Raw genomic sequence first — 72,089 nt, 5'->3', positions numbered from 1 at the left:
GCTTCTCCAGGCCAATGGGGGCTGCAGAAAGCAGCGCAGGCTGAGGGGTGCACTGGCCGCCGCTTCCCACAGGCCCCATTGGCCTGGAACAGCGAACTGCGGCCAGTGGGAGCTGCGGTTGGCTGAACCTGTGGACACAGCAGGTAAAAAAAATGGCCCAACCCACCAGCAGATTTCCCTGATGGGCCGCATGTCAAAGGTTGCCGATTCCTGTCTTATTAGGTCCAGTATTACCCCATATCTCAGGAAAAGCTTGTTATCTCACATAGTGCAAATTTTCCTTGAAAGCCCAAAACACAGTTTATTTAACCTATTTAACATGTTGCACACATTATATAAAAGTCCCAAACCATAGTCCAACAACACACCTCATACCCCACTTCCAGCACCTTCTGTCACACCTGGGGTTTCCTTCAGTCCCTGCCTGTTCTTTTACTAAAACAGCCACCCAGGCCATTTTAGCTGGAGTTCTTCCCAGGCCTCTTCCTGGCTCAGAAAAGTGATCAGATTGGTCCCTCTGCTGATCTCTTATCCCTCAGCTATTTTCAGTCTCAGCCCCAGAACTTTAGGTCAGAAAATCCGCAGGCTAGCCCCTCCCCTGATTTCTCAGAATCCCTACAGGAGCCTTACCACTCTCTGCAGATATCCCTGGGGCCCTCTGTCTCGGGACCGCTGCAACTTCCCAGGCTTCTGTCCTGCTCAGCTTTCCTACTCAAGCTCCTGTCCCGAGGGACTACTGCTGGATTCTGTCGCTTCCTACAGCTGCTCTCTACCCAGGCATCTCCCTTATCAGAGGTCTGATTGAGTCACATGACCCAATTTCCCCACTAGGGGAAGCAAGTTAAAGCTTGTCACAAGTGGACTAGAGACCATCTCCCCTTGAGGGGCCAGCCATCCTTGTGACAATGGAAGACTTGCTTCTACCTCATTCTTGCTTTCATTTCATTGATGGTGTCCTGTTGATCCTCTATGTAACTCATATATCTTGTTTCTTCTGACTCTTCTATACCAGGCTATCTAAGGCTCTTCCTAAGGCCTCCTGATCTGGCCTTAGCCCTGTCTGTCCAGCTGTCCCGGCTTTCTGTTGCTACTCTGCAGCTGTCTGCAGTTTCATCTCCACTGCTATCCTGCATCTGTAACCACCTCATATGACTTGTGTCCCACTGCAGCTCAGTGTTTTGTGTATTTGATGCTTCAACCCAGACCAGTGTGATAAACCTGCTAATCAGGGGCCTACCATACTTATCAACCTTCCCCCCTCCCCCAAACATCCCTTTTCCCAGGCCAGGTAGGAGGAGAGAAAGATCCTATCCCAAGGAGGGATCATCTGGGGAAGCAGCATCATCATGGAAGCCAGGAGCAGCAGGGAAACCAGATGAAGAGAGAAACCCTCAAGAACTATGAACAGAGCAGATGTCATAGATCCTAGTGTCCTCTGCTGGCAACCCACTAGGACTGCTGTGAGGGGGATCCAAGCTTCTATGTCCCTAGATCCCCAAGTGTTTTAAAGTCCTTGGTGACTGAATGGACTCCAGTCACTGCCCCAATCCTGATGTCCATCATCTGGCACAATCTGAGAATTGGAACCTCCTGTCCTGTCCAGCTGCCTACACCTCTGGACACACCCTTTCAGACTCATTTGTTCTTAAACACACCCTTTTCCCAGAACTCCACTCAAAAGGTATGAAGTCTCTGGTTTACCAGTTTAACTCTATCAGGGACAGGGAGCAGTTGTGAAGCAGTTCACACACACACACTACTCTAAAGCAGTCCTTCCAGGCAAGGACCAGTCTTTTGTCTAAAGTGACTAGATTTCCAACAATTGGGTACTTAAGGTCAACTATTCTCTATTTTCAGCCCTTTATCTCTACATGTTGGGACTTCAGCAGAAGGGTAACGGACAATAGAAAAAGCAAAAAGCTGTACAGTCCTAATGGAATTTGCAGCCTGACACAGATACATAGAATTTACAGGTCATAAACTATACAGACCTATTTCCAAATCATCACAGCAGGCTGCAGCAGAAGCCAGGGAGCTGTGTATGGAACAGGCTTTGGCTGTCAGATACTGCAGCTGGGTCCATGTCTGTGTGAGATTTATGGGGAAGCAGGACATGGAGCTAGTGGAAAAGGGGCTTAATCCTAATCTTGAAAACCTGCAAGATTCTATTCGCTTTGAATAAAGCCGGGACTGGAGAGGGCACCCCAGGTATCAGGCATGGAAAGCCTTAAACTTGACTGGACTGTCCCCAGAAGCACAAATAAAAGCTGTTATAGTTCTACTTTGAGTTGTAACTGTTTAAGACACTGTACCTAGGGTACCTGCAACCCTTCCCTTTCATGCCAGCCCTAGTAAAATACCTTCTCACTTTAGTCATGTGTCTGACAGCTGATTGGGGCAAACCAGGGCTAATACCTGAAGGGCCTAGCAGCTGAAGTGCCTTCAACACTTGTCTCCAAATTATGGTTCACCTGGCATGCTATTGGTACTTTAGAGGTTTTGTGTACCTCAGCATTTAGCAGCTAAAATAATTATACCCACTCACCTGTTCATACTGACTTCAGGTCCTTGGCTGATTTGTTGTGGTGAACTGCATACTTAGCATGGCGTTATAACTGTTTCTGGGTCCTAACGCTCATTCCATCATTGGGCTTCAGTAGACGATCCCTCATGGTTGACTCTGTATAGAGACTCAACTCTTATTTCCATGCTTACGGCCCTCCATACTGCCTCTTTGTTCTGGGTTTTGGATGCTGTTTTGTTTTCCTGTTAATTACACTCTTCCTTTCTGTGAGTTTTACTAGACTGACCACTGCCATGGTGATGTTTCATAAATTGCATGCTGAGTAATCATGGAAAAATGCAGATTTTTATATTTTGTAATCAGAGACTGTGTGAGGGGTTTACCACAGTAAACTAGGATTCCAGGTAATAACACGGGAGGATTCTATGTTTCTAACTATAAAGTGGCTATTTAGTAAGACGACTATTTATAGAGATGCTGCAACTGCAGCTAGCCTTCAAGCCATGTCCAAACAGACTGACTTCCTAGTGCCTTCAATTAACTTTTCTCTCTTGCAACCTGTGTTCCTCCCCCTCCACGTTCTATGCAGGTTGCTAGACCACCTATATCCTCAACGTGGATGTACAGACCTTGTTCCAGAACTCAGAGTCTTCATGACAAATCCCCACATTTTGGAAACAATTTAATTTAGAATAAAATATTTTATTGTATTCACTCAGGTTTTTAATACTATTTTGTGTGTCTCCAGTAGAGAAGAAAACATATTTGCAATCAGAAGCATGGGTTTTTGAAAGGCTCCTTTTGTTTTCAGTTGTCACTTCATTGCAGACCTGAATAATGAAGAGAGGGAGAGAAGCCCTTTCAATCAAGAAGGAGCTCCACAAACAAAGGTAGAAGGCATCAAAGAACACATTAGGAACCACAGTGGGTGTAAAGTAAGAAAAAAACAGAGATGAACAAAAGTATTATCATAAAAACACTGAAAAGATCAGAAAGATGTGCAAGGACTGAGAAAAGATAAGAAATTCAAAAGATCAAGGAGTACAAAAAAGAGAATCAATAAACAAAATCATTAAAAATTCACAAAAAGGTGTACTACAACTTAACATCAATTGTCAGGAAACTCACAACACTTCTGTGCAGAGATTATAAGGGACTGTCAGCGAGATAGGTTATATTTTCAGGCATGTTTAAGAGACAAAGTGCATGAATAAACATAGTCATTATTGTGATCATGAAGAAAAACATTAATATAAAAATAAAGATGATGTAGACACCATTACAGGTATTATCTCAGTATGTGTCCAACACACAACTCAACACAATAGTTATGTGAAACACTTGTGGATTGTAGTTCTTTAAATAAAGACACGGTACATTACTGTGGTTACATACAAGATATTTTGAAGATTTTTTCTGAGTTTTGATTTAAAATATTTATGAACATAAGCAACGGTCTTATTGTGCTTCATGTTGTTGATATTTATGAACATAAGCAATGGTCTTATATTGCTTCATGTTGTTGCTCATCACAGAATTATTGAACCTGAAGACTTTGAAATAACTTGTAAATCGCCATCATTAGTTATTTTTTCCATTCCAGGAGTGCCAAGAGACCTCACTCACAATTAGGGCTCAATTGTGCCAATCAACGATTTGTACAGGAAAATTATAGGAAAATGGAATTTTCTTGTGGAAAATTTCAATGAAAATGGAGGAACAGAGACGAAAATGTATGTGACATTTGTTTTCTTTGGAAAACTGATTTTTCGGTGAAAAAATGAAAAATTTGAACTGAAAACCAAAACATTTATATTAAGAAAGGCTGTTGTGATGCCTTATGGGACATGTAGTTGTGTGGACTCATGTCGCCTTTTGACTGTAAGTTTTAAATGCCCTGGCAGATTACATCTTCCATTATGATACTTTTTTAGCTTCCCTTCCATCCCCACTCCTTTTCCTGTAATGTCAAGTACAGTACAGAGGGGCTAGTCTAGAGATCTGGGTCCTGAGACCCAACTAAAGATAAAAATCTAGATCCACAAATGAACTTAGGTACCTAAATCCAACATTTAGGTACCACGTAGATCCTCAAAAGCCCTGTTCAGCTGCTGTCTAAGCCTGTAGGTGCCTACAATTCCACAGGTAAACTTCCCAAGGTACCCAAATTTCTGCCTAAATCTGACACTATTGAGCTGCTTGGAATATTTCCCTTCCTATCTCATCTGATCCAGAAGGCATTCTGGTGTTGGTAGTATTTTTGGTGCCAGAATGCAAATGAGTATGACTTGACAGCTAGGCTACTAGGCTACTGTGGGTGGACTGAGAAACCTCACTGGAGGGAGGTGAGTATTATATCGCTGAGGTGCCTCCCTGTGGCCTGGACTTAGATATATAACTCCCTCCCTGACATTTCCTACTGGAGAGCATAGGCAGTCATCTTACTAGCTTCTATGAATCCCATTCTTAAGGTATGTCTATACAGAATTTTGTAACGAGTCTCTCAGCCTGGGTTGACTAACTTGGGTTAGTGGTGTTTGCATTCATACTCTAAAAAATAGCTGTATAGCGAGCGCTTTGAAGTTGTGGCTCAGGCTGGAGCCTGTGCTATAAAGCCTGGGGCAGGCTTTAGAGTTCAAGCCCAAACCCCATCTTCAAAGTGCTGTCTATACAACTATTTTTAAAGCATTAGAATAAGCCCTGTTAGGCCATCTCTCTCAACCCAGGCTGGGAGGCTTGCACCAAAACGCTTTGCAGACATACCTTTAACCACCTCACTCTCCCAATGCATTTGTGTACGAAGCCCAGGTACCTAACTCAAGGCTGTGAATTCCATTAGGTGGCAAGGTGCCTAAAAGTTAGATTAGCTCAGCATTGCAACACCTAAGTCCCCTTGTGAATCTACTTCATAGGCCTCAGTCTTTACCCGAAAATATGCTATCCCTTAGCAGTTGCAATTATAGCCAATAGAAGCACATGTAGATTTATGCACATTTTAAGCTCTACTGTTTTTTTTTGGTTTGAGAAGGGCAGCAGAAATGGAGAGTGTTTCTACTATTCATGGGGCAAAATGTTAATTTTAAAACATGTTTTTACTTTCATTATATGAGATTATGCTGCATCAAACCATGAGGCAAGGTGGGATACTACATAACGTAATGCAAGACATTTTCACAAAATTTGCCAGATTTCTGCTGCAGATTTCATGCATTTTTATAGCTATTTCTATATAGTTAGGCCCTGCAAATGAGAAAGTAGAACTATTTGCTGACTCAATTCTAATCAAGTATATTAGCCGACATCTTATCACCACAAAGCCTTATCCAAAGTAATAATTTACTTTGCTGAATGTTCAAATAAAATTTTGACTCAATCTACAGAAGCACTGCTTTATTCTATAGAAAGAGGAAAATACAGAACATGCTGACACTTTAAGAAAATGAAATCCTTTAACCCTTTTATCCCTGAACTCTTTGTCAACTTTAGCCTACTTTGAATATAGCAGCACTTAGAGATTAATTATATAGAATCACATTTCCCCCTTCGAAAGGGAGTGAGAAATTCAAGTTTTAACTCTGTGAGCTTCCTGTGATCCCCAGTCATTTGGCTAGGGCTTGTTCCCCTGAAGAAGAAATTCAGAGATCTCAGAAAATCCCGCTGAGACAAGTGATTTCCAGATAGAGGCTCTTTGTCTCCTCAATGCTTCCCAGCCCCACTGGCCCTTGGGTAGTATGGCTTCTGCAGGAGTCATCCCATCAAAGAAGTCCATGGACAAAGGCTGCCCCCGGAACCATATTCATAGGTGGAGAAGTGATACTATTTACTGATGACTTAGTCAGCAATAAGTGAAGGTGGGTTCTGCCTTTATTTTATTTTATTTTTTCTGAGGGAGGAAGAAATCTAGAAGAGTTTCTCTGACAATCCTACTCTACCTGCCTCCACCATTCCTTTTGCTGAACATTTGACCTCACTCCAACTTTCTTCTTTTTAAGTTGTCCTGTGTAATCAGTGAATCCAGTCTGGTAGTGGCCCCTCTTGACACTCTGTACCTCAAAGTAGCACCCTGGAATCCCCATAGTCACCACTATAATATAATTATGATGTTTTGTACAAAGTATGCCTTGTGAAATATCATTTTAAAAGTCTTAATCTGATGACCATTAATATTCTTTTGGTTTATACATACTATCATTGTATGTGAAGTTATGAAATATTTCTATATATGTTACTGAAATATGTTGTGAGGTTGGGAACCAGCCTTTCAGTTACAACAAAGGAGTTCCCATCACTGGCCAGACTGGTGTTAATGGATCATCAACACCCAATCCACTATCCCAGAGACCTCTCGGAGAAAGCATGTACAATATGAGGGCAGACTAAGCCACGTCACAGCAAGGATCTTTCTACCAGCTTGAAGAAAGTATAAAAGAGGGAACGTGGCATCGTCACTTGGTCTCTTTCTCTCCCTCTACTCCATCTCAACACCTGGAATTACGTCTGGAAGACAAAGGCTTTGAATTGGGGAAGACTGGTCCCAGGCCGGAAAGTGGTCCAGTCTGTATACTGAGGAACTGTAAGCTGCTTGTACCATCTGTTAGGGTGAAACACTGCTTGATCCAAATCTTGCTTAGTCTGTTTAAGTTAGAATTTGGACTGCAAAATTATTTTATTTCTTAGGTAATCAGTTTTGATTTCTGTGCCTGCTACTTACAATCACTTAACATCTATCATTCTGTAGTTAATAAACCTGTTTTACATTTTACCCAAAACAGTGTGGTTTTGGTTGAAGTGCTAAAGGAATCTCAGCTGAGGTTCCAAAGGCTGGTGCATGTCCACTTTCCTGTGAAGAAGTGGTGAACTTATTGATGAGTTTGCACTGTCCAAGGGAACCTTGAGCAGTGCAAGACAGTATATTTCTGGGATGCAAGGCTGAAGAGCTGAGGGGGCATGGGGGTAGAGAGTGGAATTGATTGGAGCCTCTCTATTGATGGTTCATGAGTTGCTGGGAGATCATTCTTGTAACTAAGTTGGGTGTGTCCCTGCCTGTGGATAGCTGTATAAGTGCAGTGCCTGTCAGAGATGTGTAGCTTGACATTAGTATCACAGTATGAGAGGCAGCCCAGGTTTTTGGGTTTGGAGGGCTTAGCAGTCCCACAGTCCAAGTTGCACCCCAAGGACCCTGTTACACTCTCCCCTTCTCAGATGGCAGGATAACATTATTTCTGTGTGAGGACCATTTTCTGGGACTTTCCCCCCACTGATGGTCAAATAGACCTGACCCTATGGAAACACTTTCATGGTGGAACTTTCCCCTGGGCACATCCCAAGCTTGCATCCAAGAATGCAGGTTCCCCTATGTGCACTGAGTCTGTCTAGATTTTATGTGGTCACCAGAGTATCTCAGCACCTCATTTACATTAATTAATTTCTGCTTTCAGACAGAGAACTAAGATACAGATTCATTGACTTCATCAGGACTTGAGCATGTAATTATGCTTGTGAATGCTTATGAATTGGGGGATAAGTAGAGCTGGGCAGAAAAATCCCACCAAAATAAGTTTTTCAAGTTGTCAAGAGCATTTTGCAGAGATAGTTCAATTTCAATTAATTTCTGACAAAACCCAGGCAGGCAGGTTTCTGTTGGGCTCCTGCCTGGCTTCCCACCAGGGCTCCTGCCCTGCTCCTTGGTAGCCTTCTAGGAAGACTGCTCCAGAGCCATGGAGCAAATTCATGGAGAATTTCTAAATTTTTGGTTTTCATTCCAAATTGAGAGGGAAAAAAAAGATTACAAACTATCCAAATCCTCTGCAAAAGGGAATTATTTTTTTCTACACCAAAGTGACTCACCCCAGGTCACTACATCTGTGGAGATCTAGGAATTGAATTCAGCTTTAATTAAGTGATAACGCAGCACCGCAACTACAAGACCAGGCATACAAACCCTACCATGCGTTGTTTTATGTTCTAAGGTCATAGATACTGTCACTTACAATTAAACTCTCATATATTCCTCTCCTTAATTTCTGTGTGCTGGTTCTATTATAATAGCTGCCACACTCCAAAACAGAGAAATCTGCACTTTGGTGGCGGAGCCCCATCATAGAAACTTTAGCTCAATATACTTTGCAATTTGATTGTTGCTTAATGCAATAATCATTGTCCTCTTAGTGTTGCCTTGTGCTCCCCTGTCTACTTATTATATCCACATATTGTGTCTCAACATACATGGAAATTGTAATATCTTTGGACTGGGAGACCAAGTGCAATGAGACCCTAAGACCTGATATGGGCCTCTCAGCACTATCACTATACAAATAATTTAGATTGAAATACAACTTCCATTGTAAATTTCATTTTTAGTTGTTCCTAAATTTTAAAATAAATTCCTTTTGGTCAAACTTTTATTTTTGGTCTATTCCACACATTTATTTTTTGAAAGTTTCAGTAAAATGCATTCAGCCATCTTTGAGTTTTGCATATGAGTTTCCATCATATTCTGATCTCAAATTTTGCACATGCATAACTCAAACACAACTGAACAAATTTTGTTCAAACTTGGCTTATTTTGTAGATCTCACATAGAGCTATGAGTAAGCTGGGTTAAAAAATGGCTCAGTTTAAGGGAAAAAAAGTTTGTATAGGATATGGAAAAAAGGATTTACTAAGGGGTTTCCTTTGACATTATAAAGGTGAGAATGTTGAAGCATGATTCCTTTTTTATGATTGGTCTGTTTTGGATTATAGTATTTTTTAACATCACATTTCACCTTTTTCCCAGGACTTTAGTATATGGTGTACCTATTGAGGGTACAGGGATGGGCAGGATTAGGCCTGCCCAAAACTAAAGGCTCCCTCCAAGTGAGCGGGAGGATCCACTATGCCAATTTGGCAAATGATTATAGGGGACACCATATTTGATCATTTCTGTTTTCTATGCAACATACTATGTGTCTAGCAAAAACATGGTTAAAAATATCTTCTTTGTTTTTCTTGTAGACACTTATGCATATATAACTACTGATTTGTTCCACAAGGTAAATTAGGAAAAATAGGGAAAAAAATGCTTTGCCTTTAAAAATATTAGTGTTGTGTGCTAGAAAATTATTGATTTAAAAATGTTGGTACAAATACAACATCATAAAAACTGAGAAAGGTTATTAAGTTATATTGTATGTATTTATACCATCAGATTTCCTAGTGCTCTTTTATTATTTTGTGCATTATACTGAGATAATTTATGTGTCACAACCCAGTTATTTATGTAAAGAATGTTGCATCTAAGTAGAAGGAGTTTTGTCTAGTGTTCCGAACCTGATTCTCATTTGCAATTATTTACACCCACTTAACATCCCCTTACAATAAAATGGTGTAAAGGAACTTTTGTGTTCCAGTCAGGTTCTGTGTTTCATTCCTGACTTTGCCACTATCTCCTTATGTGAGCTTATGCAAGTCTCTCAACCTAACTATACCTCTTCCCAATTTGTAAAATGAGAGTAATAATTGTTAAGTAACTTTGGAAAGTACAGCAAGATCTTTGAACTAAAATACCTAGTCTTCTTCAAGTGCTGGTCCCTGTGTGCATTCCACTGCAGGTGTGCATGTGATTCATACATGTGATACCAAAAGATTTTTGCTAATCCACTCCTGCACTCTTCCTTCCCTCCTTCTCAGAACCTAGGGTGTGAGAGGCAGTGTGGACTGACCACCTCTCCAGTTCCTTTTTTCAGCTACATGGTCTGTGACAGAATCTTTTCAGAGTCCATGGAACTGAAACTTCAACTTCTAATCTCTAAATATTTTTACAATATTTACAGATTAGAAGTTGAAATATAGTATAGAGACTAGTTTAGTTAGTTTAATTTAGTCTAGTTTAGTTAGCTACATTTCACAAGCCTCTTCCAGGTCCCCTACCAGATTTCAGGCTTCAAAAACTGTATCTCCTCCCTAGGTCCTTCCTGGTCAGCAACAACCAACAACCAGAAGGTACCTATACTTCCTCAGAGAAGCACATAACTTCATCAAGTGCAGGATCTGTCTCCCCTTTCCCAGCTGAACCTAGCAAGCACCAGATTGTAGACATAAGGAACATCTGAAGTAGCGTGCAATGCGGCATCAATGGTCCATACAGATCCCCCCTCCCCCTCCCCATACACTGCACAGTAGTATTGAGAAGTGTGCTCCCTTGCAACATAACTCCTGATATGGGGTGAGAAAGGCTATAGCCAAGGACTCCTTGTCATGGATGCACAGGATCGGTGCTATGGTCCCAGCTTTGGAACAGTCTCTAGAAGGGACCCCTCTAGTGTACCAGACCCCTTAGGTGTCTCACTCTTCCTCAAGGGTAAGCCCCACTTCTTCATGGCCTTCTTAGACTGTTCCTTTGGGTCTTCAGCATTGCTGCTTCATACTGTCATCTACTTTCAGCGAGGCCATCTGAGGCAAACTCCTGAGACTTGTACATTCACCAGGGAACAACATACCTCCACAAGCATTTGCATAGACACTTACACAGCATTGCTGAAACTGAAGAGTTTATTAATCAAGTGTAACACAGCATAGAAAGTCCTTACGTCAGCATGGAGAAATGAAGGTTAAAGCATAGTCCATTCTGGTTAGCTCACAGCCCACCCATGCTGTAGTGAACCCCATTGTTCAAGCTCCATCTCTCTCTGTCCATCTGACCTCCTTAGTCAAAGTCCCAGATGCTCCTTCATGGTTCCCTCAGCCCACACTTAACCCTTACCTCACATAGAATCATAGAAGATTAGGGTTGGAAGAGACCTCAGGAGGTCATCTATTCCAACCCCCTGCTCAAAGCAGGACCAACCCCATATAAATCATGCCACCCAGGGCTTTGTCAAGCCAAACTTTAAAAACCTCTAAGGATGGAGATTCCACCATCTTCCTTAGGTAACCCATTCCAGTGCTTCACCACCCTCCTGTGAAATTAGTTTTTTCCTAATATCCAACCTAGACTTCCCACACTGCAACTTGAGACCATTGCTCCTTGTTCTATCATCTGCCACCACTGACAACAGCGTAACTCCATCCTCCTTGGAACCCCCCTTCAGGTAGTTGAAGGCTGCTATCAAATCCCCCCTCACTCTTCTCTTCTGCAGACTAAATAAGCCCAGTGCCCTCAGCCTCTCCTCATAAGTCATGTGCCCCAGCCCCCTAATCACTTTCGTAGCCCTCTGCTGGACTCTCTCCAATTTGTCCATATCCTTTCCATATCCCTAACAAAACTGGATGCAATACCAGTGCCAAATAGAGGGGAATAATCACTTCCCTCGATCTGCTGGCAATGCTCCTACTAATGCAGCCCAATATGCCGCTAGCCTTCTTGGCAACAAGGGCACACTGTTGAATCATATCCAGCTTCTCGGCCACTGTAACCCCCAGGTCCTTTTCTGCAGAACTGCCGCTTAGCCAGTTGGTCCCCCCCCGTAGCTGTGCATGTGATTCTTCTGTCCTAAGTGCAGGACTCTGCACTTGTCCTTGTTGAAACTCATCAGATTTCTTTTAGCTCAATCCTCCAATTTCTCTAGGTCACTCTGGACTCTATCCCTACCCTACAGTGTATCTACCTCTCCCCCTAGCTTCGTGTCAATCTGCAAACTTGCTGAGGGTGCAAACCATCCCATTATCCAGATCATTAATGAAGATGTTGAACAAAACATCCCTCAGTCCTTTGTTCTCCAGCTGGGAAATACAACTGCACTTGCTGTAGAGAGTTGAGGCAATCTATGGAGATTGTTTGCTAGGTATACCTCTGCCCCGATATAACGCGAATTTGGATATAAGGCGGTAAAACAGCACTCCGGGGGGCGGGGCTGAGTGCTCCAGCAGATCAAAGCAAGTTCAATATAACATGATTTTACCTATAACGCGGTAAGATTTTTTGGCTCCTGATGACAGTGTTATATCGAGGTAGAGGTGTAATTGGCAGGCAATTGGATTTATCATTGTCTTTTCAGATGCTACATTCATATGGGACCCAAGTCCTACATAGCTAATTCACACCTGTGTCTTAGCCTTCACCAATAGCAAATAGTCACTTTGCACCCACTAGGTAACAATGCAACATATAGGGGAAAATGAGGCACACATAGGCTTCATAAAAATATTACAAAAAAAATCCCACTTCATCATACTACTCTTCTCAGTCTCACTACTGGGATAGGAAGTTTTCTCAGAAGACTAGAGAAAAATCCTTCTCCAAATTCACCTCTAAGAGAAAGAATTCTTCCCTGACACCTTCCGAGTCAGCTGACTGTTCATGCTTGGGAGGCTCAAGAGTCCATAAGGGTCACAATACCGATCCACAGGCTCTGAAGAGCAAAGGTGCCTTGACACTAGCTCTGTTGACAGGACCTGGATTGTTGGTATTAAACAAGAAGAGATACAAGCCACAGCTGGAAAAACTATCAGTACCAGCCAAAGACAAGCACTGAGAACCACATGAACCATAAATATTATTGTACACACATAACTAGGCATCAACTTCCAAAGGCCTTTCTGCATCAGCTATAAAGATGCACAGGGAAAAGGGTCTTCACTCCCTAATGACTGAGGATAACTGCACTGCACTCCAGTGGATATCATCCTTCTGGATCCTATTAGACTGAATCCTTAAAAGAGAGATCCTGACCCCTTCAGTCTATGAAAGCTATGAGAGAAGAAGTCAATCCCTATTCCTTCTTATAGTCTGGGGACTTCAGCATCTATAATACTGATGGCACCATCATTAGGACTAGAGCCTACTTTTTCCTCTTCAGTGAATCTGACATGGCACAAGGACTAATATCACCTCCACTGAGAGATGTGAGCCTAAACAGAGGATCAAGAATTTCTTGGGTGCTTCCAAGACTCCATAACATAGTGGGGAAAATCTCATCAGGAGGTGCCAAAAACCCTTGCTATAAAGCCCTTTGCAACAGCATACCTTGGCCTAGAGCAAATGTGGTCCCTAGATCCCACTTCCAGCCCCACTTGCTCTGGTGTGGGGCTGAGAGCAGATACAGTATGGACAAGATTTCATGATCTCCCCTAGTTTCTAGCTTGGTGGGAAAGAAGGGAGCTGTGTTCATGGGAATACCCTTCTCTCCATCCCCACCCCAGAAAATCTTGATCACAGATGCATCCCTGATAGGATGGGGCATCCAACTGAATGAACATCAACACAAGGAACATGGACTCCTGGGGAAGCCAGGATGCATATACATTTCCTGGAACTGAGAGCTTTTGGAGAGGCCAGCAAACAATTCTTACTGCTTATTCAATCCCAGCACATCCAAGTAATGTCAGACAACAGTATCCTACATTAATAAGCAAGAGGAATGAGATCAACCTCCCTTTGCACAGAGGCAGTCAATCTCTGAAACTGGTATATTCGATCACCCTATCAGCAATATACCTCCTGGGAAAACACAATACACTAGCAAACAGCCTCAGCAGGCACGTCTCCATCAACCATGAATGGGATTTACATGATTCCATGATAAACAGCATATTCAGACAATAGGGATCTCCATCCTGGGCCCTGTTCGTGTCACAAGAAAACAGGAAATGCAAGATATGCTGCTTCGATGGCAGATCAAGGTCAGGACATCAGGAGCAATATCCTCCTAAACTCATGGATAAGACATGTAACAATATGTCCCCCCCACCTCCTAGCCTTCTTTCACCTTGAGTTTTCATGAATATCCAGCAGGACAGGGCAGTGATTATCTTCAGTTTTGTTTCCCCAGCTGTAAGCTTGCCCACCCCTCAGTATCCAATCCTTCCCAGACCTCTTGACACAGAACATGGACAAGATCAGATATTCCTACATTTAACAATCCCTCCATTTCATGCCCATTATTTGGATGGGCATCGAACTTAGAGCAAATATGTTGGTAGTCATTCAAGCCATCAGAAAGAGTTACTAAGCTAAATGGAAGATATATTCATCTAGGTCTCAAGAGCACCAGATGCCCCCAGAAGGATTAGATAATCCTACCATTTTAAACTACCTTTTGCCTGAAGACCCCAAGTCTTTCTCTTAACTCTCTATGAGTATACTTTGTGATTAGCACTTTCATTGTCCAACTGACAATCACTCCATTATCACCCATCCAGTGACTGTACATTTTCTGAAGGGTCTAGTCTGAACCTTCCCTGTCATAAATAAACCTGCTCCACCATGGAATGTTAACTTGGTCCTATCAACATTAATCAAGTTCCTATTTCAACCTTTAGTGACATGTTCACTGATGCATTTATCTGTGAAAGTCACCTTTCTAGTGGCCATCACTTCAGCTAAAATGGTAGGGGCCCATATGACTGAGGCACCATACACAATATTCCATGAGGATAAGGGTTTGTTGAGGCTGCACTCAAGATTCACCTCCCAAGGTAATCTTGAAATTTAACCTAAATCAGACAATACACTTACCCATGTTCCCCCCGACCCCGCAAAAAAACCCCACATGCTACCAATGAGGCTCCATTCCCTGGAAATATACAGGGCATTGGCTTTCTACCTACAGAGAACAAAATCATTTAGAAAATCATCTACACTGTTCATGTCCTTGGCAGAACAGAAAAAGAGAACAACTGTCTCTTCTCAGTGACTTTCTATGTGGATTTCTGGCTGTATTATGCTCTGTTGCCAGTTAGCAAATACACCTCCTCCACAGGATGTGAGGTTGATACAAAAGGTATTTTGTCTGTTTCTTTTACGCTGCTCTGATCCTGCTTACAAATTTGCAGCACCCAGGACAGAGACATGCATACAGCTGAGAGGGGGGTGGAGAGGGAGTGAAACATCCTGAAAAACTTATCTCCCCCAGTTAGCATAACAAAGGTAGTGACAGTATCATAGTGCTTTAGCTTTTATAAAATAGTAGTTAGTTTTAGAATTAAGGCTTTAGATAAGGGATAAATAATGTTAGTTCAGAGCTGAAAATGCAAAATGGAGGACTCAGATCAAATCAACCAATAACAGATAAGAAATAGGGGTGAAATAAAGTTCATCGGGTATGACTCAGCTCACTCCAAAATACCTGAAGGGAGGGGTAAGAAGGAGGTTCAGCTCGAGTGACAGGCAAGATTATTTGGCTGAGCAGTTGCCACCAACACAGGAAGGATCCATGCTCATCATTGAACTTGAGAGAGCAACCAATCTGAGAAGGGCAGAAACTGAATATAAGGCTGACAGCCAGCAAGCTTCTGTGTGGGTGCAAGGAAGCAAAGAAGATAGCAGCAGAGGAAGACAGCAGAGCAAGAAGACAACAGAGTACATACAGAAGAATAGCACCAGCAATGAAAAGAGGAAAGCAGACACAGGAGAGCAGTAGACAGATCAAAAGGACCTAAATGGTACAGATGACTCAAGAAGACAGAGTGTAAGTCTGATTTTCTGTTCGTTTTTTAGAATGTTTGGGTGTGCCTGTAAATAAAGCTGCATACCTGTGTTTAAGTGCAATCCACCCCACCCATTTTGTGATCTTCTGGTCAGCGCTCACAGGATGTCAGTGTTAAATAGTAGATGCTTCATTGATGTGTAATGTTATAGTGTTCATTTATAGATATGTATAGAAGTTTTGCATCTTACATTGTAAGAGGTTTAGTACAGTATTGTAGTAAGGCTTTATATGTATGTATGAAGGGTCTCTATGTATCTTAAGTATTACATTGTAACTGCTGTATAGTCTGTGTATTCTGTGTATCTTGTGTATTTTATTCTATTTGCACTGCTTTAGTGTATACTTTCTAAATAAGGCGAGGTATTTCCAGTAGAGTACCACTATACAAGGTCATCTGGAGTACTGTGTGCAATTCTGGTTTCCCATGTTTAGGAAAGATGAATTCAAATTGGAACAAGTGCAGAGAAGGGCTACTAGGATGATCTGAGGAATGGAAAGATGTTAGATGGGGTGGGATCTGAGTTACTACAGAGAATTCTTTCCTGGGTGCTGGCTGGTGAGTCTTGCCCACATGCTCAAGGTTTAACTGATCACCATATTTGGGGTTGGGAAGGAATTTTCCTCCAGGGCAGATTGGCAGAGGCCCTGGAGGTTTTTCGCCTTCCTCTGCAGCGTGGGGCATGGGTCACTTGCTGGAGGATTCTCTGCACCTTGAGGTTTTTAAAACACGATTTGAGGACTTCAGTAACTCAGACATAGGTTAGGGGTTTGTTATAGGAGTGGGTGGGTGAGATTCTGTGGCCTGCGTTGTGCAGGAGGTCATATTGGATGATCATAATGGTCACTTCTGACCTTAAAGTCTATGAGTCTATGAAAACCTATCTTATGAGAGGAGATTCAAAGAGCTTGGCTTGTTTAGCCTAACCAAAACAAAGGCTGTGGGGAGATATGATTGCTCTCTATAAATACCAGGGAGGGAGAGGAGTTATTTAGGTTAACAGCTAAACACCAATGTTGACACAAGAACAAATGGATATAAACTGGCCATCAACAAATTTAGGCTTTAAATTAGATGAAGGATTCTAACCATCAGAGGAGTGAAGTTCTGGAACAGCTTCCAAGGGGTGCACTGAGGGCAACTGTATGGGGAGATTTTGGCAAACCGGTAAAGTGCCTGAAACCACTATGGCTTATTGCTAAAGGTAGTCAAGTCAGCAGGCCATAAATTGGCCATGCAGCAGCCTTAGCATAACCAAGGCAGGAGGGGAGAGGGTTTTGGGTGCCACAGAAAGGGCAGCTTGACCCCGCATCCTAACTGATAAGAATTGTGTTAAAACTGCTGATGTATGCATTTTAGAAAAACAGGAAGCTTGTCTATATGTGCCCCCAGGAATGTTAATTGATGATCAAAAGGAAACCTCTTGCTTGAAACTGTGTGCTTTACAAGTTTTCTTTAAGTGAAATGTCATTGTATTAACTAATGTATAAATAAGAGGGAAAAAATTTAGGTAGTTGGACTCTCCAGGAGGGACTGTAAAGGGACTCTCACTCTGGACGCACCTTGTGGTCCCCACCGGCAGATGGAAGAGTGGCTATCGGAAGACTGTCGCTGTGCCACTCGAGAGCCACACTCAGCTTCAGTAATTATCAAAGGTTGGGGTGTTTTACTAACCTGTTGCGGATGTGTGTAAGTGCTTGAGACTAAGTAAAGTTTACCTTTAAGTGAAAGCACTTTTGTGTTGCCCTGTTTGTGCCAGCCGTCTATTGGTCAGACAGTCATGTCTCCCTTGATTTATTTCCTGACACCACCTCACACAGAGTAAAAGTTACCAAGAGCTTTGGGTTGAAAGAACCCCGGGTAACAAAACTGGCTTCAAGACTGCACTTGGTAAGTTTATGGATGGTATGGTATGATAGACTGCCTAGAAAGGTATATAGCTGATCTGTAACTGCTAGTGGCAGGGATGGCTTTAGGAAGTGCGGGGCCCGATTTGACGGGGCCCCAGCAGGGATGACTTACCCGGCGATGCTCTGGGTCTTCGCTCTGGGTCTTCCGTGGCACTGAAGGACCTGCCGCTGAAGACCTGGTAGGGAACCACCTGGTGAGTACATCCCACTCCCCATCCAACCCCCCCCATGTCCTGCCCCTGACTGCACCCCCCCCCACTCCTTGTCCCCGACCACTCCTTCCCAAGACCCCCCAAACTAACTGCCCCCCAGAACCCCACCCCCTACCCAACTCGCCCTGCTCCCTGTCCCCTGACTGCCCCGACCCCATCCACCACCAACCCGACAGACCCCCAGAACTCCCACGCCTACCTAACCCTCCCCGTTCCCCATCCCCTGACTACCCCCCCCCCAGAACCTCTGCCCTATCCAACCCTCCCTACCCACTCCCTGTCCCCGGGACTCCCTGCCCCTGCCTTATCCAACCCACCCCCGCACCCGGCCTCTTACCATGTCACTTACCCCTGCCGGAGATGGGCCGGGCCCGGGGCCTGGGTCGGAGCTGCACCGCCTGGCCGGGGCCGGAGCTGTGCCACCCGGAGCCGGAGCCTCGCTGCCCGGCCAGAGTCCGGGCCGGGGCCAGGCCAGAGCCACTCGGCCAGAGCCGGACTGGGCCGCGCCGCGCCTCCCAGGAGTGCTCCTCACACCCCCCTGCCCAAGCTTACCTGCTGCTGCTTGTTTCCAGGCCTCCCACATGAACATCTGATTCACGGGAAGCAGGGGAGGGGGAGGAGAAGGGGGGCAGAGTGTTCAGGGGAGGAGAGGAAGGTGAGCTGGGGCCAGGGGCGGGGCAGACAGCTGCCGGAGCTTGGGAACCGACTCCAGCTCATCACTGCGCACGGGGCCCTCTTAGGCACGGGGCTCAATTCAGGGGAATCAGCCTAAAGCTGGCCATAGCTAGTGTCAAATATTCCCAATGGCCGGTGATGGGATACTAAATGGGGAGGGCTCCGAGTTACTACAGAGAATTCTTTCCTGGTTTCTGACTGTTATGTTTTGCTGAAATGCTCAGCAACAAACTGACGGCCATATTTGGGATTGGGAAGGAATTTTCCCCTATCAGATTGGCAGAGACTCTGGGATTTGTTGTCTTCCTCTGCAGCATGGGACGGGTTTTAACTAGTGCAAATGATGGATTCTTCATAACATGAAGTCTTTAAATCATGATTTGAGGACTTCAGTTACTCAGCCAAAGGTCTGGCCTTAAGTTCAATGAATCTGTAGAGAGATGCCCGGAGCCAGAAGTAGGAACAACACTATTTTATACATATAAAAGAAAATGTTTATAATGTATTATTAGTATTTAGTAATTATCTGATATCACTGCTCTACAGCCAAAATGATTCTGAAATAAATGTAGTCAAACTTTACTAATTCTGGGTCACTGAGAATGAAAATGATGCTTAAAACTGTTGATTGGCTCTAGTTTTCAAGATATGCTATGGGGTCAGTATATACGACCCTTGACTTGGGAATGGCGGAGGATAAGTGAGTTATAAAGGGATCTCAATCTAAACCAGAAATGACTAAAATACACCCTTGACTAGATCTATGAATAAATCTATGACTGGGTTTGGACAGTACTTGCTTTTTAGCCAAAACAATGAATGATGCAATCTGAAGCTGGTATTGCATCATACATGATATGAATTGCATCATGTTATTCCTAGAAGTCATGGATGATGCAATCATAACGAAGCTTTCATCACTCTGCTGAACAAATTGCCCTATATCAGCTCTAGAAATCATACAGTGTCATGCTCTCTTATTTTTCAGTGTTTGATTTTGCAAAGGGACACATTTCTGTTTAGCCAAAGTGAGCAGAGATGCCTCGTACTTGTGTGAACAGTGCAGATAACTTCTGCTATGTTTGTGGTGAAGTGACTTTTGCATCACAAAAGCGCAGTATAACCACTATGGTTAAGAAAGCCTATCACCTTTATTTTGGCTGCAAAATTGGAGATCCGGACAAGAGGTGGGCCCCACACATATGCTGCAACACTTGTGCAACTTATCTTGGCCAGTGGTTGAACAGGAAAAGGAAATCTATGCCTTTTGCAGTACCAATGATTTGGAGAGAGCCAACAGATCATACCAGCAATTGTTACTTCTGCATGGTGCCTCCAGTTGGGAAAGGTGTGTCAAAGAAGAAAAAGTGGACTCTGCATTATCCAAACATTCCATCAGCTATACGCCCAGTACCCCACGCATAAGGACTGCCAGTTCCTGATGCACCAGAATCATTCTCACTTGAGTCAGACGAGGAAGAGGAAGAGGATGAAACTTCTGGTCCTGAACCATCAATGTCACAGGACCCACATTTTCTCCCATCCTCCTCCTCTGAACCACACCTCATAACACAAGGTGAACTGAATGACCTTGTCAGGGATTTGGAACTACCCAAGAGTAAGGCAGAGCTGTTGGGCTCCAGACTACAGCAGTGGAATCTCCTGGCAGGTGATGTTAGGGTTTCCATGTTCCGTGACAGTCAAAAAGGATCTTGTCCTATTCTTCTTCATGGAAGGTGATCTTGTAGCCTGCAACAACATCGATGGTGTGATGGCAGCCCTCAACATTGTTCATGATCCAGATGAGTGGAGAGTGTTCATTGATTCATCAAAGACGAGTCTTAAAGCTGTTTTACTGCATAATTGCAATGCTTTGCCATCAATTCCAGTTGGTTGTGCAGTCCATATGAAGGAAACCTATGACAACATGAAACAACTTTTGAGGTGCATAAATTATGACCAACATCACTGGCAGCTTTTTGGCGATTTGAAGGTTGTTGCTCTCTTGCTTGGTCTGCAGACTGGATACACAAAGTACTGCTGTTTTCTCTGCGAATGGGATAGTCGTTCAAGAGATTCCCACTACATCAAGAAAAATTGGCCACTCCGACAGTCATTGGAGCCTGGGAGGAAAAGTGTTCAGCATCCACCACTTGTTGAATCAAGGAAGATTTTGTTACCACCTTTACACATCAAGCTGGGTCTGATGAAGAACTTTGTCAAAGCCATTGACAAAACACAAGCAGCTTTCAAGTACCTCCATGGAAAATTTCCAAGGTTAAGTGAAGCTAAGATAAAGGAAGGTGTCTTTGTTGGTCCTCAGATTCATCAACTTCTTTGAGATGATGCATTTAACCATGCACTGCATGGCAAGGAAAAGATGGCATGGAAAGCCTTCCAGTTAGTGGCAATACATTTTCTCGGAAACAACAAGGCAGACAACTACAGGTTGTTGGTGGAAAACCTCCTCAAGGCATACAAAAGCCTTGGTTGCAACATGTCACTAAAGATACATTTTTTGCACTCTCATCTAGATTTTTTCCCACCAAACTGCGAGCGGTGAGCGACGAGCACGGCGAGCGATTTTACCAGGACATTGCAACAATGGAGAAATGCTATCAGGGCAAATGGAGCCAATCAATGCTTGCAGACTATTGCTGGACAGTGACGAGATGCTCCATTTAATGAATACAAGAGACAAGACAAGAAGCGCCGAGTAGACACTTAATAGGACTAAACTATGTACCTAATAGTTTTTTGCCTTTTGTTTCATAATAAATTTTGCTGCTTTTTAAAGTGTTACATAAACAGGACAGGTGAAATATTATCATGTAAAGCAACCATAAACACATGAAAAGACCTAGGTTTACAATTTATGATTAAAACTCTATTATCTACACAATATACATGGACATAAAATGTAAAACCTTGAACATCTTACAAACAGTAGCCAATCAGTTATTTTAATTGTCATATTTGAATTCAGCACATCAAAAATACATAATAAATAGCACATTTTATCTCTGAATCAGACAACTTTTCAAAAATTGTAGACCAGTGTATTCTCAGACTTCACACATCACTTTGCAGTAGGTAAAATATTATTAAACAAAGAACAGACTACCTCACTTTAGAGATTACAATCTAGTGGCATGGATGGTTACAGGGAATAAACACAAAAGATAAAGTGGCATGTGGTTTTAAGACTGAAATGGATAGATTTTCAGTAGTTATAAGAAGTAGGGGAGAGAGGGTGTTTTTCTCTAAACTAATGAAGCTTAAGTATTTGCCCTTTTCATGTTATGTGTCCCAAAAAGTTGGAGGAAAAAATGGATCAGCATAAGGATTATTTGAGGGCAGATTCTTTGTGCAGGAATCAGTACAGTGTATGTAAGCCAAAGAAAGTAGCAAATATTGTTCCAAATGTCCTTCCATATTGGTATAATAATACTTATCATATTTAGGGTTTCATAGAATCATAGAATATGAGGGTTGGAAGGGACCTTCTGAGGTCATCTAGTCTAACCCCTGCTCAAAGCAGGACCAATTTCCAAATAAATCATCCCAGCCTGGGTTTTGTCAAGCCTAACCTTAAAAACCTCTAAGGAAGGAGATTCCACCACCTCCCTGGGTAACCCATTCCAGTGCTTCACCACCCTCCTAGTGAAAAAGTTTTTCCTAATATGCAACCTAAACCTCCCCCACTGCAAGTTGATACAATTACTCCTTGTTCTGTCATCTGGTACCACTGAGAAGAGTCTAGATCAGGGGTTGGCAACCTCTGGCGGGCCGGGCCAGTTTATTTACCTGCCGACGTCCACTGGCCGCGGTTCGCCGTCCCAAGCCAATGGGGGCGGCGGTAAGTGTCGCGGGCAAGGGATATGCTGGCCACGGCTTCCCGACGCCCCCTATTGGCCTGGGATGGCGAACCGTGGTCAGTGGGAGCCGCGATCGGCCGAACCTGCTGCGTTGGCAGGGAAATAAACTGGCCCAGCCCGCCAGGGTGCTTACCCTGGCGAGCCGCGTGCCAGAAGTTGCTGACCCCTAGTCTAGATCCATCCTCTTTGGAACCCTCTTTCAGGTAGTTGAAAGCAGCTATCAAATCCCCCCTCATTCTTCTCTTCTGCAGACTAAACAATCCCAGTTCCCTCAGCCTCTCCTCATAAGTCATGTGCTCCAGCCCCCTAATCATTTTTTTAGCCCTCCGCTGGACTCTTTCCAATTTTTTCACATCCTTCTTGTAGTATGGGGCCCAAAACTGGATACAATACTCTAGATGAGGCCTCACCAATGCCGAATAGAGGGGAATGATCATGTCCCTCGATCTGCTGGCAATGCCCCTACTTATACAGCCCAAAATGCCTTTACCCTTCTTGGCAACAAGGGCACACTGTTGACTCATATTCAGTTTCTCGTCCACTGTAACCCCTAGTTCCTTTTCTAGCCATTCGGTCCCTATTCGGTAGCTGTGTATGGGATTCTTCCGTCCTAAGTGCAGGACTCTGCACTTGTCCTTGATGAACCTGATCAGATTTCTTTTGGCCCAATCCTCTAATTTGTCTAGGTCTCTCTGTAGCCTATCCCTACCCTTCAGAGTATCTACCACTCCTCCCAGTTTAGTGTCATCTGCAAACTTGCTGAGGGTGCAATCAACACCATCCTCCAGATCATTAATGAAGATATTGAACAAAACCGGCCCCAGGACCAACCCTTGGGGCACTCTGCTTGATACAGGCTGCCAACTAGACAAGGAGCCATTGATCACTACCCATTGAGCCCAACGATCGAGCCAGCTTTCTATCTACATTATAGTCCATTCATCCAGCCCATACTTCTTTTACTTGCTGGCAAGAATACTGTGGGAAACCGTATCAACAGCTTTGCTAAAGTCAAGGAATAACACGTCCACTGCTTTCTCCTCATCCTCAGAGCCAGTTATCTCATCATAGAAGGCTATTAGGTTAGTCAGGCATGACTTGCCCTTGGTGAATCCATGCTGACTGTTCCTGATCACTTTCCTCTCCTCTAAGTGCATCAGAATTGATTCCTTGAGGACCTGCTTCATGATTTTTCCAGGGACTGAGGTGAGGCTGACTGGCTTGTAGTTCCCTGGATCCTCTTTCTTCCCTTTTTTTAAAGATGGGCACTACATTAGCTTTTTTCTAGTCATCCTGGACCCCCCCTCGCCCGATTGCCATGACTTTTCAAAGATAATGGCCAATGGCTCTGCAATCACATCCGCCAACTCCTTTAGCACATCCTGCAGCGCATCCGATCCCATGGACTTGTGCTCGTCCAGCTTTTCTAAATACTCCTGAACCACTTCTTTCTCCACAGAGGGCTGGTCACCTCCCCATGCTGTGCTGCCAGTGCAGTAGTCTGGCAGCTGACCTTGTTCATGAAGACAGAAGCAAAAAAAAAATTGAGTAGATTAGCTTTTTCCACATCCTGTGTCACTTGGTTGCCTCCCTCATTCAGCAAAGGGCCCACACAGAGAGCCCAGTTCATGGAGGAAAATGAGAGCTTGAGGCACCAGAACTACAACCCTGTTGAGGGACTGCAGCAGTTTAGGCAAACTCAGATTAATGTTGAACTCACCTGCAGCTAAACAATTTTGATTCAGTTTAACAAACTGAAATCTTTTAAGTGAGGCTGGCCAACCCAAAATAAAATATTTTAGATTTTCCCAGTGGAAATTTGGGTGATGGGAGTCAAATAGCAAAATAAAAATGTTACCACACATTCGTTTATTTTTGGTGGAAATTGCATTTCCCAACCAATAAAATCTTTCAACAAAAAATTTCCAACCAGCTCTAATTAAAATGATTTATAAGGGAAGATAAAGTTAATTTAAATTTCTGACAGGCATTTGTATAAGACAGCAATGAAAATCACTATCAGAATATTAGATGTTAGAATGGGTGCCAAGGTTGGGTTTTAACTTTCTTTCTAGCACCTTGTCCACTATAGAGTTGATCATAACATTTTGCATGCAATGTGTAGTTGCTACAGAGCCCTGCTGAGTTCTTAAGCTATTGTACTGAGATTTATAGGATGTCACCATTCCTGACTCATTAGCAGAGCAATTGCTCACTAGTCAGGGGGTCAGACCAATTCCTATCCTAACACCTGGAAATTCTTATTGATCTGGGGACAGTGGTTTTTATCTGGTACCCAAATAGGTTGGGGTGGGGGCAGGGAACACTGCTAATGGACTGCTGAAGGGCCTGAGGAGGGGGCAGCCTGCACTAGGACAGAAGAAAGGGATCAGATCACAACTCATCCCCCCACCCCAAAAAAAGAAAAGGTCAACAATTGTAATGTGTGAGAGAGTGGTTGGAAGGGGAAATTCTTTGGTCTAAGGGTAAAGGTGGCAGCTAGGCAGGCAGCTAAAGGAGGAATCATTAAGTGATGGGATATAATGGAATGTCCCATGGAGTGCTAATAGACATGTTTCTGGCTCCTGTCTCTGCCCAACCTGATTTCAGCTGGGTTCATAGTTCTCACTGAGCATTTCAACAGCCTGGTGGTAAGGATATAGCTCTTTATGGACTGCCTCTATGGAATACTCTTCATCTTAATATTTGGCCAGAACTGTTTGTGACATCCTACAGAACAAGGCTAAACTACTTGTTTCCCTTTTGGTGGATGATGGCTTGGGTGGGGGTTGTTATTTTTTGTTGGGTTCAGGGATTCAGTTGTTTGCTAGAGTCTGAGTGTCTACTGCAATGCACCTTTTGCAGTCATCTTACTCTGTACACATTTCAAGTACTACCATTCTGATTTTGGGGAATCAAGTCTCTGGTATCTATTGGACCAAGATGCCTATTTTTATTTTATGTTAAAAATATTTTGTTAAACATTCAGAGAGCTTCAGGTATGGTGCTTACTTTTTGGATGGTAAAAATATACCCCCCAAAAATAAAAGGAGTTCAGTCTCTCTGTGTGTGGGAGGGGGATGGAGGAGTGAGGGTGTATGTTTGTTTTTTGGGTTTGTTCTTGTTTTGGGGTTTTGTTGTTGTTATGGTTGTTTTTTGGTTTTTATGTTTTATTTGGTTTTGGTACCACATTACATTATCTGTTGCTGTGGAAACACAGAACACGATGTAAACAGAGACGAAAATAGAGAACAAGAGTTGAAACAACTTTAAAATGTAGAAAATGGAGTTTTACCAGGTTTACCGGTTTACCCCTGTAGGTTTACATTCTTAAAATAGGTAATAATCATTATTATGATACCATGAAAGTGAGAAATTCCATTATTTCAACACCAGGTTTTCTTTTTTAGTAATTTCCCACACACAACTTTCCCTCATTTGGCTCTTCTTGTAGTTGCTAATTAACTTCAGAGTAATAGTACCTTTTTAGTGCAGTTACATTCTACCATGAAAGAATCTAATTGCAATTTGCACAATTGGGATATTTACTTCATAATCCAGATTTTATGTAATCAGAGTTTATTAAATGAACAGCATGTAAAGGCCCTCACAAACCTAGGATTTTGAATTAACTAATAAAATATGCTTTAGTTTTCCCTTGAGGTAGTCAGTTTTTTCTTAGTGAGTAAGGAGTTCTCTGACAAGCTGTATAATTATCCCCAGTAAGTGAGAGGGTCATCCAGGGATCGGCAACCTTTGGCACGCGGCCCGCCAGGGTAAGCACCCTGGTGGGCTGGGCCGGTTTGTTTACCTGCCACGTCCACTGGTTCGGCTGATCACAGCTCTCACTGGCCGCGGTTTGCCGCTCCACACCAATGGGGGCGACAGGAAGTGGCGGCCAGCACATTCCTCAGCCCACGCCACTTCCTGCAAAACCCCAAAACAAGAACAAACACAAAAACAATGGCCTGGAGCGACAAACCGCAGCCAGTGGGAGCTGTAATCGGCTGAACCAGTGGACGTGGCAGGTAAACAAACTGGCCCGGCCCACCAGGGTGCTTACCCTGGTGAGCCGCGTGCCAAAGGTTGCTGATCCCTGAGCTAATCCCACTCTCTGACCAAATTGTGCTAGCTGCTATGCAAACACAGAGAAAAAAGACAGTCCTGCTCCCTTACAATCCAAGCATAAGGCCACATGTTGTTATAAACAGATGGCAGAGTACAAGGAAACAATGAGACAATATTGGGCAGCATGTCAGACAGTCGTCTCTGCACACCAGTAGCCTAGCCATTGTGAAGTAACTACAAGGGAGGCTAGCACAGTACTGCTGACCTCTGGACAGAGTTGAAAAAATTGGGCTCAGTCATACTCAGGAATTCAAAAATCATGAGAGAAATCTCACACCAATCATACATTGTCTTAAAAGGCATGTGGTTAAAAAAAACACCATATTCCAGGAGGAGAGAGAGAGAGAGAGGGAGGGAAGTAGGTGTTTGGCATCTGAGTTTTGAACTCTTAGTGAGAAGCTTCCTGGCATCATTTGTGCGTGTGTCTTTCAAGATGAAAATTCAGCCTGACATGAACACGCACAAATGGAAAGGGAGCTCTTGTCTCAGTCATTGGGATGTCATTTCCACACTCAGCATTTCCACATTTTTACCAATTTTTTCAGTTTTATTACAAGTCTTTTCCAGAAAGCCTCAGCTCCCGGTGTTATGGTATTACATGAGAATCTCAGATCAAGTTCTCTTTTCTTTCCCCCTCATAAGTTTCTAGCCTTCACGGTGGCAGAGAAAAGCCTGAAAAAAAAAGCCAGAATGTTCCCTATAGGCTCATAGCAGAACCCATCCCCACATCATTTAATAGCTCATGATTTTTAAGCCAGTCTTATGAGTTTGGTTTTTTTGGGGGGTGGGGCAGACTGATGACATTTGAAGGCCTGGTACCAGCAATACTCTTTCCCTCCATGAGCCCCAGGGACACTCCAGCCTTCTACCTCCCCATCATTTCAGTGATGTATACTGGGAGGAGACAGGAGTCCCCAGCAACAGTTGCCTGAAAATAGCAAAGGAGGGGAGGGGGAACACCTGAGAGAGGGTACAGGTAGGGAGGTCTACCAGAAAGAAGTGTGTGTGGACTGTACAAACACCATCTTTATATCCACCGCTACTTGTTGGACCAGATCTAAGGTTTGTGGCCTTGATTAGTTGTCATAATTTTCAGTGGGATCAGGGCTCCTACCTGAAACTTTTACAGCGTTCTGCTTTTTCGAGGCTTATTTGAAGTGGTGAACAGGGTCTTATTCCCCTTTTAACAAGTTATTAATGATTTATTTATTTATTATATGGAGTTTGATTGTGAGCTCCTCTGTGCTTCTACTATTCATTCCTTGGCATTCATGAAGTACCTAGTATACAAGAGTTACAAGAAACAAATAATTTATCATAACAGCATCTAGCTCTTATATAGTACCTTTCATCTGTACATCTCAAAGTATTTTAAAAAGGAGGTAAGCATCCCTTCCCACATTGTACAGATTTGGAAACTGCAATACAGAGGTGACTTCTCCAGATCAGTGTCACCCAACAGGCTAATAGCATAGACAGGAATAGAAACCCACATCTCTGGAAACCTGTATACTATCCATTGGGCCACACTGTCTTCCCATTACTCCACTAAGGGAGTAGGCTTGCAAAATGAGTAGTTGGAGAAAATGGAGATGGAACGCATAAAACCAAACAGTTATAAATGGTCAAAAGAAAAAGTCTAAACATGGCCTGCAGTTTCCCAAATATTTAAGCACTTCCAATCTTTTAACTTCAGCTACTAAGATTTCTACTGGTTCCTAATCTCTATCATCCTACTCCTTTGGAGTTCTTGTCTGAAATAAATCCAAAGCTTCTGTTGAAGTGCATACCCATGCTGCCTCTGTTTCTGCTGACTGATTTTTGCTGCACCTGTAACCCCTCAAATTAGTCACAGCTGGGCTGGATGGAGCCTAATAGCAACCAATTGTCAGAAAGTAGCTGACAGATTCAGTCTCTCCTGTTGGATCAAGTTGGAGAGGGAACAGATACAATTCTCCCTTCTGTTTCCTAGGTAAGGGATTCTACAGGCATCATCTGGGGGGGGAAACAAATTAAACTACAGATTTCTTTTCAGTGGAAGAAACTAGTTTTTTCTTCCAACTGTAGCTAAGATGCTACCACACTGTGACTTAGTTAATTCCTTAAATATAGTAGTAAACAAGGTTCCAAAGCCAGCATTCTGCAGCAGCAGAAAGAAAAAATAGCAATAGTTTAAATACCTTTCATAGACCATTCATCTCACATTTGTGTTCTCTCTCTCTCTCACACACACACACACACACACACACACACACACACACACACACACACAGTGTACAGAAGCAACTAAAACTGAATGTTCGCAGGGCCTTGGGTAGGGTTAGGAATATTGCTGCTTTTTTTTTTTTTTTTTTTTTTGGACTTTCAAATGCTCTGATTTCAGGGAACTTAAAAACATACATATTGTTTCTCTTTCCACCATGCATTCAAAGAATCTCCATTGGGCTGGGGAAGGTTCTGTATCGAAGTTCCAGCCTGAAGAAGAAAGACTTTAGGAGGAAGATGACTTTTATTTCCTTTATTTTAGTTAATACTGAACAAGGAACTTGGAGGAAAATGACTTTTCTGAGCTTCTGTACCACCGTCACAATACAGGTGTGTTATCAAAAAAGTCAAAGAAATGGCAAGAAAACTCATTTCTTACCATGCTCTCTCCTGACACCCTTTATTCCTCAGACTCCTAGAGAAATCAAAGAAGAAATAATTTACTTAGATCTACTGTTACTGTTGTATGTTTGTTGTGCTGCTTTAATGCTACAAGGAACAATCTGTGGAATTTCAATCACATAAAAACAAAGCATAAATATAAGATAAGAATTGAGCCGCCTAAGTGCAAAACAATGTGTCATTGCCAGCACATTCTGGCATCAGCTTCAGGAGGTGAGTGTGAATAAAAAATCCCTGATCTTCCATTAGTCAATTTTCTGATCTCGCCCATTGCAAACTAATCTACCACTGATCATGATAGGTAAAATCAAGGGAATACCCACTAAGTCAGTGGCCTGAGCTGCCCCATTATATGTCATCATATTGTTGTGGTCATGGCAACATCCCAAGCATGTTATGAGAAATACTAGATAGAAGGATAGTTCCATGGAACACCTAGGAGTGTAAGTTTATATCTACCCTTGGTTCTTACAGGACTGGGGGCAATATCCATCCCCAGCATTTTCTTATTTTAGATCATTTATTACTTAAACTGAATAACAGGAAAAAGGTAAAATGAAACAGAAAAGAAACAAAATAAGCATATCCAATTAATAATGAAATGAGTTAATATGTAGATTAATTGGATGACTTGATGTTGGGTTAATCAAGTAAATCACTATATCAAAACGATTCTGATAAGAATTAACAATCTGGGAGATGGCCTTCCATTTAGGTATCAGCCCAAAGATTGGGCCATTAGGCTGTTTAATTTAACTTGTATTCCTGTCAGAATCTTTGTACAAAGGGGAGCACACCACGCTGCTAAATTCTACCAAATTGCAAAAACAAACAAACAAAAAAAAATACACTATTTGACAATTCCCTAATATAATAAATAGATAAAACTAGAAGGGAAATCATACAAAAAACAATGGCTCACACTTCTGTCTATGTATACATAGGAAAGCCCCTTATTCTAAAGACTTCTGCTGTTTACACTTTGATGCTCAGTGGGTTAACTTTACACAGAACCTCTAGCACAAACATCTAGGGAAAGTCAAAAATGTCTTACTTTTAAAATCATGATCTGAGGGTTCCGTTTTTTGCTAGACAGGTCTCTGGGTCTCACAATGTTATGGGGAAGTAGTCCTTTCCTGTGTAGTAAACTTTTAAGTGGATTGTGTTTTTGAAAGCAATGTAATGTTTGCTGATAACTATGATTGGTGCTTTGTCAGTGTTAGCTTTTAAGCTTTGTTCTGGTCTGCTTAATTTTTTGAAATAACTTATTTGATTAAGTGATGCCTTACCACTAAGAACTTGGCTGGCTGTGTGCTGATAGCTCATTTCTCTCTCTTTCTCTCGCTCTTTTTTAATGTACGGCTTGTGCTTTTTGCACTTGCTTGGTCTTATTTTATCATTAGAATTATAAATTTGTAGTTTAGATTTAAACCTAATTATTTTTCTTTCTCTTTCTTTTTTTAGGCTATCTCCTAAGGAACATGAGCAGGCTCAACAGCTACAACACCAGACCTATCTGTTCAGATAAAGCTGGTCTTAGGGAGGAGGTAGGTGGCTCTGGTTTGTTACCTAATCCATTCCTAACATTCTGGTGGAGTAACCTTGTAGAAGCTGAATACATCCTTTGCGGGGGGTGGGGGGGGAAGATGGTCACCATATATGGTTGTATAGTAAATGTAATGGAGTTAATTGCAGATGCCCTGCTCCATCAATGACACTTGTTTGGATGCATCCCTGCATCTGAAATGGAATCTCATTGATTTCTGAGGCCTTTAAGAGTATGGGAGCAAGCCTATGATATACACCGTTCCCCCTGCATTGCAGAGCATCTGAAGTCAGTGAGGTAGAGACACTGTTTAGAGTGGTCTCCACTTACTCAGGAATCAGTTGCAGGCTGAGGTAAAAGCTCCAAAAGAGCCAATGAGTAGTGAGTGTGGAGGTAGCATCCCCTGGCAGCTCCCCATATTTGTTTTGGCTAGAGTGAAGGGTTTGTGTCACAAATTATCACCGATCCAACTTTCACTGAAGTGAAAGGAAAGATTCTGATTGACTTTAATGGGATTTGGATCAGACCCCATAGGAGGAATAAAGATCTATTTCAGTATGTAGTCAATAGGGGGTCCCCAGACCATTTGAGATTAGCAACACAAAATGATACTATCAGGATCAGCAACTAGAATTAGCAGAGGACTGGTGATCTAGAAAATGGGGTGAATGATGAATGAAGCGACACTTAGGTCAGGGGTCAGCAACCTTTGGCACGCAGCTCGCCAGGGTAAGCACTCTGACAGGCTGAGGGATGTGCTGGCCACCGCTTCCTGCCACTCCCATTGGTCTGGGATGGCGAACCGCGGCCAGTGGGAGCCGCTATCGGCCGAACCTGTAGATGTGGCAGGTAAACAAACTGGCCTGGCCTGCCAGGGTAAGCACCCTGGCAAGCCACGTGCCAAAGATTACCAATCCCTGACTTAGGTTAAAGATTAAACAAAGAAAATGAACTACAGAGGGGACTCAATAATAAAGATACACTAATGGTCAGCACAAAGACAAATGAATGCAATGCAAATTGGAAGGATTAATTTGAACTGCTGATAGACATTGCTGGGCTTTAAATCATCTCTAATCAGTCAGGTAACAGACATGGGTTTCATTGTGGACAGCTCTCCAAAAACATCTACTCAGTGCACAGATGTAGTCACAAGAGCTGGCAAAATGTCAGGATTTATGAAATCTTAACATGTAATGCTACTAAAAATATTAAAATGCCATTATGAAAATCACTGGTCCATTTTCCTGGTTAACTGTTTTCCATGCTGGTCACCTCATCTCATAAAAAGTAAAAACAGAAAAAAGGTGACAGGTGACAAAATGGTTAAAAGGTACAGAAATACTTTGATATGTTGAGACTGCAGAAATATGGGGCTGTTTAATTCAGAGACATGTAGAAGGGGAGTTGATAGAGATATACAAAATAATTAATGGTATGGAGAAGGTAATTCAAGCATTCCTAATTTCACTTTCTCAAAATACAAGAACAAGAGATTTCTAATAAAACCTGAAGGTATCAAATTTATAATAATAATAATAAGGAAATTGACCTGTGGAACTCATTGAGACATGACATTGCTGAGGCAAACAGCAGAGCTAATCAGATGAAAACTTTCTTCATTGGAATTTGCAAATTTGTCAAAATCAAAAGTGCTGAAGGAACCTGGTCTTCCAGGTTCATATCATCTTAACAGCCCATGCTCTCCACTGGCTTCCTGGTTGCTCAGCACCCCACCTGGTGGCCTGAGACAGAGCTGAGAGCCTAGAAGCCAGGAAGCGTTGGAATTCCAGCTTCCAGGCACCAGTTCCTCAGCAGTCTGGTCTCACAAGGATATCTCTACACAGCAATTAAAGATTTGTGGCTGACCTAAATCAACTGACTCTGGATTATGGGGCTTGGGCTGTGGAGCTATTTAACTGTAGTTAAATTAAATACAGGCTCAGGCTGGAGCCTAGGGTCTGGGATCCTGCAATGGGGGAAGGTCCCAGAACTAGGACTTCCTTCCAACCTCAAATATCTACACTGAAATTTTACCCCCCTGCAGCCCAAGCCCCATGAGCCCATTTCAGCTGACCTGGGCCAACCATGAGTATTTAATGGCTATGTAGACATATCCCTAGGGTCCATGGCTCCAGGAAAATCTGCCATGTGAAGAGCCCCTGAATCAGGGACCCAAAGGCTTCCAGGCCCTTGGCTCTAGGGCAGCCTTCCAGGTAGACTGCCTTGGAGTCAGAGCCTTTAATGGAGAATGTCAACATTTTGGGCTTGTGTCATTCAGAACAGAACAAAATTTTGAAATAACTAAAGCCTCTATGGCATGGAATTTCCTTTCTCTGCCCAGCTCCCGCCAGGAGTTCCGAAGGATTCAATAAAGGATTGGACATTATATGGATAGTGGGAACATGGATAGTTACATTAGATATTATTTTTAGAAGGAACGTGCACCTTCATGATTTAGGACATAACCCAACCACTAAACTGATGGGGATTAGAAAGAAGCTCCCCTTTTACTCCATAATTGTCCATTATGTGCATCATTGTAATTTTCTTCTTCTTGGTGAGATGAATCAGTGGTCTGATTAGGTATGTCAGCTCCTGATTGCTGACATTTATACTAACAGTGTCCACCCCAGCAATGTCAGGTCCCTTCTCTGACAAAGATGGAAGGGTGGTATGGAAGAAAAATTGTCATTTCTCATCACAGAAAACTGGAATAAAAGGATACCTAATTGATTTTTCAAAATAAGGGACTTTGTTACTTTGAAAGCCGTACAATATCTTTACTGAATTCACTGGAAATATGTATCTCAGTTTCCAAGGTAACTGCACCTCTAAGCCCTTTGTGGCTTGCTTGAGAGCACTGCTCTCTGGCTTATAGTCAGCACTTTTCTTGGGTCAGGAACCCAACTTCTTCTCTCTCCAGAATGGGGACTTAGGCTGCAATTCCTCCTGCTTTTCACTGTGATCACTTTAGCAAATTGAAGTTTAGTTCAGCATCTTCTGTCTTGTTCTCACTCAGGGGAAAAACAGTGTTAGCCAAAAGACCGTCCATAGTGGGTCAGACCAAAGATCCATCTAGCCCGGTATCCTGTCTTCTGACAGTCGTCAACGCCAGGTGCCCCAGAGGGAATGAACAGAATGGGTAATCATCAAGTGATCCACTCCCTGTCACTCAGTCACAGCGTCTGGCAAACAGAAGCTAGGGACACCATCACTGCTCATCCTGGCTAATAGCCATTGATGGACCTATCCTCCATGAATATATCTATTTCTTTGTTGAACCCTGTTATAGTCATAACTTCCTAAAGTATTTATTCACACTAAAGCTTTATGGTTTTCAAGATATATTTTCTCTGCAAAGAGATTATAAGCATGCCTGGCTTACCAGGTATCACCCATCTTCCACACAGTGACCCTGGCATGTTTCAAAGTCTTGCAAATCTTTTCTGAAGAGTCTGACCCTCCTGTCCAGCCTCATGCCAGTTCTTAGATCAGGTGGTAGTGACTCCTTCTCTGTATCAGGCTAGTCTCCGTTCTTTGTTTTGTAGCCTTCTTCCATCAGTGGAAGCCAAGATATGCAATTTCCGGGGGGTGGGGGTGCATCTCTCCAGACTCTTCTACCTACCTAGGGATATGCATGTGTTACTTACACACATTTTATTTTAGTTTATTCAAGCTTAGTGACTTCCTTCCAGTTACTGCGTTGCTTGTTCAGTTTTCAAGCTTTCGAAGTTCAGTTTTCATCATGGAAAAAGGTAAATAGTGGTGTCCCCCAGGGATCTGTAGTGGAACCAGTGCTGTGCAAGATATTCATAAATGATCTCGAAAAAGGGCTAAAGCGTGAGATGACAAAATTTGCTGACTATACAAATTTATTCAGGATAGTTAAGTCCAAAGCTGACTGAGAAGAGTTACAAAGGGATCTACAAAAATGGGTGGCTGGACAACAAAATGGCAGATGAAATTCATTTTTAATAAATGCAAAGTAATGTGCATTGTAGAACATAATCCCCAAAGTGATGGGGTCTAAATTAGCTGTTACCACTCAAGAAAGACATCTTGGAATCACTGAGGATAGTTATCTGAAAATATCTGCTCAGTGTGCTGGGTCAGTCAAAAAAACAAGCATAATGTTAGGCCTCAGTAGGAAAGGAATAGATAAGAGGGCAATATCATAATGCAACTAAATAAATCCATGGTACATCCACCCCTTGAATATGGGGTGCAGTTCTAGCCTCCCCATTGCAAAAAATATACCTTAGAATTGAAAAGGTACAGAGAAGGGCATGAAAAATTATTAAGAGTATGGAAGCTACTAAAGAGACATATGACAGGTCTATACAATCATGTATGGTATGGAGAAAGTACATGAGGAAGTGTTTTATAATACACCATATAACACAAGAGCCAGCGGTTATCCAATGAAATTAATTAGCAGCAGGTTTAAAACAAACAAAAAAGGAAATACTTCTGCATACAATGCACAATCAACCTATGGAACTCATTGCCGGGGATATTGTGAAGGCCAAAAGTAAAATGGGATTAAAAAATAGATAAATTCATGGAAGATAAGTTCATAAATGGCTGTTAGCCAACATGGTCAGAGATGCAACCCCGTGCCCTGCTTGTCCCTAGTCTCTGCCTGCCAAAAGCTATGAGTGTATGGCAGGGGATGGATCACTCAAAGATTGCCCTGTTCTGTTCATTCTCTCTGAAGCACCTGGCTTTGGCCACTGTCGGTAGACAGAAAACTGGGCTAGATGGATCATTGGTTTGCCCCAGTATGGCCATTCTTTTTCGCATACAGTGGGCATCAATCCAAAGGAAAAGAAAGTGAGTCTCATTTTTTTTTTCATAAAAATATCAGAATTTTCCCAGTTCTCCACAGTATGTTCTTTCACATATATTCACCACTTTATGAATAACGAACACAGATTCACTGTTTACCTTAATGGCATCAAGAGGCACTCAGATCCCAAGGTGATAAACATGGTTTAATACTGAGAAACACAGATAGATAAGTGGGTCATTGTCCAATATTGCATATTAAGAGCCAGATTTTTTGATCCTTACTCCTCTTGGCAAATGTGTACCCATTTGAGTAACCTCATAGGATTTAAGGGAGGAATTACTAGCATGAGTAAGAGCTCACCAATGTAAGGATTCTAAAAAATCTGTCCCTCAGGCATCTAAGATGACAAGTGAATTATTCTATTTGAATAGAAATAAATACAATACATATTTTTGAAGACTTTTCACAGCTGAAACTTGGAAGTCAGGAAATGACTTTGAATACTCTAAAGAAGCGTGTTATAAACTGTGTGAAACATGAAGCCACTGAAGAATTACAAGGTATATTGGTGTAGTTCCCTGAATGGGAAAAAAGGACATCTGCTGTGAAACATAGCCCAGCAAATATCTTGGAAATTTTACAAGAAATGTCTAGTTCTATCAGCAAGAGAAAAACTTGTCAGCTACACAGTAAAAATTGTGCACAAATAAGAATATGTCCATAGAGAAAATAGTTTAAAAACTTATTTGGCAATAAAATGCATTTATAAAAGGCTGTTGTGATGGAAAACACGCTCCACATTTGAGAAATAGAAATCATAAATGAGTGCTTAGGACTGCTACAAATAACTACTTTTCAGCCACTGACCCTTTCAGACGCAATGGCTTGAAATTGTAGTCATCAGAATGAATAACATTTGGTGATTATGTACCATGAAAACATGTCAAAGAATATTGATTACAGTTCTGAACCAGCCAAAACACAAATGTTGGAGTTTGGCCTTTCAGGTATGTGACTATATCTCAGAATGAGAGACAATAACTCCCATTGACTTCAAAGGGGGCAGGTTTGAACCCCAGAGTGAAACAGTAAAAAGAAGAGAGAAGAAATCTGGAGATTCATTATTCTGATTTACCAAACAATCTCATAGCCTCAGTCTATTAATTAGAGTTGGCTGAACATTTTGTAATGAGGAATTCCAGGCAAACAGGAGAGGTTAACAGGGGATTTCTGAGGGAGTTAGTTTCTCAGGGAAGGTAGAAGCTTTTTTCCAGGGACAGTTGTACATAAACTACTACAATGGCCAGTGATGGATCAGTCATTGGAACCTGCAAAGGTTGTGCCAGATATTCCATTTCCTGCCTGGAGATAGTGACTTTCTGTGCATGAAGAGTAAGCTACAGATTGGCCATGATTGTTATGAATTTGTTCCTTCTATTAGTGGAATAAGAAGTCTGCAGGGACAAGGTGGGAATTTCAAGACTCTGGGTGGTCTATCTGTACTTTTCCGCTCAGAAAAGCAGCATCAGAAGTAGTAGGAGAATGAAGTATAGCATCTGATTAGCATCCAAAAGAAATAATGGATATGGGATTATTTTTCCATTGACATCAGTGCTCCAACCCAAGCAATTTATAAGATACAGCGACAGCACAGGTGTGATTTCCAGCGGGTGGTTGCCTCTTCAATGCAATGTATGTCAAGCACTGTCTGAGTGAGGCATCTCCTCAGAAAAATTAGTTTAGCAGCTGCATGGCTCAGATGGAGAGGAGCTTTTCTCAGCATTTTATGGTGTAATATAGCAACAACAGAACACCCACAATTGCCTGTAGGAGGCTTAAGGTTGGCTGGTTTAGCTAGACCTCTCAAGTGTATTGCATTATACAGCACATACTGTACTACAGATTAACTGTATTCAGGCAGTCTGGTGAGCAAGCATATCCCTGGCCCTGTTGTAGAACAACCAAGCTAGGAATCCCTCTGCTTCTATTCCTGATTAAAGGGGAATTGCACACCAAATTCTCTCACCATGGCTCTTCTATCTTTCCCCTCCTGCTTCTCCGTAACATACTCATTCCTTCTTTCCCCTTCCAACTCTCAACACATGCAGATGTTTCCAAACAGTCCCATGAGCATTTCCAAAGCAAATCCCCTGGGAAATATTATGTTGGAAACTTTTAATGGAAGAAAAAATGCCAAAATCCCAAACCCTCACAATCTGTGAAGAGAGCAATAGGATTGAGTTTAGTAGACTGTATTCCGTTCATTAATAGCATCCCTAAATATATGAGTAGTAACCTAGAAATGAGTACAGAAATGGTATTCTTTGGCCCCAATTAAGGCCGGCCACACACACACACACACACACACTGTATTTTGTTGCAGACATGGAATACCATTACTTAGGGTTACCATCCGTCCGTATTTCCCCGGACATGTCCGGCTTTTGTGTCTCTAAATAGCCGTCCGGGAGGAATTGGTAACAAGGTTAAAATGTCCGGGGTTTTTTTCTCCCTCGCCTCCCTCCCTCCCTTCCATGCAGAGTGTGGCTGCTGATTGGGCGGCTAGGCCGACTGACCCACTCCCATTGGCCTCCAGCAGCCAGAGCCCTCCCCTGCTCTCCCCTCCCCCTTTCTGTAGTCCTGTGTAACACACAAACCGACCCACGTGGAGCCAGAATGGTAAGAGGAGTGGGGGGGGCAGTCAGGGAGTGGGGGAGTGTTGGATGGGTCCCCAGCCTCCACCTGCCACCCCCCCTCCGCGCATCCCCCCCTCCGTGGGTCCCCCATCCCTGTCTGCCTCTCCCTTGTCTGCGTGTACTGCCAAAGCCAGCAGCAACTGCTGTCTGCTGCCCCCGGGTCCTAGTGCCCCCATCCACTAATGGGAAGACAGGCTGCCCTTACCCTGCCCTTCCACCCTAGCTCTGAGCCTCTCCAACACCCCAAACCCCCCAGCCCTCATCCCCACACACCCTAATCCTCTGCTCCATCCCTGAGCCCCCTCCTGCATCATGAACCCCTCATCCCCAGACCCACAGCCCTCACCCCTGCATCCCCTCCTATCCCCAAACTCCCTCCCAATCCCCCTCCCTCTTCCCACACACCCCCTCCTGCCCTCAAACTTCCTCCTAAAGCCTGCACTCCCTCCCTTTGCACCGCCTCTCACCCCCAAACTCCATCCCAGAGCCTGCACCCCTCACCCCCTCCTGCACACCCACCCCCTACCCCAGCCCGGAGCCTGCACCCAGCACCCAAACTCTATCCCGGAACCTGCACCCCTCCTGCACCCTAATCCCCAGCCCAGGACCTGCACCCCAGACCTCCTCTCCCCACCCAACCCCCCTCCCAGAGCCTTAGGCAGGTGGGGTGGGGGGTTCTGGGCACCACCAAAATTTCTACAACCCTGCCACCCATGCGAGTGGATAAGGGTCAGGGCAGTCAGGGGACAGGTAGGGTCCTTGGGGGGGGCAGTTAGGGTAGGGGGTTCTCAGCAGGGGGCAGTCAGGGGACAAGAAGCAGGGGGGGTTGGGGTTCTGAGGGGAGCAGTCAGGGGGTGGGAAGTGGGAGGGGCGGGGCGGGGCTAGGGCGGGGCTTCCCCCCCCAGTGTCCTCTTTTTTGTTTGTGGAAATATGGTAACCCTACCATTACTGTCTCAAATTCAAATAGATTTTGTACCAGTATAATCATTTGACTTACAAGTTGCTACAACCAGACTTTTCATTTCATTGTTACACAGCTCTTTTGGAATATTCCTGTATAATTGAAACAATGAGCTATAACTGTGCCCTTCAACACCAAATTCTTCTTACTTCAATGCGATGCTGGAAGCAGTTGTATAATAGTTACCACAATGATGTGTACAATGGACTGTCAGGTGAGCAATCCTTCATTATTTACCTGTACGCTCTGGAATGCTCTTAAAGGTATCTTGCACATGTCCTCTGTGACTTCTAAGGAAGGCTGTCCACAGCTTGCTTACCAATTGGGCAATGTTAGAAAATCTGTTCATCTTATTGTAGGAAGCCTGCTGAAATCTTCTTATGGTTTCTCCTGGGCAGCTCCCCTAAGAGCCTTTTCTTTCCTTCTTGGAGTGGAGATATGGGGATTTTATAAACTTCATACAACTGTAAAATTACAAAAAAACATATTTTGAAAGCTCAGCATAATCATGTGCATAGTAATGGTATAGTTATTGTCATAAACTAAATACTGTTCATACACTAAAATGGCTTCAAAGGGGCTCTTTCAAACTCACTTTTATATTTTTACTTTTAATATTCATTAATTGTATATTTAAAAATGACCTCACAAGGTTTCTTTAAGATCACACTTAAGCATGCTGGTATTATTTTCCTTACGACTGTACTAGCATAATCAATTATGTTAGCACAGCTTTAGAAATAGGGGTACAGTCTGCAGTTCTTAGTCCACTGATTATAGGATTGGGACCATAGTTTATATGTGACTTTTCACTCCGCTGGCTCTGAAGCCATTGCACCATACATGATAAGCAGATTTTGTTTTTACTTTAATGTCTGTCAGAGTGATAAATTTTAACAAACAGAATAATGATTTTTAGACTCTGAAGGAAACTTACCAGCAGATTGTAATACAGGTCAAACTTTGAGCTAAAGTAACTTAATAGGCTATTTTGCTTCCTTAAAGCAATACTATCTTCTGTTTTGTTAATGATAATATACAATAGCACATTTCTGAAAGGTATGAATACCTAGAAGGGCTAAGAACATTACTCATATTTCACCATAAATGTGGATCTTCACTTTAAGCACAAAACTCGGTGCCAATCTCCTATATTTCAGCCTACGGCGGAAAACCGTATCTGTCAGGGAAGATTTTTCTTTAAATACAGCTTAACTGAAATTTCAGGATGAAGTTTGTGTTTGTTCTCATCTTTATAGGCTTGTCTTTATGAGTGTGTTTAATACTCATAGGAGATTTACAAATAAACAGTTAAAAGAAAACTGTGTTCATTTTGCTCAACCAGCAATCTGAAAGTCAGAAAGCATTCCTCAGCATAAATAAACTGGGAAATGTATTTGAAAATAAAAATTTGTTGTAATTGGGATTTCTGAAAAAAATATATCCAGGATACTAGTAGCTTGAAAGCCCATGTCGCTTCTAGTAAGAAAAAGGTGTCTGTTTTTTAACACTGCACTTGTATTCAGCCAACCCTCTTTGTCTATTTAGTTTGTAAGCTCTTTGGGAAGGGTCTGTGTCTATATATCCACAACACTTAGCAACAGGGGGCCCCTTCTCAGCTACAGCCTGTAAATGTTATTAAAATGCAAATCTATAATAAATGCTAATAACAATTAAGGTATTATTCATTAGAGCTGGATGAATAACTGACTTCATGGTTTGGTGGCAGTTCTGAAAAGGTGAAAAGAAAAATTTACCTTGTGTCAAACCAAATCTGAAAAATGTCAGAGCTTTTGGTGAATTGAAAAGCTGCTTTGCATCTGTTCCGGAGGAGTGCTCTGAACCTGGGTTTCCCACATACCAAGTGAGTGCCCTATCTACTGAGATAAAGGTTGTAAGGATGGGAATAGCACCACTACTTCCTCCTCCAGCTATTGTGTGCATGGTCAAAACAATTTGGGTCAAATTCATAAATAGTTTCAGGTTGATGGAAACTGCACTTTGCACTGAATAAATTAGTCATCTGAAAAAATTCACCCAGCTCTAGTCTTCACTATGAGTGCCTGGTGGGAAAGAACTTTTTTTCACCCATTTCCGTAAGTAATGTAAGGCCAGCCTTTGGTATGGGGGCCAAACCTTATTGTAGTGGATGGCTTCCCAACATCACATCACCATTCTGTTGCAAGAGTGGAGGACCTTTGACCCAGTGAGCCCCCTCTCTTCTCCCTAACTAGCTCAGTAACGGAGATCAGCCAGATAGATTTTCAAGCCATCCATCCCTTTTAAAGTTCCTCCAGAGGTGAGTGTGTCAGTCAGCAGGGAAAGAATCTGCATTTGTATTTGGATATCAAGGTCAGTGTCATAACCACAGCCCAATTATCATAAAGAACATGGAAAATAGGCTGTCTAGAATCAGTGAATCCACCTTTGGAACAGGGTGGGATTGGGCAACCATGTAATACTTAAATTGTCATCATGAAGCAGATTTTGAGGGGGCAGTGCAGCACAACAGAGAATGGATTTTGAAGCTACATAATGCAGAAGATTCATAGACATTAATGTGGGACTTCAGTCACAGATGGTGTTTTTCTCTGCATAGACACCTATGCTTACCTAGGTACAATACAACATTATTTATATTACCTGCTTTTTTATTAACTATGGGCAGGACTGTGACTTTCCCTTATGACAACATATGGTGGAGTAAGGCATATAGGACTCCCCCCGACCCCACCACTGGTTATTCCATATCACTGTTCTGTGCTCCAGAGGGAGAACAGACTTCATGAGCTGCTGCTTCCTCTGCCCACCATGCAGATAGCTGGAGAGGGCTGGTGAGTGGCAGAGCCAAGCCTCCATCCCCTTTTCTGGCTCCCAACAATAAACAGTTTGCATAGCTGAGCTGGTGTGAGGGTGGAAGAAATCTGATAATAGCAGATTGTTTTCCCTGGAGCAAGGAAGGAATTGGGGAAAGTGTTGTGACTCTGAGTTCTATAGAACTGTTCACTAAAATTACTCGTGTGTGCTGTAGTGTTGGGCCCTCTGTCTGGTTTGTTTGCTAAAGGCATGGTCCTGAATGCCTGCAGCAAGGTTTTGAGCTTCCTCAACTCCCTTAAAATTTCAAAGGAGTTGAGGGTGCACAGCACTTACAGAAAGCACTCAGCACCTACAACACCTAGCTCTTTGAGTGTTAGCTCCTTGCGATCTGTGTATCCTTTTTGTTCTGTGAAGTGTTGAGCATAGGTGTCAGCACACAATAAATAATAATACCCGAGGAGTAAATTATTCTTGTATCTGACACGCTGTAGGTAAAATAAATGCAATTATAGGGTTTTAATAAGGACATATTTATGATTTGTTTGTTTCATTAAGATGTTTTTATGCAGAAGTTTAGCTAAGTTGTATTTTTCATGTGATCTATCATCCAATTCTCTGAAGAAAGTTCACGCATTATTGTCACTAGTTGCTGAATGTATTTTTTTAAAGCAATGTAAAAGTGTTTGATTTCATATAAGAAGTTCTAAATACAGGTACAATAATTATTCCAAAGTTATCAACTCCTAGATTTATAAGCAATGAGAACTTTATTTGTTCCCATAAGCAGTTATACAAATGGAGGGATGTTTATTTGTAGGGATTAGGTATGTAATTCAATGAGATAGTTGCAATGGGATTTTTGAAAGCACTCAGCACTGACTTAACTCTCTTCCCACTGAAGTCAAGGGTAAAACTCCCACTGATTTCAGTGGGATCAGTTAGACCAATACAGCCATGATTTTGAAAACCTCACCCATGGTTTATTTACAATAGCGCCGTTAATGAATCAACATTGATAATGACACAATCAATAAGAGCTAATATTGTAAAATCTTACACAACTACCTAATGCTTATCAGAATTGCACAACATTATATGTCATCCAGAGCATGTTTAAATATGGTTTTATTGTATACTTATCTGAATATTTAGGGTTATAGAGAAACCCAAGATACAACATTAGGCTCTGGTCCTGCAGTGAGTGAACCCCTGCACTTGTGCAAATCCTATTGTAGAAATGGGGCCTGATATTGTGTTATTTCAGAAATAGTATGTGATCATGCAGTTAGAGACTGCTGGAATGTATTAACACAAAAGGACATAGTTAAAAGGACTTGTGGTGCTACCACACCCCGCCCCAGCAGAAGGAGCAGTGAAGGTGGGTCCTCTAGCGTAGGCACCAAATCCATCGGAGCTCCAGCTCTGGAGCCAGTGGTATTGGAACACTTTTAGTAATGGAGGTGCTGAAAGCTAGCCCCCTTACCTCTTTCTGCCTCCCCTCCCACCCCCAAGCTGAGGCCAGGAGCAGGGCAGTGTCTCCGGGAAGGCGGGACCTGGACAGGGGTAAAGGGGCCTAGGCTGAGGCCACAGTTAGGGCCAGGAGTGGAGCCCTTGGTGCAGGGCCAGCAGCCAGAACTCCACATAAAATCTTGAGGTGCTGCAGCACCTTCCACACCTCCAGTTCCCATGCCTGTGGCTAGAGCACCCTCAGAAAAAAATTAGCAGGTGCGTAGCACCCACCAGCAGCCAGCCAGAGCCTCCCATCCACTGGCGGCCCCACCGATCAACTCCTCCCCCTCCCTCCCGGCCACCACGATCAGCTGTTCCATGACACGAAGGAGGTGCTGGGAGGGAGGAAGGGAGGAAGAGAGGGGCACGGGGCATGCTTGTGGGGAAGGGGCGGAACTGGGCAAGTAGGGGCGAGAGCAGAGCGGGGTCAGGAAGAGGCAGGGCAGAGGTGGGGCCTTGGGGGAAGGGGTTGTGTGGGGGCAGGGGATGAGCATCCCCAGGCTAAGGAAAAGGCTGGCTCCTGTGTCCTCCAGACCTGCCTAGAAAGGCAGCAGGGAAGCAGCGAGTCAGAGCACAGCAGGCTTAGATAAAAGGAACTGTAGGAGTTGCTGGTCAGTTGCTGGCTGAGATAAGAAGGGTGAGGAAGGACTGGAAGGCTGTGAGATTCTCCAGGTGAGGAGGCCTGGAAGACACCTGCTCAATCAGGGAACACACAGAGAACCCTTTTGTAAGGGTGAAGAGGAAGGGGCTATGTGTGAAGTTGCCCAGGGAATAGTAGCAGCAAATATTACAGGAACCAGCATATGGCTGCTATTTACAGGGTCCCTATTTTGGGATCCTAAATAGTGGTCCCCACACCAGCCACTGGCAGGGTGGCCTAAGCCCCAGGAAGGGGATAAGACTTGGTTAGAGGCCCAAGTGAAGGGCAGGACTTGGTGTATCCCAGGAGGAAGCACTGGGGACACTGCTCTATACCGGGGAGACACTGACTTAATACTAGCCCAGAGACAGAGCTATCAATGTTACCACCTTCATGTGTTAGACGGTGTGTGACTTAACTGGATGACTGAGCCACTAAAGACCTACCTGACGAGGGCAACAGCTGACAGGGGGCGCCAAGAAAAAGAAAAAGTGCAGGATCACTCCCAGGAGGTGAGTGTCCCCATCGCATTGGTTGATTTTGTTCTGTTAAGGATGTTAGTGTTTGACACTTTGTCTTGCAAGTGGATGTTTAGAATAGAATGAAGACAGCACATAGTGGTTGATGGTGATGTTTGGCTCGGTGGTAGTGGTTGATGGGCTAGTTGGAAGAGGACTTCAGTTTTTTTTTTCCAGGCTGATGGTGATCCAAAATATTTAGTTGCCTCTTAGAACCTGTCAAAGATAAGCTGTGGGTCATTTTCACTATGACCAAGTAGAGCACAATCCTTTTAAAAAAGGGCTTCACATTGAATTTCTCAAGGGCTTTTGTCTTTGCAGTAAGCCTTCAGAGACTGAAGAGTTGCCCATCAGATCTGTATCTTATGAAGATCCCCTTTTGAAGGTTGCCAGTTGCATAATTCAGAATGGCTGTGAAGAAGAGACCAAAGAGGCTCGGTGCCTGCATATAACCTTGTTCCTCTCCATTAAATATGGGCAATGGTTTTGAGAAGCCACCACCTCAGAGTACTTGACCAGTCATGTCTTTTGTGGAATTGACTATGATGATAAAGGATTTGGTGGAGCAGACAAACATTTCTAGAATTCTCCGGAGGCCATTTCCGTTCTGTGTCCAGTGGTTTTCTTTTTTTAGATAAATGAAGATGGCCTGTAGTTCCATGTTCTGTTCAATACATTTTTCCCGAATCTGTCTTACAACAAAAATCATGTCTATGGTGCTCAACCATAGTCTCTCGTAGAAGCTTCTCTGATACTGTTTCAACTAGCCAATAGAGCAAAATATAAGCAATGTATGGGTGAATAGAAGGAAAGTAGTACCTCTGAAAGTCAGGACAGTTAAACTCTTTGAGTGTTCTTTTCCATTGGTCCTCACTTTGCACCCAGCTCTCACCTGTGGCTCTAAGTAGCTGCTAGCTTGTGGCAGAGAAAAACGGCCCATTACGCCACTGTGACTGGAGGGCTAAACCAGGTAGAAGGAGGGGAAATGCCTATCCTCAGAATACGAAGTCTATTTTGGCAGACCAGGAGGAGGAGACTTCTTGGTCCAACAACTAGAAAGGTACTTCAGCAATGGAATATGAAATAAATATATAGTAGCTATACAAATAGCCATTAGAGAGTTTGCTAATTAAAGAAGACATTAATAGGATTAACTTGGATAGCCTCCTAGAGTTCAAAGACCCTTCCAGACCTGGGAATATTATCTCCAGATACCTGTGCCTCCTCTCTTTGTACCTCATAGCTGAAAGTGTCAAATGCTGCAGAAATGTTTGGGGGGATGAGAATGGATAGCTCTCCTCCATCCATTAACAACAAGAAATCAGCCATCAGTGGCAGATTGACAGGCCTTGAATCAAAATTCCATCAGTGTGTTCAATACCTCTTGGCAGAATTCAGGTAATTAAAGCAGGCTGTTTGTTAGCCAGTAGAGGGAGACTGGATCCATGCAGCCGGAGAATCATTACTGAATGTGAGATCTTTTCCATGAAGTAGGAAGATGGCTCGTTGCAGCACTTGGTGCTGGGTTCTGCTCTGGACTGTAGGAAGTCAGGGATTGAAAAAATAGTTTCCCTTTGCTATAGCTTACTGTACAGTAGAAGAGTTATTGATGCCACTATTATGTTAGGAAAGGACTCTGCTGTTCTTGCAGGCTGCTGTGTGTGAAGATTACAGTTATAAAATGGTCTCTTGGCCAGACGTTGGTGGGAGGGAGGCTGGAGGAGCTGAATGGAGGCTCAGAACTCCTTTCTACAGAAGAGAAGCAGAGTGTTTTGACTTGTATAGGAGCCTTGTCCTCATGGTGGTTCCTCGGCAAGAGGCTGAGAGAACAGTTACAAAGTAGTGAATTGCTATGCAGTGGGCCAACGACTCCCATGAATTTATAAAGCATACACATGTTAAAACATGGGAGAGAACACATACTTTTTTGCCACGAATTTGTGCTTGATATTTTCTAGGTAATACCCTAGAGTGTTCTGCAGCTTGAATCTTCTATAGAAGGTAGCATTAGTGTTCTCATTCTCAGAATTGTGACTGTGACTTTCCCTAAGTATGAATAGTTAACAGAATAAAGGAAATCAATTTTATATCATTCATATTATTATGCTTTCTCTTCCATTTGTTTTATGTTCAATTAAATACATTGAGAGGAATCATAGAACTGGAAGGGACTTCGAGAGGTCATCTAGTCCAGTCCCCTGCACTCAAGACAGGACTAAATATTATCTAGAATGGAGATTGGCAACCTTTGGCACGTGGCTCACCAGGGTAAGAACCCTACCAGGCCAGTTTGTTTACCTGCCACATCCACAGGTTCGGCCGATCGCGGCTCCCACTGGCCATGGTTTGCCGCTCCAGGCCAATGGTGGCAGCGGGAAGCAGGTAGGCCAACACATCTCTCGGCCTGTGCCACTTCCCACAGCCCCCATTGTCCTGGGATGGCGAACCGTGACCAGTGGTAGCCACAATTGGCTGAACCTGTGGATGCAGCAGGTAAACAAACCGGCCTGGCTTGCCAGGGCACTTACCCTGGCGGGCCGCGTGTCAAAGGTTGCCGATTCCTGATCTAGAACATTCCTGACAGATGTTTGTCCAACCTGCTCTTAAAAATCCCCAATGATGGAGATTCCGTAACCTCCCTAGGCAATTTATTCCAGTGCTTTACCACTCTGACAGTTAGGAAGTTTTTCCTAATGTCCAACCTAAACCGCCCTTGCTGCAATTTAAGCCCATTGCTTCTTGTCCTATCCTCAGAGGTTAAGAAGAACAAGAAGAAAGGTGCATACCTGTTGTTCCTACACATACTTTTTCATGATTGTTTCCATTACAAAACTAATTTAATATCATTCCAATTTTCATTCCTTTTAATGTTATTACAGTCTTAATGAAAAATATACATACTTATTATTCGTTCACAATTAGTTACTCTCTTTATTTCTCTTTCATTTATTACTGTCATCATTATCACACTTTGCTCTTACATGGCACTGCTAATTTGAGGATTTAAAACTACTCCACATAGGCAGGTAAATATGTTTGCTGATACACAGATCAGGAAAGTGAGGTACAGAGATATTAGTGCCTACATTTAAAAAAAAATGTATACTAATTTTTTTAGCACCACTGATTTTTTTTTTTTTTTTTTTATCTCCAAGTTGAGACACCTTTGTCCAGATTTTCAGAACCAATTGATACCAATAGGAACAGGAGCTATTCCTTACTTTTAAAAATCAAGCTCCAGGAGTTTCAGATTGCTGGCACCAAAATTAGTGTACATACTTGAAAATATAGGCCTAACTAACTTGTCCGTTGTAACATAGCAAATCAGGGACAGAACACAGTCATTCCTAGAAATGAGTTCTAATCTTTGGATGGGGGTTGATCTTTGAACACTGACAAACACTTTTCTTATTAGGGAGTAGTCTGGTAGCCTGCCAGTGAGGGCTGATGACATATGTAATTCAGCTCAGAAGACATGCTTCTTCCCTAGAGCTATTGCTCTTATTCCTCAAACCCTAGGCAGCAGGGAGGGTTGGAGCACTCCAAACACCCACTAAAGATCATTCTGACAGCTCAGATATTCTAATATGTGCTACAGACCTGCATCATTTGCTTAAATATGTAAAGGGACTTAAAATAATGTCAATATAAGTGTTGTGTCAATACAACATTTCATATTTTTAACATGGCCATAAGTTGACATCTAAAGAGTTTTAAAGCCACCGCAATGTCACTTTTTTCAATGTCAAACACACAATTAGTTTGCCTTAACTTTTTGTGGTTAAGGCAAAAGCTGAAGGGGCTTCTCCGCTGCTTTGCCTCATGTGTTGTCATTGGAACCTAAGGAAAGTGAGTGCAAAGTGGGCATGAAACGCTACTAAATCAAAATGGTAACATTTTACACCCACTTTGCACTAGTGTAACTGATGCACGATGCAGGGCTCATAATGGATTACATTTAATAAATACATTATTAAAACAACATTATAGGTCTGACTGACACTTGAAAAATGAGAGGCAACATTTTCAAATCAGGGTACCTGTAGCAGCCTCAGATGACCTGTGTCCTACTGCAGCTTGGGCTTTTGGCATTGCTCTGTGTGGCTAAATTAAGCTACTAAATCCTCTTTAGACACCTACATCTACTCCAGGGATGGTACATACATGTTGAATAAAACTAATGGCAGGATTCAACCTTGAAGTACAAACCAACGCTATCCCAAGGGAAGAAAAAAAATCTCGGATCTGTTGAAGAATGAGCCAAACAGTGACTATGCCAGGGATTAGCAACCTTTGCCACGTGGCCTGCCAGGGTAAGCACCCTGGTGGGCCGGGCCAGTTTGTTTGGCCGAACCTGCAGATGCGGCAGGTAATCTCATCTTCCACTGGCCGCGGTTCACCGCTCCAGGCCAATGGAGGCTGCGGGAAGCAGCAGCCAGCACATCCCTCAACCTTCGCCGCTTCCCAAAGCCCCCATTGGCCTAGAGCGGTGAACCGCGGCCAGTGGGAGCCGCGATCGGTCGAACCTGCAGATGCAGCAGGTAAACAAACCAGCCCGGCTCGCCAGGGTACTTACCCTGGCAGGCCATGGGCCAAAGGTTGCCGATCCCTGGACTATGCATTAAAAGGTCTATGAGGTGAGCTATCAGCATCTTCTAAGTGAATTTGTTGAATGCTGCCAATAGATGATGCATAAGGAGGTTGTGCAACTTTTGTCACCTCTATGTTATAACTTGGCTTGAAGTCTGATTGGATGGGACCCACAAGTGATGTAGTTGTAAGCTGTTGCTGAAGCCAGCTCTGCACCATTCTTTCAAATATCTTGTCCAGGAAGGAGAACCATAAAAGTGTCACTGATAATTGGCCAGGTTGCAGTGTCAAATAAGACAGTGCAACCTTTCTGAGAACAGGTGCATTTCAGAGTCTGAGGGACACATGGACTGTGGCTTTAAAATGGTGGCACAGACTTTTCAATATTTGTTTTATCACATTTGTCTGCATGAGTGGACCAAACTTGGTAACGGAAAATGGTGTGATAGCAATATAAGGGGGATTTCCTCACAGTGAGAGGAGCTTGAGTCTCCAATAGAGTGGAAAAACTGAGTGAATAAGAGAACTTACTTCCAGGAACAGATGTGCTGTTTGTGTCAGTCACTTTAAAATTTAATAATCAGGAATGTTGATAAACAGTTGCAGTTATTTCTGGACATCAGTGCTGAGCAGTCCTCTCCATCAGTCAAAATGTGACTTAAAGTTATCATGAGATAGTTCCCTTGTGGCTAGTAGTGATAAACAGTCTGGTTTCTAGAATCCACACCATTAAGATTATGGGGGAGAGATAGCTCAGTGGTTTGAGCATTGGCCTGCTAAACCCAGCATTCTGCGTTCAATCTTTAAGGGGGCCATTTAGGGAACTGGGATAAAAATCTGTCTGGGGATTGGTCCTATTTTGAGCAGGGGGTTGGACTAGATGACCTCCTGAGGTCCCTTCCCTGATATTAAAAAAAAAAATTACAAATAGCACTGTCATAACTATAAAGGGAAGGGTAACAGCCCTCCTGTGTACAATACTATAAAATCCCTTCTGGCCAGAGACTCCAAAATCCTTTTACCTGTAAAGGGTTAAGAAGCTCAGGTAACCTGGCTGACACCTGATCCAAAGGACCAATAAGGAGACCAGATACTTTCAAATCTTTGTGGGGAGAAGGTTTTTGTTTGTGCTCTTTGTTTTTGGGGTGAGTTCGCTCTTGGGATTAAGAGGGACCAGACATCAATCCAGGTTCTCCAAATCTTTCTGAACAAGTCTCTCATATTTCAAACTTGTAAGTAAACAGCCAGACAAGGCGTGTAAGTTTTATCTTTGTTTTCTCAACTTGTAAATGTACCTTTTACTAGGGTGTTTCTGTTTGCTGTAACTTTGAACCTAAGGCTAGAGGGGGATTCCTCTGGGCTCTTTAAGTTTGGTTACCCTGTAAAGTTATTTTCCATCCTGATTTTACAGAGATGATTTTTACCTTTTTCTTTAATTAAAAGCCTTCTTTTTAAGAACCTGATTGATTTTTCCTTGTTTTTAGATCCAAGGGGGTTGGATCTTGATCCACCAGGAGTTGGTGGGAGAGAGGAGGGGGGATGGTTAATTTCTCCTTGTTTTAAGATCCAAGGGGTTTGGATCTGTATTCACCAGGGAATTAGTGAAGAGTATCTCAAGGCTACCCAGGGAAGGGAATTAGCACATTGGGAGTAGTGGCAGCGGACCAGATATAAGCTGGTAGTTAAGCTTAGAAGTTTTCATGCAGGCCCCCACATCTGTACCCTGAAGTTCAGAGTGGGGAAGGAGCCTTGGCAAGCACTTATGGGACCCCTTTTTACCAATGTAAATAGAAAAGCCAAAGTTTTGAACTGGCATGGAGATTCCTTCTTTAGGCTCCATCTAGACTTGGGTGGAATCACATTTGAAGAAATAGTTTTTAAACACTTGTTTTGAGTAGAGCTGGATGAATAGTTTTTTTCAGTTCAGCCCACAAACGAAAAACAGGGGAAATATTTCTTTGGTTTCTAAAATGTTTGGAATTTGTTATCAAATCAGAAAATTCAAGGCTAGCTTAAAAAAAAACCTCTAGGGGTTGGATGTGTTCCCTTAGAACAGTTGCTTGGGTTTAAATCCCCACTCTGGGATATGATTAAATCTTCTCTCTGCCTGATTCAGAAGAGGGCATTGAATCCACATCTCCTGCTACCTCCCGGAAGAATGCCTTAATTGCCAAGTTACAGAGTTACTCTCACACTCTCTCTACTTGTCCCAATGAATTTTTTTGTGCTGATACGAAGTGGAAGAGCTTCAAAAGGAGAACCAAATAGCTTACAGCCTGGTGATTAGGGCACTTACATAGCAAGGAGGAAGATATGAGTTCACGTCCTTGCTCCAGAGGAGGATTAAAATTTGTGACTTCCACATCTGAAGCAACTGCCCTAACCACTGGGCCAAGGGTTATAAAGATGATATGCACCCACACCCAGAATAGCTTGGGTCTTACCTGACACCATTTGGGTGACATTTACAAATAGTTTCAGGTAGACTGAAACTGTGGTTTTTTTGGCAAAAAAAGTTATTCAGCCACAAAATTTCATCTAGCTCTAATCTTAAACTGTTTTTCCTAACATGGCTTCAATACAGTTATGGGGCCATAAGGTTGTTCTAGACTAAGGGCCAAAGTGACTAGTGTCATATTTCATGTTTACACCAGTTGTGACTCCATTGAATTCCATGCAGTTACATGTAAATCCCCATGTATCAAAGGGAAAATAGTTCCATACAGCTGATTGAAAAATATTTTGTGCACAAGAGTTCCCTCTTCAAAAAGCCCCCTAGGAAAAGAGATTCTATTAATTTGTTTTATTATTATTTTTTTTAAATCTCAACAAACCTTAGTGTGAGGAAGATGACAAAAGAAGGATCAGCACATTTCCTCTTTATACCTTGCCCCCCCTCCCAAAAAGGGGCATTGATGCAAATTTGTGTGCTGTGCTGTTTTTAGAACGAGAAGTAGGTCATATTTTGATATGTTCAATAAGCGTAACTCAACCAAATAATGATGGGACTCTGTACAATATCAGGCCTGGCACTGTGCATTCTGTAGCACTAGACCAAGAAAATTCACATCTCCCTAAACTATCTACTCCACCGAAACAGGTGCTAAGGTCTCTGAAGTGGATGGTTCAGCAGTAGAGCTCTTCTAATCATCTTGACAAGGAAGCCAATGGAGAATTTCCTGTCCTTTACTGTCTTGCTGTCATTTCCCCTCTGGTGGCAAACCACCACTGACATCAACAAAGGTGTGCTTCACTTGTAAGCTGACAGTGAGGGAGGAAAAGGTGGCCTCAGCCCACCCTACTTGATAGCTTCTTCCTAAGTATGCCAGGAATAGCTTTGAGTCCAATGTGATTTTTTTTTTCCTGCCAGTTTGTGAGATTCAGGGGCAGCTCCAGGCACCAGCGCTCCTAGCGCGTGCCTGGGGTGGCAAGCCATGGAGGGGCGGCCTGCCAGTCGCCATGAGGGCAGCAGTCAGGCCGCCTTCAGCGGCTTGCCTGCGGGAGGTCTGCTGGTCCCACAGCTTTGGCGGCAATTCGGCGGTGGGTACGCCGAAGGCGCGGGACCGGCAGATCACCCGCAGGCATGCTGCCGAATCCGCGATACCAGCGGACCTCCCGCAGGAATGCTTGGGGCGGCAAAATACATAGAGCCACCCCTGGAGAGATCAACGTGGGCGGATCTGACCTGTTTGTATAACATATAAATTATTTTGGAAGACTCAGGCCCTTTTTTGCCTGCTCCACACAAATCCAAGATGAGAGGTAGAAGCAGAGGAGTGTGAATTAGATTTACAGAAGCCTGACTGTCTAGAAATGTATGCCCTTCCTGCATTTTCTATACCATAGACAGATTCTAACTAGACATTTGTCTAATATCTGTTAGATATCTGAACCATGAATCTGTTAAACGGATAAAATTCTTGGTACCATTGCTAACAGACAGTATTTTAATCTCTTAAGAACAGTGATTTTTTTTTATTATTTCTTTAGTCCTTGCTTTGGTTATTATTAATAAAAGGGCCACCTGATTTCAACATTATATTATAATTTCTATTGGCAATTTATAGAGCAGATTGATTTCTTCTGTTGAGATTTTTGAATCAGAGATCTGATGCCCCAAATAAATATCTTATAAAATATTATAAGAATACATAAATTAGAGTCCTACATCTCTGTCCCTCAAAACAAAAAATTCTTCTTTAGTAAGTCCAGATGATGCCATAGGGTAACAGTATGTAAAAAAAAAAAAAAAGGTAACAAAAAATAAGATTGACATTCAGCTAGTCAACAACTCAATTTGACTAGAATTAGGACACCGTTTTAGTCCATTCTGATATAATAATAGAGTGCATACTCTTTAACCAACTGGTTTTCTACAGTAGTTACCATAAGTACTGAAATAATTTGTTCTTAGATGTTGCTTGCTTCAGCTTTACATACAGCAGTAAGAAACATCCATTCCCTGTGGAAAAATACCAGATGCTACCAGTGCTTTAGAAAGCTATGTTATGCTAACATTTTGATTCACTGTAGGCAGTGAGAGAGAAGGACTGATGCCGTACTGAACACAGATCAGCAGATACCAATATGAGATACTCAGTATCTTACTTGAGACTGATAATACTCTGTGGCCTACTTATCCATCCTGTACAGTGAATGTGGCAGCTATCCCATGGAAATAATAGTATGTGATAATGTAATTAAATATTATATCATAATGCATACACCCAAGTGGTGGAATTAAGGTTGCACCGTCAACCTTAATTGTAGCATTTCTGAACTTGGGTGTGCTTGTCTTGGAAAACAATATTCTTTTATCATTTAAAAAAATCACATAATTTCCTACTTTGTTAAAATAATAATAATAATAAATAATAAACCCCCCCAGAAATTCCATTACATATTGTCCCTTAGGTGGGTCATCAGCAGAGTTGGAATCTTTAGAATCACAGCATAAATCTCCACCACTTAAACTAATAATACAGCTGGTAGCAATAATAGGCTGCTATTCTCTGTGGACCAAGGCTCTAGGAGGGGATGAGACACACATTTTGCCCATGGTTTTCACAGATATTTGCTGACAGCAAAAGGGGTGTTGAGATTCAGGAATTTTGGATACTGTTATTGTTCTGGAGGAGAATGTGCTCCATTCATGACAGACCTTTCTGCTTCTATTTCCCACAGCCTGACCCCTTCTGTCCTTATTTCCTAGCACATCTCTACCCCTATCCACATCTCTGTCCTTTTCTGTTTCTATTCTCCCTGCTTCTATTCCCCTCTGCCCCGTCTCCAATCTCAGCCTGTTCTTTCCTCCCACTGCCACAGGGGAGCTCAGCAGCTGGAGGGAGAAGTTTTCAGAAAAGTCCTGTTCAGCCATAGGCTGACATATACTCAGTGAACTCTAGGGGTGAAATATGCTCAGTGTGTTTGTCATGGAGCTCTGGCAGGCAGGGAGTGTAGATGAATTGTTTAGAGAATTTTTCTGCTAGGTTCTAACAATCCTCTTCTATGCAAGGGCAAACAGCTGTTTTAAAAGGTTTATAAGTTGGCTGAATTTGGGTGGATTTTCATGAGAACCAGAAAAGTCACCTCTGACTCCAGTGTGACTGCCATGCAAATTTTCAAGTATAGTTGTGATAAAGTTCATCTATAAAATGTTCGTATGAGTTATTTAACATTGGGAAGGAATTATATTTTCCCCCCAAACTCATTCCTGGAAATGTCTAAATAGTTTTTGCTGAAAATTTCCTAAATGAAGTTCACCTGTGGCAGACAAACCGGATGAGACATTTCAGCCTGACCACTTAAAGTTGGGCAAAGTTTTAAGCAACTGAAAACAGGGTCTTATAATGGAAAATGTTCAGCAACATTAACTGTAGGCATTGCTACCAATTCTACCTATAAAGAAAGGCTCTTACTCTGTAAAGGAACTACAGTTCTTTGAGAGGTATTGTCCCAGTCTGTATTCCACTGTGGGTATGCATGCAATCCATGTGCCTGAGACCAGAAGATGTTTGCTAGCAATACCTTTTGGTCTGCACCAGAGTGTTTCCTTTCCTTGTGCACTGAAATGAGTGTATGAGGGCCTTTGTGGATCACCAATCTGTAAGAAACCAAGGCATAGGCAGTCTTGCTTATTTGTCACTGCTGGGGGGGGGGTATTGCAAAGTCAAGGATGGCCATGAGCTAATAGCCAGGGACAGTGGTCAGAATAATTGCTTAAGCCAGAATCAATAGACAAGAGTCAGGATCAGAGTCAGTCCAAGGTCGGAAAACGAAGATCAGGAGTAGTTATCAAGCTTAAGTCAGGAGGCAAGAATCTGGGTGAGAGTCGGGTCAGGGTGAGAGACTGGCGATCACAAGGCAAGGCTTGGAGCAACAACAACCCAGAAGTTGGCATTGTTAGCCAGACAGCTTCCTGGGGCACCCTCCAAAGTTAAATAGTAAGCATGGGCCAATCAGAGGGCTGCAGGGTGATCTATGGTATCTACTCTCAATAGTGATTTTTGGCTGCCACATCCTGGTGGCATCAGTTGCTCCAGGCACTGCAGACCTATGTTCTAGTCCCACATCTAGAGCCCCGTATTTCCAGTTGATTCCCTACTGTGAATCACAAGTAAAGGATCAAAAGCGGAGGGGAAGGAATCTGGGTGGCAGAATACAGATACAGACCACACATCTCAAAGAACTTCAGATACTATACAAGGTCCACAATTCCTATTTTTTCTTGGAGTTTTTGTCCCTCGGTGTACTCCACTATTGGAGTCTGACAAACAGTACTCACTGAGGAGGTGGGTGTGAGGATCTATGCGGACTGAAGAGCTGGTGAACCAAAGGATGCATTGGCTTTGCAACATTTCCCTAGGGCACAATGTCTTGTGAAGGTATGCATAGAACCCCATGTCACCACTTTACAGATGTCAATGAGTGGAACTTCTCAAAGCAAAGCTACTGAAGCTGTCTTACTTGTGGTAGAGTGGGACCTTGTTACCCCAAAATTTGGATCCAAAGCATGCAAATACTGGCTTAGCTATCACTATAAACCAATTGCAATTTGTTCTGCCCAAATTGGTAACAAGGAGTTGCCTGCCCTAGAAGAATTGCTAGGGTTTTACCAGGGGACTTGTTTCTGACCCAAAGAGAACTCCCCAGATCAGACCAGTTCTGCTAACACGTGAGAGGACACAGACATAGCCCTTCACTTAAAAGATTGATATTCAAGCAGTAATCTTTGAAAACAAAGTACCATTTTATTTAGAAGAAATAATCAGTTACAATACACTCAATAAAGCAAGAAAGAATGTACAATAATGCATAAGATAATGAAACACAATTGCACTGTGTTTATGCATCCTAAGATTACATTAGCCTTTTTCATGGCCACATCATATTGATGACTCATAGGCATCCTGTGACCAATACACCCAGGTCTTTCTCCTCCTCTGTCACTTCTAGCTCAAATTCCTAGCTTAAACCAAAAATTCTTGTTGTTAGTCCCTCAGTGCATGACCTTCTACTTTGCACGATTAAATTTTATCCCATTTCTATTATTCCAGTTTTCAAGATCATCCAGATGTTCTTGTTTGATATTCCAGTTTTTCTCCATATTGGCAATACCTCCCAAATTTGTGTCATCTGCAGATTTTATTAGCACACTCCTACTTTTTGTGCCAAGGTCATTTGGTGAAGAAATAGGTCAACTGTCACATCCAGGAAAATAATTATTAGTAGCATTTGTCCTCCAATGTATATCTGGGAAGTTAGTCTCCTATAATAACACAATTCCCAGTTTGTTTTTATTTCATTAAAAACATTAAAGATGTTTCTATCCATATCCAGATCAGATCCTGGGGGTCTGTATTATATCCCAAGCAGAAAAGTAACAGAAGTCCAAGACTTTGCAGATTGGCGTTGCTGGAACATGAATCTGTAATGCAGAAACAAGGTATCTTCTATATGTGATACATTTTATTTACATACATCACCAAGTCCTGAAACAATGGTGATCAAAAGGCAGGCAGACAATCCTTCCTTTCAAGAATCTCAGCCCAACATCAATCTTGGTTTCCAGGAGCAGCTCTGCCATCAGGAATTTATTGTAACTGGACACAAAGGCAGAGCACAAACTTTCTTGCTGCTCGCACAGCTCACTGTAAACATAAGCTTGCTTAACTAATACATCATGCCTTCCCAAGATTAAACATTTGTTTCCATACTAAGAAAAAGAAGAGGGAAGACTAGGTATAGCACCACCGCCTGGTGACACTCCTCATAACTATATCAAACCCTTGCAGGGTAAGGAATGTTCCTTTATTAGCTTGAAGGAATGGACTGAACCAGAAAGTTTGGATATAGATTTCCTATAGATCAAGATGTTATAGATGTTTGGCTCCATCAGACCCATCTCTGTTAATACACCACAGTATAATTGCCAATAACCTACCAATGCATCCCTACATAAAAGGACATATAACATTTTTGAACATGATATTAACAGTATGCAATATATTCAATAGTAATATTCATATCTTCTTTAAAAAAAAATTAAAAAAACTTGCAGTGCAGTAAATGACACGCAAGAACAAATGTAAAGGAATTATCCTTGACTGTCTTGTATCTACTGGACAAAAATAAGCATTAGTGATTTATGATAAGAGGAATAATGACTTTATTAAAAGGCTTGTTCAAGCTCATTTTTCAAAAAAAATATATATACTACATGGGATCATTTTCATTTATTACTGATTTTTAATGCTTCAAATGTGCCATGCAACACACATCATTTGCTTATCTCATTAAAATTCCCTCCACAACAAGAAAACATTAGGTCATCAACCTATGATCACAAATTCCATAAGCCAAATGAGCAAAAATAAAATTAGGAGGATGAGAAAGAAAATATCCTATTAGATGAGCTTTACGACTGGTGTATGGAATATTTTAAAATGGTCAGCTGTTTAAATACACTTCTCAGTGCCCACTTATTTATGGTGGCTGTGAAAACTTTTGTTTCTATGTCTGTCTAGCAATCAAACCTGAGTGCTGCATAGCTTAGATCTAACTGATTAATGGTTTAATCCTCCATTCCTTTCTCAACTAAAACTTCCACTAATGGCAAGTGTTTACATTTTCATAAGGTCATAAGATATTAATAATAGTAACTAAATTGACTCTGAGGCCCTGATCTTGCAAACATGTGCTTAACTTTATGTCTGTGAATAGTCCCAATGATCTCAAATAATTTGCAGTGACATTCATTAATTGCCATTAAAATTCTGACATTCACTATTTAAAACTAGTTAATGCTGTTATGGGCTGCCATTCTTAGCATTCCAAAAGTTTGGATATTTCTTTCTCTTGATCTCTCAGTCCATGGATTGGCCAGTTCTTTGATACTGGAAAAACACTCAGCTCCCGGCAGAAGATAATACATCATCATTAGAGGCGGGCAAAAGATTTTGATCAAATAATTAACTTGTCAAAAAATGCAACTTTAGGGCAACTGAAACTATTCATGAATTTGGGTTGAATTTAGTGGAGAGTTTCAGCCAAATAACGAAATGAAATTATTTTTCTGAAAAAGTCAAAAGGGTTCATGTCAACATTTTCTAAAGGAAACATCTTGACTTTTTTTTTTTTTCAAATGACGTTTTGTTTCCAAATTTAGCTAGTGTTGTATTATTTATTTTTTGTTAAGAGAAAACCCCCACCAAATCTTGAAGATGTTACAAAATGAACAAAAAATAAACAAACAAATGTTCTGGGTCAAACTAAATGTTTTGTTTGACATGAAACAATTATTTATCCTGGTTTATTCCCCCCACCCTCTTCATTGAATGTAACCAAAACCGCAAAATTGTTTGTTTTTTATTTTTCAGCCTGGGCACCAAACCAGAAGAATCAATTACTCACTGTGACTATTTATTTATCACATCTGCACAGTCTACCTGCTCCACCCATGAAGCTCCTATGGCAGGATCTGAGCCTTAATCATTAAACCTCAAATATTAACCAGTCCACTAAGTTCACCTTTCATCATGGAATCTCCAGCGATGTAAAGCTGTCAGAAATGTCATAAGCACTTCTGTGTCAGGCTGCGCCACCCCCCAAAGTGGCATGTCAATGGTGGGCTGAGGGCATGACCCAAGGGACAAGAGTGGGTGTGGTGGAGCCAAGCTCCACTATTGGCTAGTCACTGTTTTTTTGAAGCTTATCCCAGCACTAGAGGATATGTCTTAACTGTGTTTAGTAAAGTGTCATGTACAAATATGGTGCTGAATAAATGTTTTAAGATGATCCTATAGCTCAGTGTGACCCCATTAGTGCCGATAAAGCAGTGTTATGTTCATAATCCACAGGGAATTGCATTCAGTTCATCAACTAGTCAGATGGTCGTAATGCTAATGCTGAATCTTAAGAAAAGGAGAAGTATACAATAAAGGAAATATCAGGGATGCATTGGACCTCCTGCTTCGAAAATGAAAGAAACATATTCAATCCTGCATGAAGGGCTACTTTCTATCTAGAGGTGCCTTTATGACTCTCAACACCATATTGTTTGTGCACTGTGTTAGTAGCTGGGACCCGGCTTCAGCAAAGCATTTGAGTGCTTTGATGAATTGAGGCTTGAGTGCCTGGTAACCCCTATCAGTGAACACTTTAAAGCATTTCCAAACTTTCCGGTACAATACAGGTCAACTTCTAGCCAGCCAAGTCACGGGTTTTTATTGAGCCATTCAGTGGTCATTTCAGGCAGCTTTTACTGTAAATAAAAATGAGAGAGAGAGAAAACACAATGTTCATTGAACCAAACAGCCACATCCAAATCCAGGCTTGCCCTCAAAGCAGTTTTCTTCTTCAACATTAAAATCTATACAGCACATAATCCTGAGGAGTTTGAATTGTGCACCACTTTCCAAAGTAATGAAGCAATAAGCCTTAATGAAATAACATCTTCACAGTACACAGTTAGCTCCTTTGCCAGTGCTATTTCTTTTCAATTTTGAAGCCTAGAAAACACAAATAGAATATCCTGGGTATCACAATAGTTATATAGTTACAACTGAAAGGAATAATGTACAGTCGTTTTTATTTATCCTGATAAAATAGAATATGAGGCCTGCTGTAAATGGGACATCTCATTAGTTTTTCATTCAAAGGAACACATTTTAGACCTTTATAAGAGTAGATTGGTCTAAAAAGCCTGTTACACAAATCCATGAAAATATTTTCCAAAGAATTATAGAGCTTGTAAATAATGGGTGAAAAGTTGTTTTTTTAAATATGTATTCAACATAATAAATGGAAAATATGTTATGCCTTTCAGAAGAGCTATGAGTGCAGTTTGATTTTGTGGTGCAGGAGAAGAAGGGGAAGTTAACTGCATGTTTAGATATTCCAGTGAATGCAGGTCCTCATGCCACAAAGCAATGAGGCAAAATCAAGCAAAATTATGCCACTATTGAGAAGTAATAGTTCTAACACAGAAGGAAAGACAGAAAGAAAAGGAGAGCAACAAAGTCCCTGTGGTGTTCTGTTGTTGTTGATTAGTGTCTATCTATATATCTATATATATAATGATAAATAATACCTAGACTTTATATTTTACGTATAATATACACTATTTGTTTTGTGAATTTACTGCTCTCCAAGTTTCAGTGGTCCATCGCCATTCACCATGGTCATTTGTATTTGCAGTGTGTATCTGTGTGTAGTAGGGAAGGGAGCATAGATATTCTTAGAATAATGTCTGTCAGGAGTCTGAGGTACATTTCAACAGTTATGTCCCTCTGTTGTAGTAATTAAGCACTGTCCTCTTTGCAGTGGCCTTTGCTGGACATTAGTGCACATAATGCACAATTAGAGCTGGGTGATTTTTTTTTATTATTTTTTAATATTTTTACAAATAGTAAATTCACTGAAAAATCATTTTTAGGGACACCGGAACTATTTGCAAAATTTAGGTCAAATTCAATACAAAGTTTTGAGTGGGGGGAAAAATGAAAATAAACATTTTGGAAATGTCTAAACAGTTTGTTTAGACAAAAATAAACATGAACCATTTTGAAAATGTCAATTTGACATTTCAAAATAAATGTCAATTCAAATCAACATTCAAAACATTTAGCTTTGACTAATATTTTTTTTTCTTTTCAGTTTTTCATTTGGGTGCAAAAAAACAAACGGAGAAACAACAACAAAATCACTTTCAATTGGAAACCATATAATTTTTTTTTTCCAGATTCTTTAGTTTGGCCACTGAACTGAAAAATCAATTATTCACTCAGCTTTAATAACAATATGACAATTTTTCTAAGCTGACAATGGCAATCTATTGCAAAGACACATCAGGGGTTTATGGGCAAAGTGACTGATTAAAGCAGAATGTGTACTATGTTTGCTGCTGGTCAAAGTGGCCATTTTGTCACAGACATTAATGTCCACTACAGACCCAAACTTCATGTTCCATGAACATTTGTATGAACAGAACATTGCTCGCAAGAACCTTCACAAAACCTAATGCTAAAGGGGTATGAAACATATAAATTGAAATGTCAATGCATGTGTACGCTCCTTGATTCACATGCAAGTATAGGTATGTGTGCCTGCGAATCAGGGCTAATTTCTGCATCAGAGGTGAGTGAAGGCACTTTAGGAAACCTTACCCTCTGTATCTAATATGTTACAACAGCCCTAAACAGTTTCAGAAATCAGTGGCATGTATTGACAGGATGACACTAAAATGTGGTTGGGTGTTTGGTTGGTTGGTTGGGTTTTTGTTTTGTTTTTAGTTTTTCCATGTTTGAGTCATCATCTCTCCATTATTAAGTTTCAGGGGGTAGCCGTGTTAGTCTGTATCCACAAAAACAACAGGGAGTCCGGTGGCACCTTAAAGACTAACAGATTTATTTGGGCATAAGCTTTCATGGGTAAAAAAACACTTTTTCAGATGCATGGAGTGAAAATTACAGATGCGGGCATTATATAATGCCACATGAAGAGAGGGGAGTTACCTTACAAGTGGAAAACCAGTGTTGACAGGGTCAATTCGATCAGGGTGGATGTGGTCCACTCCCAATAATAGATGAGGAGGTGTCAATTCTAGGAGAGAATTTTCTACAAAAGCTGCTTTTGTAATGAGCCAGCCACTCCCAGTCCCTATTCAAGCCCAAATTAATGGTGTTAAATTTGCAAATGAATTTTAGTTCTGCTGTTTATCTTTGAAGTCTGTTTTTTAAGTTTTTTTGTTCAAGTATAGCTACTTTTAAATCTGTTATAGAGTGTCCAGGAAGACTGAAGTGTTCTCCTACTGGATTTTGTATGTTACTGTTGGTGTCACTAGGCATCACCCTAGGTAACTCGGGGAGTTGGAAGACCCGAGAGTCGATTGAAGCCCACCCGCTCTAGGCCAAAGTGAATCAAAGCCCCTGCATGTTAAACTTTACTAACCTCACAGGCCAGCAGCTGGGAAGCAGTAGTGATAAGGGAAACCTTCATGCTTCTAGCTAAAGAACAAGATTACTTGCAGAAAGAAACAGTGAGAACAAGCTGCACAGTTAAGGTTGTGTAATGTAACCAGAGGGAGAAAGGGGGAGAGGTGGGAATGGAGGAGGGGGAGGGAAAAAGGGTGGGGGAAGAAGGGAAAGGCTTGCTGCAAACTGTATAAAAGATAAAGGCTGCTTATGTTGGTGTGCTTGATTTGAGACGTGCCTGTCTCTTTGCACCACTTTGAGATCTCAAATAAACTTTGTTTGCTTCTCCACGCTGGTGTGTTCATTGGCGCGAAGCACCCCGGGCAACGAACCCCACTGTTGCTATCCTTGGGCACTCTGTGCCGGCAACATTACCATTTCTGATGTCCAATTTCTGTCCATTTATTCTTTTACGTAGGGACTGTCCAGTTTGGCCAATGCACATGGCAGAGGGGCATTGATGGCACATGATAGCATATATAACATTAGTAGACATGCAGGTGAATGAGCCCCTGATGGTTGGCTGATGTGGTTGAGTCCTCTGATGGTGTCACTAGAGTAGATATGGGGACAGAGTAGGCAACGAGGTTTGCTACAGGGATTGGTTCCTGGTTTAGTGTTTCTGTGGTGTGGTGTGTAGTTGCTGGTGAATATTTGCTTCAGGTTGGGGGGCTGTCTATAAGCAAGGGCTAGCCTGCCTGCCTCTCAAGATCTCTGAGAGTGAGGAATCATTTTCCAGGATAGGCTGTAGATCATTGGTAATGTGATGGAGAGGTTCTAGCTGGGGGCTGTATGTGATGGCCAGTGGTGTTCTGTTATTTCCTTGTTGGGCCTATCCTGTAATAAGTGATTTCTGGGTACCCGCCTCGCTCTGTCAATCTGTTTCCTCACTTCCCCAGGTGGGTATTGTAGTTAATGTTTTTATATTCTTAATAATCCTAAAAATGTTTTTCTTTTGTGTGCTCTCCTTGATTTACAGAGCTGAATGGGCACAACATGGGGCATTGTGGATCCTCAAAAGAAAACAATACAATCTGCTGTTTTATTTCAAACAAAAGGCTAGACGTCCCAAGAACTACTTTTCCTTTTCATTGCTCAGACACCTGATTGCTTTATTAATGGTTGCACAGTGTGTTTGTTTTCAACAGGAAGCACTATTCCACCTGCAAGCCCAGTGTTTATCTATTAACTGAGATATTTCCTGTGCTTCTGGCTTTCAGTGAAGATTGTATATCAAGAGATGTCTGGGCTCTTAAAGCAACATTTGATCATTGCAAATATGCATTGAAAAGAATTGAGTCCACAAATGCTTTCTTGAACTAGAACACAGATATGGATCATGCAATTCACAGAAGAGGCAGCAGGTGAGGACACATTCTACTACTGTACAGAGATACATTACCACCACTCAAAACACCATTTTTTGATTGAGCAAATATAGGGCTACTACCTCTTTCAGCCTGTTTTAGGCTTACATTCAGGCAACCAATTTTACCAAATTCTAATGTAAGGGATATCATGTTGCTAAGAGCACCAAAAAATACAGAATTGGATCCAAAACCTGCCAGTAGAAAGCCCTGCGTTTGAAGTCATCATGTATACCAAGAATAGATACAGCACAGACTGTAGCTGTACAATCTCCCAACACTACTGCTCTCATGTGCCAAACCCTGTTCTGAAGGGGCCATCTCAAGTGTTGAAATCTTCATCTTAATTCAGTTTTTAGCCTCTCTCTAGTCTCTACTGACACCTTCAATAAGTTTGATAATTAGTACCGACAGTGATGGCATTTTTTTGTAATGCAGATATATTTTTTGTAATGTATTCTAGCAACTGAAATGAGACCACCAGTTCATTAAACATAGGCCTTCCTATAATAATATTGCAATGAAAATATTCATGTGCCCCTCTGCATAGCAACTACTTCACAATATAGTAATCATCTATCTCCTTCCGTTTGCTTCTGTTGTAGAAGATAGACACAGGAAAGAGAGAGGTTCCAACAGCAGATGAAAATAAAGGACTAGAGGGTGTTCGTGTTTTATATCTGTTTTTGAACCAAAGAACTGTAGAATGTGAGGAAACAATAGAGGAAAATGAACAGTCCGAGCCATTGTCTAAGGTGTTGGTGTAAACTGAGTAACCTTTAAGATGGCTGACTCTCCAAATGTTAATCAGTGACCATTGTCCAACTTACATGTCAAAAAAGTTTGACTCAAGCTGCTAAAATGCAAAATAAAAATTGAAAATAAACTGATGGGAAAGGACTGATCAAGGGGTTCAGAGTTCTCTTTAGGAACAGAAGTGTGAGGAGGGTGTCCCAGGATTAATATACACGTTTGAAGACTGAACAATGTAGGTAAGACTGGGATTTGTGCTGTGAGGATTAATGTTTCATTCAGCACTACACAAAAGTGTTATCCTGCACCTGCAGCATATTAAGACCTAGATTATTTAGTCTCACCTGGCTCAAAATCATTTTTTAAAAAAAAATTAGCTTCAGTATTTTAATTTCTCAGTGAAATTCTTTCTTGTCTGATACAAATAGTGTTGATCTTTGGCTTAATGGCTTATAAAAATAGCTGCTATATCCTTATTTGTTCTCCCCGAATCCTTCTCAGGGAGATAAAAAAACAGTAGAAGCAGCTTGCCTAAGAAAAACTACTGAACTATTAGGCTGTAGTGATTTACAGTGGGGGATGTAACTTGTTAATGCTCCCATACCATATACAGGGGAATGTCTTTATAAATGTTCTTATCTGCTTTTAGGTGACTCCTTATGAACCTTTATGACTAGTTTTGAATCACTATTATGCAAACCAGCACCAGACCCATAACTAGAAATCAACAGCATGTGTTACATTCTCCCTTCCAGGGCAGGTCACACACAAGGGGCAGCTACACTATGTTTTCCAACGTGTGTCATTTCCTCTCAATTCACTCAATTTGGGGAGGGGTGTTCCTCTCCTTCTGTGGCATGGACAGGTGATCAGCCTCCTTAAATCTGTGGCTGTATTAAGATATGTATTGAACTGGGACAACATCATAGTCCCAGGGCAATCCATGTGTAACAAGGCGTGGGGCCGTGGAATACAAGTATGATTCCCAGTGCACTTGCTATGGCCTTGGGCTGTTTCAAACTGGGAACATGGCTGAAGAGCCCATGATTAGGCCACAAGCATGTTATCTACAAGAAGCCAGGTGTAAGATATTCTGCCTTTTAGGCAGGGGCAGCAGATGGGAGAGACCCAGGATCAGGGAAGTCCTAGTTTGGGTCATTCCATTATAGCTAGGAAGTGTTATTAAAGGAAGAGTGAGTCCTCTCCCCTCCCAGTTGGAAGAAGCCAGGAAAGCCTTGGGTGGCTAGTACCCCATATTTTGAGTCTCTCTGCCCTTGCTTTGGAACTCTTGATGAAAATAAAGTCAGTCCCAAGGAAAGGGCCCTGGACTAGATGATCATGGGGCACTTTGTTTTACCTTCTGGGCTGCTGAGTTTACATCATGTTAAAGCCCTGGGCATCAGTGCTGCTTCAGTCCTAAGGGAAAGAGAGCTCCTGTTACACTGCCCAGCAGCTCGCACTGGCTACAGCCCGCAAATCTGCCTCCTCCTGGGTGGGAAAGGATATTAGCTAGTGTCGAGAATCACATGGAGTTGAAGGGGGATGAGGATATGTAGAATAACTCTCTTTTTGCCCTTCCCCCATGTGTTAGGATGAGGTTTATTTTAGTCATTTGCTGCAGTAGACAATTCTGTGAACCCAGAAGAGATTGCTGACCTTCCTGTTTCTCTTTCAGCTCTGGCAAGAAGCTGCCTGCAGCATGTTTGTATGCTAGCTGCATGTTCCTCAGTAAACTCCAGACACTATTGCTTTTTAAGTCTGCCTCTGCTGGTTGCTATTACACCCTGCTCCAGGGCTCAAGCCAGAACATAACACTCTTCATACTGCACCTGACAGATAAACTTACATTCAAATGGAGGATCACGGAGGACCTACTGTGGAACCCCTTACATGCCCTTCAGTCCAAATCCACTTGATGAGGTTCCCCGCTACTCATGAAAATAGAGGGGATGTTTGGGACAAAAGTATTATCACATAGTTCACTCCCAGCCTGCTGCTTTGCATCTAGACTGTATCAGCCTGCATCAAAACTAAAAGCTTGCTACAGCATCTGGATGTTTACATCACAACCAAGGTAGCTTTGAAGCCGTTGATTCCAGAGAGGCACTCAGGAGTGAGATTTTTCAACCCCCTTAGCATTTTTCATTAGCGTATCAGTGTGAATAGATTTGAGAGACAAAAGCTGGTCAGGGAGCTTGGAACCGCTTTATAGCAAAGTTTATTTTACAAAGCATTGTCAGATTTGTTTTTCAACTTTTTGTTAAGGTAGAAACACTGGAGTCATTGGTGCCGCTGTGGCTAAGATTCTGGGAGGAAGGGGAAATGAGAAGGAACAAACCTGGAATTCCTGTATTAGTGCCAATATTTTGTGTCTTCAAAGTTTCAGCTCAATTTAGGCACATAAAGCTGCAGAACTAAAGTGCATACAAGACCTGAAAGCAATTGTTCAAAGTTTTTTTAAAAAAAGTTAATCCTGCCCCTCTCTTTCCCACTGTCTCCATTGGCACACAAGGCCAGAACTTCATAGAAACATCCAGAGTGGAGGGAAAGACTTTGGAGAAGCACTTCAGGGGGCCATTCACAACTCATCTGTGTGCTATAAGATTTCTGTCTGCATGGGTAGAAGCCCTGAATTCTTGAATGAGCTGGTAGAATCATAGGGACATGGCCAGAGGGTCCACCCATTGTACTGATGCACTGATTATTTAGGCGTGGCACTTAGCAGCTTGTAACCACTACAGCCTATAGCAGTGGTATGTACAGCAGGGGTTCCATCCTGGCTGGATATGAGGGTTCCCTTCTCTCCAAATCCCACAAAAATTCGCCCATTTGTTTTGTTTTTTTCTCAACTGATATGAATTTCAATGCCAATGACCTAAATGCTGACTTTGGACCAGGTCTTCAGCTGGTGTAAGTAGATCCTTCAAAGTCAAAGGAGCTATGCCAATTTACATCTGGGGGGGTCTGGTTCTTCGAATACATACTGTTATAAATATCTAAATGATCACACGTGAATATCACTGAGCAGGCAGCCATATATCTGCCCAGGCCACCTACTGCCTTTACAACATACATTATTTTATAAAAAGGTCATTAAAAGTTTTAGCTTGTGATCATGTGTCCAAGCCAGTTTAATACTGACTGCTATGTTTCAGAAGAGAGCTGAAAATCAAAACTATGAACTAAAAAGAGGCTTTTGCATGGTAGGTTAAAAATTCATGCTATGAAAATGCTTAAATAGGAATTTACTCAACAAACTGTAATGACTCATGAAGAGTTGCTATAGTCTACTGGTTATGTAATATGCATTTTCAAAAACTAGGGCTCTATTCTCCCATCAGATCAGGGGAGATTGATGTCCCTAACTTCCATTAGCAGTAATGGGAATTATACAAGCAAATTCCCCATGCACTGCTGGAAGAATTATATGCTTTAATAGGCATCATATAGCTGCATCCGTTTAAAATCATAAAGAAATAATAAACTTTAAAAAAAATCCTTTGGCCCTAATAAAGAGGTACCAATCCAATCAAAAATGTATTTCCATAAGTTGTGTGTTCCCATGTTTTATGTAACAAATATACTCTGTCACCTTTCATATTTCTTTTATGGTAAAGGTACATGATAAAAACATTCTTCAATGTCTTATTTTTTCACTATTGTTTTACAATGACATGAGTTTAAAACAAGGAACGTCAGGCTTACATTTACGTTATTTTAAAGTCAGTTTGTGACTTAAGCATTTTTTAATTTTTTTTGGTAACAAGTTGTTTTTCTTTTGACCATAAGCACGGAAAAAAGCTATTGCCCTAAGAGCTATGCTAAGGCTGAAAAAGACAGATATGTAGCATTTCTCCACTTAAACTTAGATGCTTTAACACATCACAGGCTTATTTATGTGCTGCCCGCAAAGAAAGCTGATGTCAATTTTCATATATTTACAAATATGAAAAAGAAAGAGGAATGAAAAAGTGCACATGAAAAGAGAAATAGGTGTAGGAAAGATCCTCAGTTTTTGAGACGTGATCTGTCATCTGTCAGGGATTATCATTGAACAGCAAGCTGTATTCTGACGAGCTAAGGTTCTCACCTATTCAAAAAGCCTAGTAATGACATTTGTGAAGAAGGAACATTATTGTTTTACTCTTCACAGTTACCAAACCTATCACATAATGCAACTGTATTATTTCTATCCCCTCTGCCCAGGACAAATCAATCAGTTTGGAGCTCATCTTGATTCAAATCTGTCCTCATATAATGTCTTGTCAGCAGGGCCGGCTCCAGGCACCAGTTTACCAAGCAGGTACTTGGGGCGGCCACTTCGGAGAGGGGTGGCAGGTCCAGCTGTTCGGCGGCAATTCGGCGGACGGTCCCTCACTCCTGCTCGGAGCGAAGGACCTTCCGCCGAATTGCCATCGCAGATCGTGATTGCGGCTTTTTTGTTTGTTTGTTTGTTTGTTTGGCTGCTTGGGGCTTGAAGCCAGCCCTGCTTGTCAGAGTGGTTGCTTTAATTCGACTTTCCTACAAACTTTTTCTTTAGTATTCTTAGCTTCTTTACTTTCCAGTGTCCCTTATTGACACAGCAAGTTGGAAAACAGTGATTATAGTGTGTCAGTGGGGGTGAAACCAGGACCCTGTTAACAAATGATCAATACAGCTGTCACCTTATATGACAAAGAGACCACCATATCAGCACTGATTGCAGCCCATTACTTTTTCCTGGTGTAACTGGAGATGTTACACTAGGGCTTTTATTTAATGGCTATAGTATCAAATTTATATTTCTGAACATGCCAATAAAATGAAGAAAATCCAAAGACTGTAGCTAGAAACTAGTAATATTACAGTTATGCCATTTCAACCAGTTTTTTTCTTTGTCCAGACCCTGTATTTTTTTAGCATTAGGAGGATGTGTTATTTTGTCCTCTGTTAAGAAGTTGTACCAGAATGATCTGGATTAGACAACACAAACTAAAGGCTGCATCCTGCAATATTTACTCAGCTAAAACTGCCATTGAAGAACAAGAATTGGGGGATCATGCACTAAAAGTTTCATAGTAATTATTTACATAAACCCACAGTTTCAAAGTTCTGTGACTAAGTTAGGAACCCCGGTAGATGAGTCCTGATTTTCAGAAGTACAAAAGCAGCCACGGTTCCCACTGTCTTTAAGCACCAAAGATATTTAAAATTTTGGCCATAGAGGCAGAAGTGTATAAATAAAAACTATGGTTCCATCGTCAAAGAAGTTACATCCTAGAAGGATATATCACAATGAAGACAAAACCTAAGGAAGCAAGTTAGGGAACTAAAGAACAAGGGTTTCCAGTAACAGTATCAGAACATGAGCTCACCTGCATGGTTCTATGTATGTTGTGCTGGTTGAATATTATTTGCTTTTAGTTGGCTTAAATCTAGATTTTATTTTTAAAACATAATTATGACTTAGCAAATCTTGCTATTTACTAACAATGAAGAAAATATTTGTAGCCATAAATCCTATATATGATATACTACATAAATCACAGTGAAAAAGTCAGTAAAGCCAACTTAGAAGCTATTTGCCAAAAGTCTGTAATCACCACTTATTATTTCTTGTTTTCAGAAATTCCCACAATGTCCTACTTTCAAAAAGCAAAAAAGGACATTGTTTCCAATCCAAGACCCCTATTTTGCAAACTGCAACATGTGAATAGCTCCTTGTGCCCACATGCAGTCTTGCTGGAGTCAATGAGGTTCAGTGTAGGTGCAGGGGCCCATCCACCTGCACAATGGATCTTGCAACCTCAGGGTCTAGAATAGAGGCAAGCAAATGCCTTTGCTGTGATTGCACTGCCATCTGGTTAATCTGGTGGTCACCTGTCACTGAGACTTCTGTGGCTGTGAACTTGTGCCAGTACACCTTTCTCTACTCTGACTGTGTTCTCTCCCCCACACCACCTTTGTCTTTTTATCCACCTGCTGTGTACGCCTAAGTGGGCTGGGGCATTGATTTCTCAGCCCACAAAATAAAACAGTCAGGCAGCCTTCAGTCACTTGTGGTCCCTTCTTTCCGGGACACTTTTAGGAGAACATATAAAGAGTCTGAACAGAACAAAACCACCAGCAGCAAAACATACACAGCAACTACAACCAACACTCACCATATAGAGCCCTGTGGGCAGGGGTCCAGCTCATACCCAGCTGTTTCCCCCTGCTTCCTCCCAAGGCGCCCTTATATTTCCCCTGCTCCCTCTAATATGTCAGGGTTAATTGGCTGCTGTCTTAATCCTAGAGGGTCTGGGTTAGGGAGTGTAAATCCTAGATTGCGAACTATCAAGGGCAGGGGCTGACTTTATGTTACTTGTTTGTATAATGATTCGTACAATGGGGCCCAGATTCTTATGTGGTGCTAACTCTATACTAATAATATTAATAATATAAATGACAAATGGTAGGATCACTTAAAGTGGCCAAGGTGATTATTGATTGAATCTTAGTAATACAATGTTGGGACGTGTGTGTGTGTGTGTGTGTGTTGGAGAAAGCAAAATATAGCTCATTGGGAAAACCTAATCCATATGCTTAGTGGTCAAGGAGTCTGGCCAGAATTTTTTATGTGGTCATGATCTGCACTTTTGTAATTAATCTCAGATCTTGAAGGGGAGGATGTGCTCAGCAGTAGCTGAAAATCTCTTCAAGTTCCATCTCCTGATACAGTGTTTAACAGAGCTTCTGCCCCACTGCTCACTGGGATTCTCTGGAAAGTGATTACAGAATGGGGTGGTGACCCCAGCTGAAAGACAGATATCCATGAGAGGGCACAGCACTCTCTCCCTTCCAAGCATGGAAGTCTTCTGACAGCTCAGAACTGGGCCTAAGAGCTAGTAACAACAGAGCTCCACCAGTCCAAATATACCATTACTCCCATAGGCAGTTAAGAACAGCTTGAGTCTACTAGTCCTAGGCCTCACATGACTCCACCAACCTTCCTGCATAACTTAGGTTTGGGTTTATTATTTTAGAAGAAAGGTACTATGTCAAT

General features: G+C 42.1%; 1 long non-coding RNA gene across 2 annotated transcripts; it reads left to right on the top strand.

The window, feature by feature from the left end:
• Positions 1–15,645: 15,645 nt before the first annotated feature.
• Positions 15,646–60,968, top strand: LOC117871548. Of its 2 annotated transcripts, none has more exons than XR_004644272.1 (5): positions 15,646–15,912; positions 30,866–30,948; positions 39,476–39,613; positions 57,313–57,418; positions 59,352–60,968. It is a non-coding gene; the product is annotated as an uncharacterized LOC117871548 (long non-coding RNA). The 2 variants fall into 2 exon arrangements; XR_004644274.1 differs by lacking the exon at positions 15,646–15,912 and adding an exon at positions 29,262–29,329.
• The last annotated feature ends 11,121 nt before the right edge of the window (positions 60,969–72,089 follow it).

This window comes from Trachemys scripta, chromosome 1 (genome assembly GCF_013100865.1).
Source record: "Trachemys scripta elegans isolate TJP31775 chromosome 1, CAS_Tse_1.0, whole genome shotgun sequence".
Classification (NCBI taxonomy): Eukaryota; Metazoa; Chordata; order Testudines; family Emydidae; genus Trachemys; species Trachemys scripta.
Note: the sequence above shows the minus strand (reverse complement) of the source record. Positions and strands in the feature narration are given on the sequence as shown.